The sequence below is a fragment of the Hordeum vulgare genome, chromosome 4H, assembly GCF_904849725.1.
Source record: "Hordeum vulgare subsp. vulgare chromosome 4H, MorexV3_pseudomolecules_assembly, whole genome shotgun sequence".
NCBI classification, from domain to species: domain Eukaryota; kingdom Viridiplantae; phylum Streptophyta; class Magnoliopsida; order Poales; family Poaceae; genus Hordeum; species Hordeum vulgare.
This window is the reverse complement of record NC_058521.1, coordinates 92,060,551-92,131,666: the sequence shown is the minus strand read 5'-3', so window position 1 is coordinate 92,131,666 and position 71,116 is coordinate 92,060,551. Positions and strand designations below refer to the sequence as shown.

Here is a 71,116-nt window from a genome sequence, read left to right as displayed (position 1 = left end):
TATGTTCAGATCCTTGATGCTATTCATTACACCTCTGATCATGATTATGATTATGCTTTGTGAGTAGTTATGTTTGGATAGCCCTTGTCGTCCTGAATCCAACAAGCTTGGGTTTGCTCGATTTGGAGCTCGTATGCGAAAGTTATGGCTGTTTCAGTGGCGAGCGGTAGTACCGCTGCAAGCTCTTACTTGACTCTTTCTGATAATATGATAAATTGCAATTGCTTCAAGGACTATGGACTTTTGTTGGCTACTTCTCGGTAAGGTTTTTGTTTCATACTTTGCTTTGTGAAGGAATTGTTACTTTCCCATAAGAATCTCTATGATGTATTGCTGTTCTATGTGTGATCATGATGCCCTCATGTCCGTATTATGTTTTATCGACACCTTCATCCCTAAACATGTGGACATGTCTATGGATCTTGGTTTTCGCTTGAGGACAAGCGAGGTCTAAGCTTGGGGGAGTTGATACGTCCATTTTTCATCATGCTTTCATGTTGATATTTATCGCTTTATGGACTGTTATTATACTTTGTGGAACAATACTTATGCCTTTTCTCTCATATTTTGCAAGGTTTATTTGAAGAGGGAGAATACCGGCAGCTGGAATTCTAGACTGGAAAAGGAGCAAGTCTGAGTCCTCTATTCTACGCAAATCCAAATGCCCTGAAAATCAACGTCGATTTTTTTGGGAATATATAAAAAATATTGGGCGAAAGAAGTGTCAGAGGGGAGCAGCCAGGGGCCCACAAACCTGGTTGCCGCGGCCTACCCCCCCCCCCCCCCTGGCCGCGGCAACAGGGCTTGTGGGCACCCTGGTGGCCCACTGGCCCCCCCTCTTTTGCTATATGAAGGGTTTCGTCCGAGAAAAAATCAGGGTGGAGCTTTTTCGTTGATTCGCCGCCGCCACGAGGCGAAACTTGAGCAGACCCAATCAAGGGCTCCGGCAGGATGATCCTGCCGGGGAAGCTTCCCTCCTGGAGGGGGAAATCATCGCCTTCGTCATCACCAACACTCCTCCCGTCGGAGGGGAGTCATCTCCATCAACATCATCATCAGCACCATCGCTTCTCCAAACCCTAGTTCATCTCTTGTAACCAATCTCCGTCTCGCGACTCCGATTGGTACTTGTAAGGTTGCTAGTAGTGTTGATTACTCTTTGTAGTTGATGCTAGTTGGATTACTTGGTGGAAGAGTTTATGTTCAGATCCTTGATGCTATTCATTACACCTCTGATCATGATTATGATTATGCTTTGTGAGTAGTTATGTTTGGATAGCCCTTGTCGTCCTGAATCCAACAAGCTTGGGTTTGCTCGATTCGGAGCTCGTATGCGAAAGTTATGGCTGTTTCAGTGGCGAGCGGTAGTACCGCTGCAAGCTCTTACTTGACTCTTTCTGATAATATGATAAATTGCAATTGCTTCAAGGACTATGGACTTTTGTTGGCTACTTCTCGGTAAGGTTTTTGTTTCATACTTTGCTTTGTGAAGGAATTGTTACTTTCCCATAAGAATCTATATGATGTATTGCTGTTCTATGTGTGATCATGATGCCCTCATGTCCGTATTATGTTTTATCGACACCTTCATCCCTAAACATGTGGACATGTCTATGGATCTTGGTTTTCGCTTGAGGACAAGCGAGGTCTAAGCTTGGGGGAGTTGATACGTCGATTTTTCATCATGCTTTCATGTTGATATTTATCGCTTTATGGACTGTTATTATACTTTGTGGAACCATACTTATGCATTTTCTCTCTTATTTTGCAAGGTTTATTTGAAGAGGGAGAATACCGGCAGCTGGAATTCTAGACTGGAAAAGGAGCAAGTCTGAGTCCTCTATTCTACGCAAATCCAAATGCCCTGAAAATCAACGTGGATTTTTTTGGGAATATATAAAAAATATTGGGCGAAAAAAGTGTCAGAGGGGAGCAGCCAGGGGCCCACAAACCTGGATGCCGCGGCCTACACCCCCTTTCCGCGGCAACAGGGCTTGTGGGCACCCTGGTGGCCCACTGGCCCCCCTCTTTTGCTATATGAAGGGTTTCGTCCGAGAAAAAATCAGGGTGGAGCTTTTTCGTTGATTCGCCGCCGCCACGAGGCGAAACTTGAGCAGAACCAATCAAGGGCTCCGGCAGGACGATCCTGCCGGGGAAGTTTCCCTCCTGGAGGGGGAAATCATCGCCTTCGTCATCACCAACACTCCTCTCGTCGGAGGGGAGTCATCTCCATCAACATCTTCATCAGCACCATCGCTTCTCCAAACCCTAGTTCATCTCTTGTAACCAATCTCCGTCTCGCGACTCGGATTGGTACTTGTAAGGTTGCTAGTAGTGTTGATTACTCTTTGTAGTTGATGCTAGTTGGATTACTTGGTGGAAGAGTTTATGTTCAGATCCTTGATGCTATTCATTACACCTCTGATCATGATTATGATTATGCTTTGTGAGTAGTTATGTTTGGATAGCCCTTGTCGTCCTGAATCCAACAAGCTTGGGTTTGCTCGATTTGGAGCTCGTATGCGAAAGTTATGGCTGTTTCAGTGGCGAGCGGTAGTACCGCTGCAAGCTCTTACTTGACTCTTTCTGATAATATGATAAATTGCAATTGCTTCAAGGACTATGGACTTTTGTTGGCTACTTCTCGGTAAGGTTTTTGTTTCATACTTTGCTTTGTGAAGGAATTGTTACTTTCCCATAAGAATCTCTATGATGTATTGCTGTTCTATGTGTGATCATGATGCCCTCATGTCCGTATTATGTTTTATCGACACCTTCATCCCTAAACATGTGGACATGTCTATGGATCTTGGTTTTCGCTTGAGGACAAGCGAGGTCTAAGCTTGGGGGAGTTGATACGTCCATTTTTCATCATGCTTTCATGTTGATATTTATCGCTTTATGGACTGTTATTATACTTTGTGGAACAATACTTATGCCTTTTCTCTCTTATTTTGCAAGGTTTATTTGAAGAGGGAGAATACCGGCAGCTGGAATTCTAGACTGGAAAAGGAGCAAGTCTGAGTCCTCTATTCTACGCAAATCCAAATGCCCTGAAAATCAACGTGGATTTTTTTGGGAATATATAAAAAATATTGGGCGAAAGAAGTGTCAGAGGGGAGCAGCCAGGGGCCCACAAACCTGGTTGCCGCGGCCTACCCCCCCCCCCTGGCCGCGGCAACAGGGCTTGTGGGCACCCTGGTGGCCCACTGGCCCCCCCTCTTTTGCTATATGAAGGGTTTCGTCCGATAAAAAATCAGGGTGGAGCTTTTTCGTTGATTCGCCGCCGCCACGAGGCGAAACTTGAGCAGAACCAATCAAGGGCTCCGGCAGGATGATCCTGCCGGGGAAGCTTCCCTCCTGGAGGGGGAAATCATCGCCTTCGTCATCACCAACACTCCTCTCGTCGGAGGGGAGTCATCTCCATCAACATCTTCATCAGCACCATCGCTTCTCCAAACCCTAGTTCATCTCTTGTAACCAATCTCCGTCTCGCGACTCGGATTGGTACTTGTAAGGTTGCTAGTAGTGTTGATTACTCTTTGTAGTTGATGCTAGTTGGATTACTTGGTGGAAGAGTTTATGTTCAGATCCTTGATGCTATTCATTACACCTCTGATCATGATTATGATTATGCTTTGTGAGTAGTTATGTTTGGATAGCCCTTGTCGTCCTGAATCCAACAAGCTTGGGTTTGCTCGATTCGGAGCTCGTATGCGAAAGTTATGGCTGTTTCAGTGGCGAGCGGTAGTACCGCTGCAAGCTCTTACTTGACTCTTTCTGATAATATGATAAATTGCAATTGCTTCAAGGACTATGGACTTTTGTTGGCTACTTCTCGGTAAGGTTTTTGTTTCATACTTTGCTTTGTGAAGGAATTGTTACTTTCCCATAAGAATCTCTATGATGTATTGCTGTTCTATGTGTGATCATGATGCCCTCATGTCCGTATTATGTTTTATCGACACCTTCATCCCTAAACATGTGGACATGTCTATGGATCTTGGTTTTCGCTTGAGGACAAGCGAGGTCTAAGCTTGGGGGAGTTGATACGTCCATTTTTCATCATGCTTTCATGTTGATATTTATCGCTTTATGGACTGTTATTATACTTTGTGGAACAATACTTATGCCTTTTCTCTCTTATTTTGCAAGGTTTATTTGAAGAGGGAGAATACCGGCAGCTGGAATTCTAGACTGGAAAAGGAGCAAGTCTGAGTCCTCTATTCTACGCAAATCCAAATGCCCTGAAAATCAACGTGGATTTTTTTGGGAATATATAAAAAATATTGGGCGAAAGAAGTGTCAGAGGGGAGCAGCCAGGGGCCCACAAACCTGGTTGCCGCGGCCTACCCCCCCCCCCCCCCCTGGCCGCGGCAACAGGGCTTGTGGGCACCCTGGTGGCCCACTGGCCCCCCCTCTTTTGCTATATGAAGGGTTTCGTCCGATAAAAAATCAGGGTGGAGCTTTTTCGTTGATTCGCCGCCGCCACGAGGCGAAACTTGAGCAGAACCAATCAAGGGCTCCGGCAGGATGATCCTGCCGGGGAAGCTTCCCTCCTGGAGGGGGAAATCATCGCCTTCGTCATCACCAACACTCCTCTCGTCGGAGGGGAGTCATCTCCATCAACATCTTCATCAGCACCATCGCTTCTCCAAACCCTAGTTCATCTCTTGTAACCAATCTCCGTCTCGCGACTCCGATTGGTACTTGTAAGGTTGCTAGTAGTGTTGATTACTCTTTGTAGTTGATGCTAGTTGGATTACTTGGTGGAAGAGTTTATGTTCAGATCCTTGATGCTATTCATTACACCTCTGATCATGATTATGATTATGCTTTGTGAGTAGTTATGTTTGGATAGCCCTTGTCGTCCTGAATCCAACAAGCTTGGGTTTGCTCGATTCGGAGCTCGTATGCGAAAGTTATGGCTGTTTCAGTGGCGAGCGGTAGTACCGCTGCAAGCTCTTACTTGACTCTTTCTGATAATATGATAAATTGCAATTGCTTCAAGGACTATGGACTTTTGTTGGCTACTTCTCGGTAAGGTTTTTGTTTCATACTTTGCTTTGTGAAGGAATTGTTACTTTCCCATAAGAATCTCTATGATGTATTGCTGTTCTATGTGTGATCATGATGCCCTCATGTCCGTATTATGTTTTATCGACACCTTCATCCCTAAACATGTGGACATGTCTATGGATCTTGGTTTTCGCTTGAGGACAAGCGAGGTCTAAGCTTGGGGGAGTTGATACGTCCATTTTTCATCATGCTTTCATGTTGATATTTATCGCTTTATGGACTGTTATTATACTTTGTGGAACCATACTTATGCATTTTCTCTCTTATTTTGCAAGGTTTATTTGAAGAGGGAGAATACCGGCAGCTGGAATTCTAGACTGGAAAAGGAGCAAGTCTGAGTCCTCTATTCTACGCAAATCCAAATGCCCTGAAAATCAACGTGGATTTTTTTGGGAATATATAAAAAATATTGGGCGAAAACAGTGTCAGAGGGGAGCAGCCAGGGGCCCACAAACCTGGTTGCCGCGGCCTACACCCCCTTTCCGCGGCAACAGGGCTTGTGGGCACCCTGGTGGCCCACTGGCCCCCCTCTTTTGCTATATGAAGGGTTTCGTCCGAGAAAAAATCAGGGTGGAGCTTTTTCGTTGATTCGCCGCCGCCACGAGGCGAAACTTGAGCAGAACCAATCAAGGGCTCCGGCAGGACGATCCTGCCGGGGAAGCTTCCCTCCTGGAGGGGGAAATCATCGCCTTCGTCATCACCAACACTCCTCTCGTCGGAGGGGAGTCATCTCCATCAACATCTTCATCAGCACCATCGCTTCTCCAAACCCTAGTTCATCTCTTGTAACCAATCTCCGTCTCGCGACTCCGATTGGTACTTGTAAGGTTGCTAGTAGTGTTGATTACTCTTTGTAGTTGATGCTAGTTGGATTACTTGGTGGAAGAGTTTATGTTCAGATCCTTGATGCTATTCATTACACCTCTGATCATGATTATGATTATGCTTTGTGAGTAGTTATGTTTGGATAGCCCTTGTCGTCCTGAATCCAACAAGCTTGGGTTTGCTCGATTTGGAGCTCGTATGCGAAAGTTATGGATGTTTCAGTGGCGAGCGGTAGTACCGCTGCAAGCTCTTACTTGACTCTTTCTGATAATATGATAAATTGCAATTGCTTCAAGGACTATGGACTTTTGTTGGCTACTTCTCGGTAAGGTTTTTGTTTCATACTTTGCTTTGTGAAGGAATTGTTACTTTCCCATAAGAATCTCTATGATGTATTGCTGTTCTATGTGTGATCATGATGCCCTCATGTCCGTATTATGTTTTATCGACACCTTCATCCCTAAACATGTGGACATGTCTATGGATCTTGGTTTTCGCTTGAGGACAAGCGAGGTCTAAGCTTGGGGGAGTTGATACGTCCATTTTTCATCATGCTTTCATGTTGATATTTATCGCTTTATGGACTGTTATTATACTTTGTGGAACAATACTTATGCCTTTTCTCTCTTATTTTGCAAGGTTTATTTGAAGAGGGAGAATACCGGCAGCTGGAATTCTAGACTGGAAAAGGAGCAAGTCTGAGTCCTCTATTCTACGCAAATCCAAATGCCCTGAAAATCAACGTGGATTTTTTTGGGAATATATAAAAAATATTGGGCGAAAGAAGTGTCAGAGGGGAGCAGCCAGGGGCCCACAAACCTGGTTGCCGCGGCCTACCCCCCCCCCCCCCTGGCCGCGGCAACAGGGCTTGTGGGCACCCTGGTGGCCCACTGGCCCCCCTCTTTTGCTATATGAAGGGTTTCGTCCGAGAAAAAATCAGGGTGGAGCTTTTTCGTTGATTCGCCGCCGCCACGAGGCGAAACTTGAGCAGAACCAATCAAGGGCTCCGGCAGGACGATCCTGCCGGGGAAGTTTCCCTCCTGGAGGGGGAAATCATCGCCTTCGTCATCACCAACACTCCTCTCGTCGGAGGGGAGTCATCTCCATCAACATCTTCATCAGCACCATCGCTTCTCCAAACCCTAGTTCATCTCTTGTAACCAATCTCCGTCTCGCGACTCCGATTGGTACTTGTAAGGTTGCTAGTAGTGTTGATTACTCTTTGTAGTTGATGCTAGTTGGATTACTTGGTGGAAGAGTTTATGTTCAGATCCTTGATGCTATTCATTACACCTCTGATCATGATTATGACTATGCTTTGTGAGTATTTATGTTTGGATAGCCCTTGTCGTCCTGAATCCAACAAGCTTGGGTTTGCTCGATTCGGAGCTCGTATGCGAAAGTTATGGCTGTTTCAGTGGCGAGCGGTAGTACCGCTGCAAGCTCTTACTTGACTCTTTCTGATAATATGATAAATTGCAATTGCTTCAAGGACTATGGACTTTTGTTGGCTACTTCTCGGTAAGGTTTTTGTTTCATACTTTGCTTTGTGAAGGAATTGTTACTTTCCCATAAGAATCTCTATGATGTATTGCTGTTCTATGTGTGATCATGATGCCCTCATGTCCGTATTATGTTTTATCGACACCTTCATCCCTAAACATGTGGACATGTCTATGGATCTTGGTTTTCGCTTGAGGACAAGCGAGGTCTAAGCTTGGGGGAGTTGATACGTCGATTTTTCATCATGCTTTCATGTTGATATTTATCGCTTTATGGACTGTTATTATACTTTGTGGAACCATACTTATGCATTTTCTCTCTTATTTTGCAAGGTTTATTTGAAGAGGGAGAATACCGGCAGCTGGAATTCTAGACTCGAAAAGGAGCAAGTCTGAGTCCTCTATGCTACGCAAATCCAAATGCCGTGAAAATCAACGTGGATTTTTTTGGGAATATAAAAAAAATATTGGGCGAAAAAAGTGTCAGAGGGGAGCAGCCAGGGGCCCACAAACCTGGTTGCCGCGGCCTACACCCCCTGGCCGCGGCAACAGGGCTTGTGGGCACCCTGGTGGCCCACTGGCCCCCCTCTTTTGCTATATGAAGGGTTTCGTCCGAGAAAAAATCAGGGTGGAGCTATTTCGTTGATTCGCCGCCGCCACGAGGCGAAACTTGAGCAGAACCAATCAAGGGCTCCGGCAGGACGATCCTCCCGGGGAAGCTTCCCTCCTGGAGGGGGAAATCATTGCCTTCGTCATCACCAACACTCCTCTCGTCGGAGAGGAGTCATCTCCATCAACATCTTCATCAGCACCATCGCTTCTCCAAACCCTAGTTCATCTCTTGTAACCAATCTCCGTCTCGCGACTCCGATTGGTACTTGTAAGGTTGCTAGTAGTGTTGATTACTCTTTGTAGTTGATGCTAGTTGTATTACTTGGTGGAAGAGTTTATGTTCAGATCCTTGATGCTATTCATTACACCTCTGATCATGATTATGATTATGCTTTGTGAGTAGTTATGTTTGGATAGCCCTTGTCGTCCTGAATCCAACAAGCTTGGGTTTGCTCGATTCGGAGCTCGTATGCGAAAGTTATGGCTGTTTCAGTGGCGAGCGGTAGTACCGCTGCAAGCTCTTACTTGACTCTTTCTGATAATATGATAAATTGCAATTGCTTCAAGGACTATGGACTTTTGTTGGCTACTTCTTGGTAAGGTTTTTGTTTCATACTTTGCTTTGTGAAGGAATTGTTACTTTCCCATAAGAATCTCTATGATGTATTGTTGTTCTATGTGTGATCATGATGCCCTCATGTCCGTATTATGTTTTATCGACACCTTCATCCCTAAACATGTGGACATGTCTATGGATCTTGGTTTTCGCTTGAGGACAAGCGAGGTCTAAGCTTGGGGGAGTTGATACGTCCATTTTTCATCATGCTTTCATGTTGATATTTATCGCTTTATGGACTGTTATTATACTTTGTGGAACCATACTTATGCCTTTTCTCTCTTATTTTGCAAGGTTTATTTGAAGAGGGAGAATACCGGCAGCTGGAATTCTAGACTGGAAAAGGAGCAAGTCTGAGTCCTCTATTCTACGCAAATCCAAATGCCCTGAAAATCAACGTCGATTTTTTTGGGAATATATAAAAAATATTGGGCGAAAGAAGTGTCAGAGGGGAGTAGCCAGGGGCCCACAAACCTGGTTGCCGTGGCCTACCCCCCTGGCCGCGGCAACAGGGCTTGTGGGCACCCTGGTGGCCCACTGGCCCCCCTCTTTTGCTATATGAAGGGTTTCGTCCGAGAAAAAATCAGGGTGGAGCTTTTTCGTTGATTCGCCGCCGCCACGAGGCGAAACTTGAGCAGAACCAATCAAGGGCTCCGGCAGGACGATCCTGCTGGGGAAGCTTCCCTCCTGGAGGGGGAAATCATCGCCTTCGTCATCACCAACACTCCTCTCGTCGGAGGGGAGTCATCTCCATCAACATCTTCATCAGCACCATCGCTTCTCCAAACCCTAGTTCATCTCTTGTAACCAATCTCCGTCTCGCGACTCCGATTGGTACTTGTAAGGTTGCTAGTAGTGTTGATTACTCTTTGTAGTTGATGCTAGTTGGATTACTTGGTGGAAGAGTTTATGTTGAGATCCTTGATGCTATTCATTACACCTCTGATCATGATTATGATTATGCTTTGTGAGTAGTTATGTTTGGATAGCCCTTGTCGTCCTGAATCCAACAAGCTTGGGTTTGCTCGATTCGGAGCTCGTATGCGAAAGTTATGGCTGTTTCAGTGGCGAGCGGTAGTACCGCTGCAAGCTCTTACTTGACTCTTTCTGATAATATGATAAATTGCAATTGCTTCAAGGACTATGGAATTTTGTTGGCTACTTCTCGGTAAGGTTTTTGTTTCATACTTTGCTTTGTGAAGGAATTGTTACTTTCCCATAAGAATCTCTATGATGTATTGCTGTTCTATGTGTGATCATGATGCCCTCATGTCCGTATTATGTTTTATCGACACCTTCATACCTAAACATGTGGACATGTCTATGGATCTTGGTTTTCGCTTGAGGACAAGCGAGGTCTAAGCTTGGGGGAGTTGATACGTCCATTTTTCATCATGCTTTCATGTTGATATTTATCGCTTTATGGACTGTTATTATACTTTGTGGAACCATATTTATGCCTTTTCTCTCTTATTTTGCAAGGTTTATTTGAAGAGGGAGAATACCGGCAGCTGGAATTCTAGACTGGAAAAGGAGCAAGTCTGAGTCCTCTATTCTACGCAAATCCAAATGCCCTGAAAATCAACGTGGATTTTTTTGGGAATATATAAAAAATATTGGGCGAAAGAAGTGTCAGAGGGGAGCAGCCAGGGGCCCACAAACCTGGTTGCCGCGGCCTACCCCCCTGGCCGCGGCAACAGGGCTTGTGGGCGCCCTGGTGGCCCACTGGCCCCCCTCTTTTGCTATATGAAGGGTTTCGTCCGAGAAAAAATCAGGGTGGAGCTTTTTCGTTGATTCGCCGCCGCCACGAGGCGAAACTTGAGCAGAACCAATCAAGGGCTCCGGCAGGACGATCCTGCCAGGGAAGCTTCCCTCCTGGAGGGGGAAATCATCGCCTTGGTCATCACCAACACTCCTCTCGTCGGAGGGGAGTCATCTCCATCAACATCTTCATCAGCACCATCGCTTCTCCAAACCCTAGTTCATCTCTTGTAACCAATCTCCGTCTCGCGACTCCGATTGGTACTTGTAAGGTTTCTAGTAGTGTTGATTACTCTTTGTAGTTGATGCTAGTTGGATTACTTGGTGGAAGAGTTTATGTTCAGATCCTTGATGCTATTCATTACACCTCTGATCATGATTATGATTATGCTTTGTGAGTAGTTATGTTTGGATAGCCCTTGTCGTCCTGAATCCAACAAGCTTGGGTTTGCTCGATTGGAGCTCGTATGCGAAAGTTATGGCTGTTTCAGTGGCGAGCGGTAGTACCGCTGGACCTAGCGGTACTACCGCTGGACCTAGCGGTAGTACCGCTAGAGTTGGCGGTTGTACCGCTGGCCCGAGCGGTAGTACCGCTGGCTCGCGGTAGTACCGCCCCTGGTCAGCGGTAGTACCGCTCCAGGAGCTTAGTACCGCGTGCCTAGCGGTTGTTCGTGGACGGACCTTTTTGCGAAGACTTTCTTGGCGGTGGTAGTGCCTTTGCACTACTAGGGGCCCAGCGGTTGTACCGCTGGGGCCAGCGGTAGTACCGCTGCAGCCAACGGTAGTACCGCTAGCTGGCGGTAGTACCGCTAGAGTGCCAGCGGTAGTACCGCTGGAGCTCGGGCAGAGAGTGGGGGTAACAGTCTGATTCTTTCCCCCACTATATAAAGGGGGTCTTCTTCCCCCTTGGCCTTATCTATCTGTTGAGCTCTTGTTCTACCTCCATTGTTGACATTCTTAGAGCTTGATTACTCTCAATCCCTCCAATGATTCTTGCTTGTTCTTGAGGGAAAAGAGAGAGGAGATCTAGATCCACATCTCCACCAATCACTTTCTCCTCTATGTGAGGGGAACCCCTTGGATCTTGATCTTGGAGTTCTTTGTGAGCTCCTTGTTCTTCCTCTCATATTTCTCCATAGCTTTTTTTGTTGTGGAGGGATTTGAGTGTGAGGGACTTGACCACTTCGTGTGTTCTTGCCAGTGCATTAGTTGCATCGGTTTGAGTTCTCCACGGTGGTACGTGGAAGTGAGAAGTTGAGAAGCTTACTACCTTTGGTACTTAGTACCCTTGATATTGTTCTTCGTGGATGCTTTGGTGTCCTAGAAGCTTGGTGGTGTCTCGGAGCTCAATCATTGTGGTGTGAAGCTCCGGGAAGCGTCGGGGTCTCCAATTAGGTTGTGGAGATTTCCCCGAGCAATTTGTACGGGTACCGGTAACCGCCCCCAAGGGTTGCCACGTGTACGGGTTCGGTGACCGCCCCCAAGGGTTGCCATTTGTACGGGTTCGGTGACCGCCCTCAAGGGTCCCTTAGTGGAATCACGGCATCTTGCATTGTGCGAGGGCGTGAGGAGATTACGGCGGCCTTAGTGGCATCTTGGGGAGCATTGTGCCTCCACACCGCTCTAACGGAGATTAGCATCCGCAAGGGTGTGAACTTCGGGATACATCATCGTCTCCCCGTGCCTCGGTTATCTCTTACTCGAACCCTTTACTTATGCACTTTACTTTGTGATAGACATATTGTTTATTGTAATATATCTTGCTATCACTTAGTTGTTTATCTTGCTTAGCATAAGTTGTTGGTGCACATAGGTGAGCCTAGTTGTTTGTAGGTTTTGTGCTTGACATATTAAACGTTAGTTTTATTCCGCATTTGTTCTAGCCTAAACCTTAACAATTTTAAAGCGCCTATTCACCCCCCCCCCCCTCTAGGCGACATCCACGTCCTTTTCATTGGGAATATATAAAAAATACTGGGCGAAAGAAGTGTCAAAGGGGAGCAGCCAGGGGCCCAAAAGCCTAGTTGTCGCGGCCTACCCCCTGGCCGCGACAACAGGGCTTGTGGGCACCCTGGTGGCCCACTGCCCCCCCCCCTCTTTTGCTATATGAAGGGTTTCGTCCGAGGAAAAATCAGGGTGGAGCTTTTTCGTGGATTCGCCGCCGCCGCGAGGCGGAACTTGAGCAGAACCAATCTAGAGCTCCGGCACGACGATCCTGCTCGGGAAACTTCTCTCCCGGATCGGGAAATCGTCGCCTTCGTCATCACCAACACTCCTCTCGCCGGAGGGGAGTCATCTCCATCAACATCTTCATCATCACCATCTCTTCTCCAAACCCTAGTTCATCTCTTGTAACCAATCTCTGTCTCGCGACTCCGATTGGTACTTGTAAGGTTGCTAGTAGTGTTGATTACTCTTTGTAGTTGATGCTAGTTGGATTACTTGGTGGAAGAGTTTATGTTCAGATCCTTGATGCTATTCATTACACCTCTGATCATGATTATGATTATGCTTTGTGAGTAGTTACTTTTGTTCCTGAGGACATGGGATAAGCCATGCTAATAATAGTCATGTGAATTTGGTATTCGTTCGGTATTTTGATATGTTGTATGTTGTTTTTCCTCTAGTGGTGTTATGTGAACGTCGACTACAGAACACTTCACCATATTTGGGCGTAGAGGAAGTCATTGGGGAGTAGTAAGTAGATGACAGGTTGCTAGAGTGACAGAAGCTTAAACCCCAGTCTATGTGTTGCTTCGTAAGGGGCTGATTTGGATCCACTAGTTTAATGCTATGGTTATACGTTGTCTTAATTATTCTTTCGTAGTTGCAGATGCTTGCGAGAGGTGTTAATCATAAGTGGTATGCGTGTCCAAGTAAGGGCAGTACCCAAGCGCCGGTCCATTCACATATCAAACTATCAAAGTAACGAACGTGAATCATATGAACATGATGAAACTAGCATGACAGAAATTCCCGTGTGTCCTGGGGAGCGTTTTTCCTCTTATAAGACTTTGCTCAGGCTTGTCCCTTGCTACAAAAGGGATTGGGCCACTTTGCTGCACCGTTGCTACTACTTGTTACTTGTTACTTTTCGCTTACGTTTCACCTCACTACACCATCACTTGTTACCGCTACTTTCAGTGCTTGCAGTTATTACCTTGCTGAGAACCGTTTATCAGAGCCTTCTCCTCCTCATTGGGTTCGACACTCTTACTTATCCAAAGGACTACGATTGATCCCCTATACTTGTGGGTCATCAAGACTCTTTTATGGTGCCGTTGCCGGGGAGGAAAGCGCCTTTGGTAAGTGGAATTTGGTAAGGAAACATTTATATACTGTGCTGAAATTTATTGTCACTTGTCACTATGGAAATTGTTCCTTTGAGGAGTTTGTTCGGGGTATCTTCACCACGAACGAAAGCACGAGGAGTTGTTCCTCAACCTGAGGTACCTACTGAAAATGTCTTTTATGAAATTCCTTCGGGTATGCTTGAGAAACTGCTGGCTAATCCTTTCACAGGAGATGGATCATCACATCCAGACTTGCATCTGATCTATGTAGATGAAGTTTGTGGTTTATTTAAGCTTGCAGGTTTACCCGAGGATGAGGTAAAGAAGAAAGTCTTTCCTTTATCTTTGAAGGATAAGGCATTGACATGGTATAGGCTATGTGATGATACTGGATCATGGGACTACAATCGGTTGAAATTGGAATTTCATCAAAAGTTCTATCCTATGCATTTAGTACATTGTGATCGGAATTATATTTACAAATTTTGCCCTCGTGACAGCGAAAGCATAGCTCAAGCTTGGGGAGGCTTAAATCAATGCTATATTCATGCCCCAATCATGAGCTCTCGAGAGAAATTATCACTCAAAACTTTTATGCTCGGCTTTCTCATGAAGATCGTACCATGCTTGACACTTCCTGTACCGATTCTTTTATGAAGAAGGATATTGACCACAAGTGGAATTTATTGGAAAGAATCAAACGTAACTCTGAAGATTGGGAGCTTGAAGAAGGTAAGGAGTCAGGTATGAATTTCCAGTTTGATTGAGTTAAATCTTTTGTTGAAACAAACACTTCTAGAGATTTTAGCGCTAAGTATGGACTTGCCTCTGAGATAGTAGCTTCTCTATGTGAATCTTTTGCTGCTCATGTTGATCTCCCCAAAGAGAAGTGGTTTAAGTATCATCCTCCTGTAGAAGTCAACATAGTTAAACCCAGTCTAGTTGAAGAGAAAGTCATTGCCTTTAGTGATCCTATTGTTCCTTGTGCCTACGCTGAGAAACCACCTTACCCTGCTAGGCAAAAGGTTATTCTAAAGCTCCAACTGTGATACGTAGGGGTTACATTAGACCACTTGCACACCCTGAGGAAATTAGAGTTGAACCTAGTGTTGCTATTATCAAAGATCTCTTAGCCGAAGACATAGACGGGCATGTTATCAAATTCTGTGAGGACTCCGCTAGAATTGCTAAACCTCACACGAAAGACAAATACGGACCTGTAGTTGGCCTGCCGTTGTTTCTGTCAAGATAGGAGATCACTATTATCATGGTTTATGTGATATGGGTGCTAGTGTTAGTGCAATACCCCGGTCCCTATATGATGAAATCAAAGATGAGATTGCACCTGCTGAGTTAGAACCCATTGATGTCACTATTACGCTAGCTAATAGAGACACTATCTGCCCTCTGGGAATTGTGAGAGACGTAGAAGTCCTGTGTGGTAAGACGAAGTATTCTACTGATTTCCTCGTCCTTGCTACTGCACAAGATAGCTTTTGTCCCATCATATTTGGTAGACCCTTTCTCAACACTGTCAATGCTCACATTGATTGCATTAAACAGACTGTCACTGTTAGTTTCAGGGGTGTGTCTCATGAATTTAACTTCTCCAAGTTTGGAGGACAACCTCATGAAAAAGAGTCGTCTGGTAGGGATGAAATCATTGCTCTTGCCTCTATTGTCGTACCTCCTACGGATCCTTTAGAGCAATAGCTGCTTGAGCATGAGAATGATATGCATATGGATGAAAGAGATGTGATAGATAAAATTGTTTTAGAACAATATCCTATTCTCAAGAATAATCTGCCTGTTGAACTGCTTGGGGATCCTCCCCCACCAAAGGGTGATCCTGTGTTCGAGCTAAAACAGTTACCAGATACTCTTAAGTATGCCTATCTTGATGAGAAGGAGATATATCCTATTATTATTAGTGCTCACCTCTCGAATCACGAAGAGAAGAAGTTATTAAAAACTTTGAGGAAGCACCGTGTTGCTATTGGATATACTCTTGATGATCTTAAGGGTATTAGTCCCACTCTATGTTAGCACAAGATTAAAACAGATCCTGATTCGAAGCCAGTTGCTGATCATCAAAGGAGATTAAATCCTAGGATGAAAGAGGTCGTGAGAAAAGAAATATTAAAGATTCTGGAAGCACGAATCATTTATCATGTTGCTCATAGTGATTGGGTAAGTCCAGTACATTGCGTACCTAAGAAGGGAGGTATCACCGTCGTTCCTAATGATAAGAATGAACTAATCCCATAGAGGATTACTACTGGCTATAGGATGGTGATAGACTTCCGGAAAATGAACAAGGCAACCAGGAAAGACCATTATCCTTTGTCGTTTATCGACCAAATGCTAGAAAGGCTATCTAAACACACACACTTCTGCTTTCTAGACGATTATTCAGGTTTCTCGCAAATACCTGTTGCACAATCTGATCAGGAGAAAACCACTTTCACCTGCCCCTTCGGTACCTTTGCTTATAGACGTATGCCTTTTGGCTTGTGCAATGCACCTGCCACCTTTCAAAGATGTATGATGGCTATATTCTCTAACTTTTGTGAAAATATTGCTGAGGTTTTCATGGATGATTTCTCCGTTTACGGTTCTTCCTTTGATGATTGCCTCAGCAACATTGATCGAGTCTTACAGAGATGCAAAGATACCAACCTCGTCTTGAACTAGGAGAAGTGCTACTTCATGGTTAATGAAGGCATCGTCTTAGGACACAAAATCTCTGAGAAAGGCATTGAAGTTGATAAGGCTAAGGTTGATGCAATTGAGAAAATGCCTTGCCCCACAGATATCAGAGGTATATGAAGTTTCTTAGGTGATGTTGGTTTCTATAGAAGGTTCATTAAAGACTTCTCTAAGATTTCTAGGCCTCTTACCAACCTCTTGCAGAAGGATGTTCCTTTTGTTTTTGATGAGGATTGTGAGGAAGCTTTCGAAATACTTAAGAAGGCCTTAATAACCGCACCTATTGTTCAAGCACCTGATTGGAACTTGCCCTTTGAAATCATGTGCGATGCTAGTGATTATGTTGTTGGTGTTGTTCTAGGACAAAGAGTTGACAAGAAGTTGAATGTCATTCACTACGCTAGTAAAACTCTAGACAGTGCCCAAAGAAACTATGCCACTACGGAGAAGGAGTTTTTAGTAGTCGTGTTTGCATGTGAAAATTTCAGATCTTATATAGTTGACTCCAAAGTCACTATTCACTCTGATCATGCTGCTATTAAGTACCTTATGGAGAAGAAGGACGCTAAGCCTAGGCTAATCAGATGGGTTCTCCTGCTACAGGAATTTGATTTGCACGTTGTTGACCGAAAGGGTGCTGATAATTGTGTAGTAGATAACTTCTCTAGGCTAGAGAATGTCCTTGCTGACCCACGACCTATTGATGACAGCTTTCCTAATGAGCAATTGAATGTCATCCGCACTTCACATAGTGCACCGTGGTATGCTGATTACGCAAACTATATCGTAGCCAAATACATACCACCCAGTTTCACCTACCAGCAAAAGAAGACATTCTTCTTTGATTTGAGACTCTACTTATGGGATGATCCTCGCCTTTATAAGGAAGGAGCAGATGGTGTTATTAGACGTTGTGTGCCTGAACATGAACAGGGAAAGATCCTGCAGAAGTGTCATTCTGAAGCCTACGGAGGACACCATGCTGGAGATAGAACTGCTTATAAGGTATTGCAATCAGGTTTCTATTGGCCCACTCTCTTCAAGGATGCCCGTAAGTTTGTCTTGTCTTGTGACGAATGCCAAAGCATAGGGAACATCAGTAAGCGTCAGGAAATTCCTATCAACTATTCACTTGTCATTGAATCATTTGATGTCTGGGGCTTTGATTATATGGGACCTTTCCCAAGTTCCAATGAGTATACTCACATCTTACTTGCTGTGGATTACGTCACTAAGTGGGTGGAAGCTATCCCCACTAGAAATGCTGATCACCACACCTCTATTAAGATGCTTAAAGAAGTCATTTTCCCAAGATTTGGAGTCCCTAGATATCTGATGACTGATGGCGGTTCACACTTCATTCATGGTGTTTTCCGCAAGATGCTCGCTAAGTATGATGTCAACCATAGATTTCCATCTCCTTATCATCCTCAGTCTAGTGGTCAAGTGGAGTGGAGTAATAGGGAGATCAAATTGATCTTACAAAAGACCGTCAATAGATCTCGAAAGAATTGGTCTAGCAAACTTGACGATGCACTATGGGCTTATAGGACTGCTTATAAGAATCCCATGGGCATGTCGCCGTATAAAATGATTTACGGTAAGGCATGTCATTTACCTCTTGAGCTAGAACACAAAGCTTATTGGGCAATCAAAGAGCTCAACTTCGATTTCAAACTTGCCGGTGAGAAGCGGTTGTTTGATATCAGCTCATTAGATGAATGGAGGGCCCAGGCATATGAGAATGCCCAGTTGTTCAAGGAAAAGGTTAAGAGATGGCACGATAAAAGAATACAAAAACGAGAGTTCAATGTAGGTGATTATGTCCTGCTATACAATTCTCGTTTAAGATTCTTCGCAGGCAAGCTTCTCTCCAAATGGGAAGGTCCCTACGTTGTCGAGGAAGTATATCGTTTCGGTGCCATCAAAATCAATAACACGGAAGGTAATTTTCCTAGAGTGGTAAATGGGCAAAGAATCAAGCATTATATCTCTGGTACTCCCATAAATGTTGAGACCAATATCATCAATATCATAACTCCAGAGGAGTACATAAGGGATGTTTATCAGCCTGTTTCAGACCCTAAAAACAAAGAGGTATATGTTTCGATAAGTAATTGGACTCCGAAACTTTTCCAATAGGAAATTTTCTCCGTTTTGGAATTTATGGAAAATTAGAAAAATAAAAAGCAGTCCGAAGAGCGCACGAGGCGTCCACAAGCTTGGTTGCCGCGGCCTCCCCCTGGTCACGGCAACAGGGCTTGTGGGCACCTCGTGTGCCTCCCGGACTCCGTTTTCTTGCGGAGCACTCCTTCTAGTCCAGAAAAAAATCATTATATATACGCCCGAGGGTTTTGATCTCCGTATCGCACAGTTTTCCTCTGTTTTCGTTTTGAGCCTGTTTCTGTTGCAGATCTAGATCGTCATGACTTCCCCAAAAGCTCCTAAGGACAAGATCTTTGAGAGGATCATCAATCCCTACCTCACGAAGGTATTGTAGCGCCGTCAATCTATAAAGATGAGCGAGGGGATGTTGCACATCCGTGATTTTTAGGGGCCTAAGAAGACCGGAAGCGTGGAGACGAGGCTCGAGGCAATGGAGCAACAAGTCCTCAATTGCCAAGGGATGGTGGAGCGTGGACTCAACGCCAACCACATGATGATCACGGAGTTCACCAACAATCATAAGATGGATGGCATTGACATTGGGAAGCACCTCTCCAGGCTCTATGACAGGGTTGATCAACTCCAGGGCCAGATCTATGACCAGCGGAACCAAAACTGTGAGTATGAGTATAGATTTAAATCAATAAGGTTGGCTTCAGATTTGAGGATTCCGGCGACTCGTTCATCCTGCCATGATGGAGCACCTATCCCTTCGAAGACGGAGGATCAAACTCATGTTGCAACTCCACCACCATCACCACCAAAGGAAGACAACTAAGAATTGGTATGGGCAATCCCCTTGGCTTATGCCAAGCTTGGGGGAGCTGCCCTGGTATCGTATCACCTTTATATCTTTTACTTTTACCTTTGTTTTAGTTCTTTCCTTTTTAGTTCTATTTCTTCTCTTAGTGGAATAAGTCTTTAGTGTTTTAGTTTGAGTCTTTTGCCTTGTGTCTCCCCCGATGTATTCGAGCTTGCGAGCTATATAATAAAGAGTATCTTAGTCAAGGGCTTTGTTTTGTGCCGTGATCAAAAGTATGAAAAGAACGATAGCATGAAAGATCATGAGATGATCGTATGGAAAGTGATAGCTTCACATATAACAAGTATGATGATTGAAACTTGTTGAGAATAGACCAACATAGACCTCAGTCATTGTTGCAATTAATAAGAAGTAATAAGGAAAGAGAGGTTCACATATAAATATATCATCTTAGACACTTTCTATAATTGTGAGCACTCACCAAACTATTACATGCTTAGAAGTAGATATTGGACAAGGAAGACAACATAATGAATTGTGTTTGCTTAATTCCAAACAATGTTATATGATTAGAGATCCCTTAGCATGTGACGATTGCTTCCACCTCTTATTAGCCAAAACTCCCGCACCAAGTAGAGATACTACTTGTGCATCCATAAACCTTCAACCCAGTTTTGCCATGAGTGTCCACCATACCTACCTATGGATTGAATAAGATCCCTCAAGTAAGTTGTCATCGGTGCAAGCAATAAAAATTGCTCTCTAATATGTATGATCTATTAGTGTGTGGAAAATAAGCTTTGTACGAACCTGTGATGAGGAAGACATAAAAGCGACAGACTGCATAATAAAGTTCTTTATCACAGGAGGCAATATAAAGTGACGTTCCTCCGCACTAAGAGGACACGCATCCAAACCTCAAAAGTGCATGACAACCTCTGCTTCCCTCTGTGAAGGGCATATCTTGTACCTTTACTTTTTACCTTTGTAAGAGTCATGGTGATCTTCACCAATTCCTTATTTAGCCTTTTTCTTGGTGAACTTCATATGCTTGGGAAAGATCTGTATTCATATATCAACTAGGAGCTGAGTACTTATGCTTTATTATTGTTGACTTTACCCTTGAGATAAATGGTTGGGAGGCAAAATTATAAGCCCCTATCTTCCTTTGTGTCCAATTGAAACTTTGATACCATGAGTACCACGTGAGTTCTAGCAATTCTGGAAAACAAAAGAGATGATTGAGTATGTGGATTTGCTTTGCAAGCTCTTACTTGACTCTTTCTGATAATATGATAAATTGCAATTGCTTCAAGGACTATGGACTTTTGTTGGCTACTTCTCGGTAAGGTTTTTGTTTCATACTTTGCTTTGTGAAGGAATTGTTACTTTCCCATAAGAATCTCTATGATGTATTGCTGTTCTATGTGTGATCATGATGCCCTCATGTCCGTATTATGTTTTATCGACACCTTCATCCCTAAACATGTGGACATGTCTATGGATCTTGGTTTTCGCTTGAGGACAAGCGAGGTCTAAGCTTGGGGGAGTTGATACGTCCATTTTTCATCATGCTTTCATGTTGATATTTATCGCTTTATGGACTGTTATTATACTTTGTGGAACCATACTTATGCCTTTTCTCTCTTATTTTTGCAAGGTTTATTTGAAGAGGGAGAATACCGGCAGCTGGAATTCTAGACTGGAAAAGGAGCAAGTCTGAGTCCTCTATTCTACGCAAATCCAAATGCCCTGAAAATCAACGTGGATTTTTTTGGGAATATATAAAAAATATTGGGCGAAAGAAGTGTCAGAGGGGAGCAGCCAGGGGCCCACAAACCTGGTTGCCGCGGCCTACCCCCCCTGGCCGCGGCAACAGGGCTTGTGGGCACCCTGGTGGCCCACTGGCCCCCCTCTTTTGCTATATGAAGGGTTTCGTCCGAGAAAAAATCAGGGTGGAGCTTTTTCGTTGATTCGCCGCCGCTACGAGGCGAAACTTGAGCAGAACCAATCAAGGGCTCCGGCAGGACGATCCTGCCGGGGAAGCTTCCATCCTGGAGGGGGAAATCATCGCCTTCGTCATCACCAACACTCCTCTCGTCGGAGGGGAGTCATCTCCATCAACATCTTCATCAGCACCATCGCTTCTCCAAACCCTAGTTCATCTCTTGTGACCAATCTCCGTCTCGCGACTCCGATTGGTACTTGTAAGGTTGCTAGTAGTGTTGATTACTCTTTGTAGTTGATGCTAGTTGGATTACTTGGTGGAAGAGTTTATGTTCAGATCCTTGATGCTATTCATTACACCTCTGATCATGATTATGATTATGCTTTGTGAGTAGTTACTTTTGTTCTTGAGGACATGGGATAAGTCATGCTAATAATAGTCATGTGAATTTGGTATGCGTTTGGTATTTTGATATGTTGTATGTTGTTTTTCCTCTAGTGGTGTTATGTGAACGTCGACTACAGAACACTTCACCATATTTTGTCCTAGAGGAAGGCATTGGGGAGTAGTAAGTAGATGATGGGTTGCTAGAGTGACAGAAGCTTAAACCCCAGTCTATGCGTTGCTTCGTAAGGGGCTGACTTGGATCCACTAGTTTAATGCTATGGTCAGACGTTGTCTTAATTCTTCTTTCGTAGTTGTGGATGCTTGCGAGAGGGGTTAATAATAAGTGGGATGCTTGTCCAAGTAATGGCAGTACCCAAGCGCCGGTCCACCCACATATCAAACTATCAAAGTAACGAACGCGAATCATATGAACATGATGAAACTAGCATGACAGAAATTCCCGTGTGTCCTTGGGAGCGTTTTTCCTCTTATAAGACTTTGCTGAGGCTTGTCCCTTGCTACAAAAGGGATTGGGCCACTTTGCTGCACCGTTGCTACTACTTGTTACTTGTTACTTTTCGCTTGCTACGTTTCACCTCACTACACCATCACTTGTTACCGCTACTTTCAGTGCTTGCAGTTATTACCTTGCTGAGAACCGTTTATCAGAGCCTTCTCCTCCTCGTTGGGTTCGACACTCTTACTTATCGAAAGGACTACGATTGATCCCCTATACTTGTGGGTCATCACGCACCCCTAGGTGGGCCTTAGGCCCACTAGCGCTAGGGTTCCCCCCCCCTTCCCTCTCTGGTGCGCCTTGGGCTGGGCGTGGGGGGCGCACTAGCCCACCTAGGGGTGGTTCCCTCTCACACTTGGCCCATGTAGCCTCCCGAGGCTGGTGGCCCCTCCCGGTGGGCCCCCGAAACCCTTCCGGTGGTCCCGGCACATTGCGAGTGGTGCCCGAAATATTTCCGTCGTCCAAACCCATCCATCCTATATATCAATCTTTACCTCCGGACCATTTCGGATCTCCTCATGACGTCCGGGATCTCATCCGGGACTCCGAACAACCTTTGGTAACCTCGTACAACAATTCCCTATAACCCTAGCGTCATCGAACCTTAAGTGTGTAGAGCCTACGGGTTCGGGAGGCATGCAGACATGACCGAGACACCTCTCCGGCCAATAACCATCAACGGGGTCTGGATACCCATGGTGGCTCCCACATGTTCCATGATGATCTCATCAGATGAACCATGATGTCAAGGATTCAATCAATCCCGTATACAATTCCTTTGTCTATCGGTATAGAACTTGCCCGAGATTCAATCGTTGGTATCCCTATACCTTATTCAATCAAGTTACCGGCAAGTCTCTTTGCTCGTTCTGTAGTACATCATCCCATGACTAACTACTTAGTCACATTGAGCTCATTATGATGATGTTCTACTGAGTGGGCCCAGAGATACCTCTCCGTCACACGGAGTGACAAATCCCGATCGTGATTCGTACCAACCCAACAGATACTTTCGGAGATACCCGTAGTGCACCTTTATAGTCACCCAGTTACATTGTGACGTTTGATCCACCCAAAGCACTCCTACGGTATCCGGGAGTTGCACAATCTCACGGTCCACGGAAAAGATACTTGATATTAGAAAAGCTTTAGCATACGAACAACACGATCTAGTGCTATGCTTAGGATTGGGTCTTGTCAATCACATCATTCTCCTAATGATGTGGTCCCGTTATCAATGACATCCAATGTCCATGATTAGAAACCATGATCATCTATTGATCAACGAGCTAGCCAACTAGAGGCTTGCTAGGGACACATTGTGATCTATTTATTCACACATGTATTACTGTTTCCTGTTAATACAATTATAGCATGAACAATAGACGAATATCATGAACAAGGAAATATGATAATAACCATTTTATTATGGCCTCTAGGGCATATTTCCAATATTTATAACCAATGAATTTCGAGTTTAGCTCACGTTGTGTCGTCGGTGCTTCATCGGTCAGCGGTGTGCATTGGTGAGTGCCTTTGCAACTACTTATCTTCCACCAACCATCTTTCGTGAGTCTTTGATACATCTCCGTCGTATCTACTTTTCCGAACTCTTTTGCCCTTGTTTTGGACTATAATTTGCATGATTTGAATGGAACTAACCCGGACTAACGCTGTTTTCAGCAGAATTGCCATGGTGTTGTTTTTGCGCAGAAATAAAAGTTCTCGGAATGACCTGAAAATTTACGGAGAATTTTTCTGGAATTTATGAAAAATGCTGGCGCAAGAATCAGTGGAGGAAGTGGAGCCGTGAGCCCACAAGCCCACCAGGCGCGGGCCCCCCTGGTCGCACCTGGCAGGCTTGTGGAGCCCACGACGCTCCACCGCCTCCAAATCCAGCTCTATTTAGTCCGTCTCGCCCGGAAAAAAATCAAGGAGAAGAGTTCATCACGTTTTATGATACGGAGGCGCCGCCACCTCCTGTTCTTCATCTGCAGGGCAGATCTGGAGTCCGTTCTGGGCTCCGGAGAGGGGAAATCGTCGCCATCGTCATCATCAACCTTCCTTCATCGCCAATTCCATGATGCTCTTCACCATTCGTGAGTAATCTCATCGTAGGCTTGCTGGACGGTGATGGGTTGGATGAGATCTATCATGTAATCGAGTTAGTTTTGACGGGGATTGATCCCTAGTATCCACTATGTTCTGAGATTGATGTTGCTACTACTTTGCCATGCTTAATGCTTGTCACTAGGGCCCGAGTGCCATGATTTCAGATCTGAACCTATTATGTTGTCGCCAATATATGTGTGTTTCACATCCTATCTTGCAAGTCGTAGTCACCTACTATGTGTTATGACACGGCAACCCCGGAGTGACAATCGCCGGAACCACTCCCGGAGATGACCATAGTATGAGGAGTTCATGTATTCACCAAGTGTTAATTCGTTGGTCGGGTTCTTTATTAAAAGGAGAACCTTAATATCCCATAGTTTCCATTAGGACCCCGCTTCCACGGGAGGGATGGACAATAGATGTCATGCAAGTTCTTTTCCCTAAGCACGTATGACTACATACGGAATACATGCCTACATTAGATTGACGAACTGGAGCTAGTTACATATCTCTCCTTGTTATAGTTGTTACATAATGAATCACATCCAGCATAATCATCCATCACCGATCCAATGCCTACGAGTATTTTCCTACTGGTCCTTGCTACGTTACTTTGTCGCTAGTGCTGTCACTGCCGCTACTGTTACTCTGTTGCTACTGATGTTACTCTGCTGCTACTGGTTATGGTTTCTACTGCTGCTATCACCCTACTTTGCTACTAATACTTTGCTGCAGATACTAAATCTTTCAGGTGTGGTTGAATTGACAACTCAACTGCTAATACTTGAGAATATTCTTTGGCTTCCTCTTGAGTCGAATCAATAAATTTGGTTGAATACTCTACCCTCGAAAACTGTTGCGATCCCCTATACTTGTGGGTTATCAAGACTATTTTCTGGCGCCATTGCCGGGGAGGCACAGCTATAATCTCTGAGTCACTTGGGATTTACGTCTGCTGGTCACTATGAGGAATCCGATAGATCCAAGAACTAAAGTCTTGCCCTCAACTACGAGGACAGGTAAGGAACTGCCATCTAGCTCTGCACTTGATTCACCTTCAGTTATGAGTGAGTTTGCAACATCACCTCATGCTAGAAATCTTGATATGTCGCCTGTGCTTGATGATGCTACTTCTGCTGCCCATGATGCTTATGATGATGCTATGCTTGATACTGCTTTGCCTGATGATGCTATGCTTGATACTGCTTTGCCACTTGGTGCATTCCTTGATGCACAAATTGCTAGAGTTGCTGCTAGATGTGATGATACTTCTGAAACTGCTTATACTATTGAAGTAGAACCTGCTATTATGCCTGAATTGCCAGATATGCCTGAGCGTTATGTTATGGAGGGAGAGATAGTTGAGGATTTTCTTGCATGTAAGGATAGCTATGATGTTGAGAATTTACTGCTCAAGTGGGAAAAAAAATCTCTGAACGCTAGGATGAAATACGACCCGAGGTTTGCCACTTCGCCTATCTTTGTGACCGATAAGGATTATGAATTCTCTGTCGACCCTGAGTTAATCACTCTGGTCGAATCTGATCCTTTTCACGGTTATGAGTCTGAAACGGTTGTAGCCCATCTTACCAAACTGCACGATATAGCCACCCTATTCACTAGTGTGGAAAAGATCCGCCACTACTATATCCTCAAGATGTTTCCTTTCTCGCTAAAGGATGATGCTAAGACCTGGTTTACTTCTCTTTCTCCTGGTTGTGTGCATAGTCCCCAGGATATGGTCTACTACTTCTCTGAAAAATATTTCCCTGCCCATAAGAAGCAAGCTGCCTTGCAGGAAATATACAACTTTGCACAAGTTGAAGAAGAGAGTCTCCCACAAGCTTGGGGGAGGCCTATCCAGCTACTGAATGCTTTGCCTGATCACCCTCTTGAGAAGAATGAAATACTTTATATCTTCTATAATGGACTTACCGATGCTTCCAAAGACCACCTAGATAGTTGTGTCGGTTGTGTTTTTAGGGAACGAACCGTAGAACAAGCTGAGATCCTATTGAATAATATCTTGTGCAATGAGAATGCTTGGACTATTCCCGAACCACCTCCTAAGCCAACTCCGAAGAAAAGAGGTATACTATTCCTCAGTCCTAAAGAAATGCAAGAACCTAAGAAATCTATGCGAGAGAAAGGCATTAAATCTGAAGATGTCAAAAATCTACCACCTATCGAAGAGATCCATGGTCTTGATAACCCGATACAGGTGGTAGAAGTAAATTCTCTGCGTAGGTTTGATGAGAGTGATATTCCTTTTGATAAACCTACTAGCCTATGCCTGGATGAATTTGATAACTTTGTTGCCAAACAACAAAGTTTCAATGATTATGTTAGCAGACAATTGGAATAGAATGCTCGTATGCTTAGTCATTTAAGTGCTTGTGTGGACAGAAATGTCAATGATCTTAAACTTCTGAGTAAACATGCCTCTATGGTTACTACTCAGGTAGAACAAGTACTTAAAGCTCAGAATGACTTGCTCAATGAGTTGAATGATAATTCTGTCAGAGTCGTCACTAGAGGCGGTAGAATGACCCAGGAACCTTTGTATCCTGAGGGTCATCCGAAGAGAATTGAACAAGATTATCAAGGAGTTAGCACTGATGCACCTAGTCATCCTAGGAAGAAGAAGAAAGATGATAGGAACCTGCACGCTAGCAACCCTGTTGCTGCTACACCTGAGAGTCCAAACGATGTTTGTCTCTGATGCTGAAACACAATCTGGTGATGAACATGAGCCTGATGATAATATCAATAGTAATGTTCATGAAGATTCTCAACCTAATAATGATAAGGATATGGAGATTGAACCTAGTGTTGATCTTGATAACCCACAGCCTAAGAATAAGAGATATGATAAGAATGACTTCACAGCTAGGAAGCATGGTAAAGAAAGGGAACCATGGGTTCATAAACCCATGCCCTTTCCTCCCAAACCATCCAAGAAAAAGGATGATAAGGATTTTGAGCGATTTGTTGAAATGATTAGACCTGTCTTTCTGCAAATGTGTTTGACAAATATGCTCAAAATGTCTCCATATGCTAAGTACATGAAAGATATTGTGACTAATAAGAGGAGGATACCTGAGGTTGAGATTTCCACCATGCTCGCTAATTGTACCTTCAAGGGTGGAACTCCTAAGAAACTAGGTGATCCCGGAGTGCCCACTATACATTGCTCCATTAAAGGCAACTACGTTAGAACTGCTTTATGCGACCTTGGAGCCGGTGTTAGTGTTATGCCTCTCTCTCTTTGTCGAAGACTTGAACTGGATAAGTTTACACCCACTGAAATCTCTCTGCAAATGGCCGACAAATCAACTGCTAACGTTACTATCTTAACGGACTTTGTTATTCTGGATATTCCCGAGGACGACGCCATGGCGGTCATCCTTGGAAGACCCTTTTTAAACACTGCAGGGGCTGTTATAGATTGCAACAAAGGCAATGTCACTTTCCATGTCAATGGTAATGAGCATACGGTGTACTTTCCGAAGAAACAATATTGAGTACATTGCATCAATGCTATCGAAAGAACTTCATTGATTCTTATTGGGAGCTTTGAATGCCATATACCTCCTGTTAAGATGAAGTATTACTTGCTCGTTGGGGAGATACACATCCCCATTGAGGTGATCTAGTGACTATTCGAAAATTCTCCGTTCTCTTTTGCGATTCAAAAAGGTTTGTCGAGGAGACTTGATCAACCTCATTGACGGATTTCTTTCGATGACCATGAGATGGATGAATCGAGAAGTCACAAACCTCTGTTCCAAGCTTTCACCTTCAGTTGCTTAGAAGAAAAATGATAGATTTAGTTTAGTTTTCCCTGTTTTCTGCTTTTAGGGTCCCGTAGAAAAATACCCCGAAAATAAAAGTTCTCCGAACATCCAGAAAAACAAATATGATTTCTTCCGGAATTTTTGAAAAATACTGAGACGAAGAGCTAGTCTGGGGGCTGCACCAGTGGGCGACAAGCCCTGGAGGTGCGGGCACCCCCCTGGTCGCGCCTACCTGGCTTTTGGGGGACACGTGCACCCCCTCCACTCATTCTAGCTCCCATCTGCTTCTCCTACCTCCAGAAAAAATCGTTTCACAACTCAAACCCGTGTTCTTGCTCTTCTTGCTGGGATTTTAGATCTCCTTGCTCAAAGCACCATTCTCCAAACTATTTTGGGGAAATTACTCCTTGGTAAGTGACACCTCCATTGGTCCAATTATTTTTTGCTCTAGTGCCTTATACTTCGCGTATTTTGCTGCCTTCGTGACCCTGTTATTGAGCTTTGCATGCTAATTTTAGCTGGTCCCAAGTAGTTTTGATGCGTAATATGGCCTCTAGGCACTTGTGGGAGTAGTTGCTACGAGTTTAGTTGAGCCTTGTTCACTTTTCCTTAGAGTCACTAAAAATTTCAGAAATTTTCAGAGATAGGAAAAGGAAATGATGAGGACATTCTTAAGAGGCTCTTTAAGCCGTGACCCCAAGGATGATGGAAGTGAGAAGAAGCCCAAGTATCCGGTCCCTCGAGTCGCAGAAGTTCGAGCGTGCGAGTGGCCAAGCGATGTGTTCTTACGCTCCACCGGACTTTATGGGGACTTCTATTACTTGGTGGAGAACGCAGGCCTTACCACCTTCGTTGAAGATAAGTGTCTGCAATACCTCCTCCTCACTAATATCTTCGTACAAAGCTTTAACTTTTATCCGAGGAAGAATCCTCCTATGGTTGAGTTCAAACTTTATGATATCCCCCAACACATGTCACTCCAGGATTTTTGCAATGTTTGCAAATTACCTTACGTTGGGGATATTCATGAACCTCGTCCACGGGACTTGGAAGCTTTCATCGACACTATTGCTGTAGGAGAGGAGAGAGGAGTGTCTTGCGCTAGAGCTGCTAGCATTCATTTTCCCGTGCTTCGGTACTTCTCACTATTTGTGGGAAAATGTTTGGTTGGCCGTGGGAAAGCTGGGTCCTTAGCTCCCCAGATCTTGCGGTCTTGCACGAAGCCCTTTATAACGATAAAACTTATAGCTTGGGCGCTATAGTAGCTCAACGGTTGAACAGGAACCGTTCTAAAGGCGTTGTCTATGGAGGTATCTATGCTACTTGTCTTGCTAGACACTTTGAGATACCTATTAGACTGGACGAGGAAGAAGAGATTCTTCTTCCTGAGAGATATCTAGATTATGATAGCATGGTTCGCCATGACTTTCTTGATAGAGATATAAATAGAAGGATGATTTATAACCTAGTATTTAGTCAGGGTACTCGTGAGACTATTACTTTGCCTGCTCCTTCTTTGTTCAATCTTCATGCAGGCAGGTACATTATTATGCCCTCGAACATCTATGCATATTGGGGCTTAGCCCAACCAAAGGTGCCCGTGCCCGAGCCACCAGTCGAGTACCAGACGCCAGTTTATCATGGGAGCCAGAGGAGCTCACACAACATTGGCATCCTCAGTCCACTCTGGAGTACCCCGGAGCTGGTTATTTCCCTCCGTGGGAGTAGACCAACTTAGGCCAAAAGCCTGAGCTTGGGGGAGTACGTGTTTCTCACCGACTTTACATTCTTGCTTATGCTTTCACTTTGTTCGTCGGTGTTCACACTTTGCCACTGTATCATCCATGCTAGTTTATTTTCTTTTCCTCGTTTTCTTTTCGTGTGTCTGTCTAGTTGAGAAAACCCAAAAAGATTTTCTTGTTCTTCTTTTTGCTTGTTAGGAGCTTTCCCGTGTAGATAGTTTTCTTTTTTCTTTGGGTCAAGGTAGAAGACCATGGTTACAACGTTTAGCGGCTCTCGCATGCATACCTGTTTAGCTGTCAAAGAGACATTTTACTTTGTCTTCTCCTTTGTGTTTGCCTGTAGATTCCAGCTTTAGTCCAATGCACGAGCACGCTGATTATTGTTCACATCGTTCGGTCGTGCAAGTGAAAGGCAGTAATGACGATATATGATGAAGTGACTGAGCCTGGAAAAGATGGTATGAACTCGATCTATTTTGTTTTTGTAAATATGACTAGCTCATTGTTCCTAGTTCAGCTTTGTTGTGAGAGAAACCTGTTTGTAATGACAACTTAAAGATCATAGTTTTTGATGCCATGCTTAATTAGCTAGGAGCTTACAATGGTTTGCCTTGGATGCCAACATGAATTTTGAGATGACTATGATATAGTATGATAGGATGGTATCCTCCTTTGAATAATTCAAGTGGCTTGACTTGGCGCATGTTCACGCATGTAGTTGAAACAAAATCAATATAGCCTCTATGATATTCATGTTCATGGTGATTTATGTCCTACTCATGCTTGCACTCAATGTTAGTTAATCTCAATGCATTTTAATGACTGTTGTCGCTCTCTAGTTGGTTGCTTTGTAGTCTTTTGCTAGCCTTCACTTGTACTAAGCGGGAATACTGCTTGTGCATCCACTTCCATAAACCCAAAGTTGTTCCATATGAGTCCATCATACCTACCTATATGCGGTATCTACTTGCCGTTCCAAGTAAATTTGCATGTGCCACTCTCTAAACCTTCAAGAAATAATCTGTTTTGCATGCCCGAACCTCTCATGTGGTGACACGGGGCTATCAGTATCTTTGATGCTAGGCGTGTTATCCTCGATATGTGTTTATTCACTATCATTCACGAGAAAGGGGCCGGTAATTGGAATTCCCAGTTCCATGCTCAAATCGAAAAGATAATTGCAAACAAAACTCCCCCAGGATTGATGTTGGTATGGACGGCACCCGAGTATTCGGCTAGTCGTGGAGTGTGATTGATTGGAGGTGGGGGAGTCAAAACTTTTCTTTTCTGTTTGGGAACCGCCTATAGCATGTGTAGTGTGGAAGATGTTGAGAACTCTTAGTCATTGCGTTGACAATGAAAGAATGCCACCCAAAATTATTATCTCTGTTTTCAAAGCTTGAGCTCTGTCACCTCTGCAAATCGATGCTTCCCTCTGCGAAGGGCCTGTCTATTTATGTTCCTGTTGAGTCATCCTCTCCTTATAAAAGCATCAATTAGAGAGCACCTCTGTCATTTTTATGCTTTGCTTTTAACTATGTTGAGTATGACTGTGACTGGATCTTTGCCATGAATTACAATGTTTAGTCAGCCCTTGGTCTTTGAAGGTGCTCTACATTTATGTTTTGCGGTCTCAGAAGGAGCTAGCGAGATACCATCTATTAATACTGCTTCATAATTGTTTTGATTGAAGTGTTGACGTTTGAGACTTATTATTATTTGCTCGCTAGTTGATTATGCCATTGATATGAGTTTACCGTGAGACCTTGATGTCATTTGCTTATGTGGTTTGCTTGTGATCTTGCTGAAACTCTGGATATGAGTTAGACATAGTTGCAACAACAAGATCAAACAGAGTTCGTCAAAGTTTTTGTTTTGTCTCTTTCAGTTTGTCAACTGAATTGCTTGAGGACAAGCAAGGCTTTAAGCTTGGGGGAGTTGATACGTCTCCGTCGTATCTACTTTTCCGAACTCTTTTGCCCTTGTTTTGGACTCTGATTTGCATGATTTGAATGGAACTAACCCGGACTAACGCTGTTTTCAGCACAATTGCCATGGTGTTGTTTTTGCGCAGAAATAAAAGTTATCGGAATGACCTAAAAATTTACGAAGAATTTTGCTGGAATTTATGAAAAATACTAGCGCAAGAATCAGCGGAGGAAGTGGAGCCGTGAGCCCACAAGCCCAGCAGGCGCCCCCCCCCCCCCCCCCGGTCGCGCCTGGCAGGCTTGTGGAGCCCACGACGCTCCACCGCCTCCAAATCCAGCTCTATTTAGTCCGTCTCGCCCGGAACAAAATCAAGGAGAAGAGTTCATCGCGTTTTACGATACGGAGGCGTCGCCACCTCCTGTTCTTCATCTGTAGGGCAGATCTGGAGTCCGTTTTGGGCTCTGGAGAGGGGAAATCATCGCCATCGTCATCGTCAACCTTCCTTCATCGCCAATTCCATGATGCTCTTCACCGTTCGTGAGTAATCTCATCGTAAGCTTGCTGGACGGTGATGGGTTGGATAAGATCTATCATGTAATCGAGTTAGTTTTGACGGGGATTGATCCCTAGTATCCACTATGTTCTGAGATTGATGTTGCTACTACTTTTCCATGCTTAATGCTTGTCACTAGGGACCGAGTGCCATGATTTCAGATCTGAACCTATTATGTTGTCGCCAATATATGTGTGTTTTAGATCCTATCTTGCAAGTTGTAGTCACCTACTATGTGTTATGACCCGGCAACCCCGGAGTGACAATAGCCGGAACCACTCCCGGAGATGACCATAGTATGAGGAGTTCATGTATTCACCAAGTGTTAATGCATTGGTCCGGTTCTTTATTAAAAGGAGAACCTTAATATCCCGTAGTTTCCATTAGGACCCCGTTGTCACGGGAGGGATGGACAATAGATGTCATGCAAGTTCTTTTCCCTAAGCACGTATGACTACATACGGAATACATGCCTACATTAGATTGACGAACTAGAGCTAGTTACATATCTCTTCGTGTTATAGCTGTTACATGATGACTCACATCCGGCATAATCATCCATCACCGATCCAATGCCTACGAGTCTTTTCCTACTGGTCCTTGCTACGTTACTTTGCCGCTACTACTGTCACTGCCGCTACTGGTACTCTGTTTCTACTGTTGTTACTCTGTTGCTACTGTTGTTACTCTACTGCTACTGGTTACTGTTGCTACTGCTACTATCACCCTACTTTGCTACTGATACTTTGTTGCAGATACTAAATCTTTCAGGTGTGGTTGAATTGACAACTCAACTGCTAATACTTGAGAATATTCTTTGACTTCCCCTTGAGTCGAATCAATAAATTTGGGTTGAATACTCTACCCTCAAAAACTGTTGTGATCCCCTATACTTGTAGGTTATCAGTCTTCCATTGACTTTCCATTTGCATTTTCTACCTCGCATTCATGGTGTATCACTTGTTGCAGTTTGAGTGAACAACTATGAAAGGCATGTAGTGTTTGAAGGCATACTCACACAACCACATCTTGAATTCTAGCATGTGCTCGAACATCAAACCTTTCTTTAGGTAAGACATAGAAATCGCGTCGGGTGTGCTACTTGGGAACATGCTAGCCTCAATTACCTTGCTCATGCCACCGTCGATATAGCCTTATCTACAAGGCTAACATCCAAAACAAGGGAACTTTTTTATCCCTACCGGTGATTTTTGTATACCACTCCGCCTCTTTCTCACTTAATCCATCCTCGTCCAACTCATTCACCGGGCCTTCATCATCCGAGTCATCCACACAAGCACGCTGATAGACAATGTCAGGATCCATGTCATCATGCCTTACTTGAGCCTCTACGTCACCAACAATGTTGTGGTGCCTCTCATACTCTTCGTCGGAGTCATGACCATCATCTTTGATCGGTGCACTACCTCTGAACTCATATTGGGGATACTCATTGGCTTCCACTTCAACTTTATGCTCAACAATAGGTGGCACACTACTAATGGGGCGCAAATCATCTACTAAGGTTTGGTTCAAGTCAACATGAAAAGAGGATCCTTGACCACCATACTTGCAAACACTTCAAGTGACTTGACTATCGAGGATGCAACAACCTCCTTGTATGCAACCTAATGCAAATTGGACTTGATAGGTATTGTCTTCATTCGACACTTGTGTGCCGACCCAACACCATATCTTCCTAATAATTTAACTTGGTCACTTGGATCAACCCACTTCAATCTTATCCGCGTTTCTTCCACAACCTCTTCATAAGTAGGACTCTCAAGAAATATCAACACTTCCTCATACTTGTCAACAATATCAACATTCATGAATGCCTCTTTGTCAACATAATGAATATTCACAATCTTGTCCATCTAAAAAAGGGAACAAAAGTATCAATGCTAAGTATAGCATATTCCTAACAAAACAACTAAGAAACATCTATGTCCATCCAAATTAAGCGTTACCCAAACCCTAACCCTAAATCTTAACAATAAGCATAACCCAATCAATACAATGCAACATTATTGGAACAACTATACTCATTAGTATACACTAAGAACATCATATTTTGGAATAATGTTTAAAACTAGGGTTAGAAAACACATGAACAAAAAACCACCCAAATAGACAAATCCAACCAATAAAAAATTAAGATATGAAGGAGATTACCTCAAGGAACGAAAATGACACCGGATTCACGGAGCAAACCAATCCTTTTGGAAGGATTTGAGAGGGGACAAGTGGGGGAGACAAAGGGGAAAAGGGGGTGGAGCTCGGGATAGGTCAATGGGGAGAAGAGAGTGAGTGGTGAGTTGTGAGTGGTGGGTGAGGGTCGCCCCCTAATAAGTATCTCAGGTAGCAACATCAGGGACCATGGCGTTTCATGACAAAGTAGAAACGCCACATACTTTGACGTTTCCAAGAAGAAGAAACGCAGAGTAGTTCAGGGTTGATGTCGTGTGGAAACGCTAGGTAGAACGACGTTTCTTAGTTGACCAGCAACGCGACAAAGGACGGCGTTTCTTAGTTGACCAGAAACGCCACGGAATTTGACGTTTTTAAAAGGGTCAGATCGTGAAATACTTTTCGGATGTCGCTGACGAGTTTATTTTGTATAATTTTTGTCAGAACAGTGATTTTGTTCGGAAAGGGATAAGGGTAATGGATGGACAGATGCAGCCCCCACCTGATCTGAAATACGGTGGGACAAAGGTTTTTAGAAAAGCTTTTTAGAAAAGCATTGTATAAGGCAATACCGACCTTGGTTCTTACACATCACGGGCCCGCGTTGTACTTGGCTGCATGCAGCGCAAATCACCCAGTGTAAGAGAGCGGACTGGATATCCGCTGTGAATCCAACGCGCTCGACAAAAATCGTGTCCGTTCAGATGCCGTTGCGTCCAGCGATTCACTTCTCGGCTTCTCGCAAAACTCCTTGCATGCATGCCGTCCACCGTCCTTGCATGCATGCTCTCCGTTACCGAACCATCCATCCCATGCATCATGCATGCGATGCAAGAAGCCAACGTTAGAGGTGTCAGACCATTTTGTTTTGGCTCAATGGATCAAGAGGAGTAACGTGTCGGTCCAAAGGACATTTTAGTGCGCTACACGAGTGGCGGAGCTAGTCGAAAATCAATGGCAGAGGGGCGAAATACAAATCATTAGTGTTTTCAGGGAGAGGGCAAATATTAAAATAATACTCCCTTCCTAAAGAAATATAAAAACGTTTAGATCATTAAAATAATAATCTAAACAATGTTATATTTATTTACACAGCGAGCATAATTTAAGCCCCTAATTACTACTCCCTCCGTTTCAAAATATAAGACATTTTAGAGATTACACTAGGAGACTATATACGAAACAAAATGAGTGAATCTACATTCTAAAATATGTCTACATCCGTATGTAGTTCATAGTGCAATATCTAAAAAGTCTTATATTTAAAAACGAAAAGAGTATTTTTCAGGAATTGATCCAAGGCGGGGGCAGCGCCCTTGGCATCAGCACAGCTCTGCCACTGCGCTACACCATGACAGGCCAGCACGTCATCAAGTCAATCGATGGAAGCATGCAGTATCAGACCGTACGATACAACGCCCGGTCGCGCAGCGAATAGCTAGTCTAAGGCCAACTCCAACGCGTGACCTTATCCTGTGTGGGTGCGTCCGTTTGAAGTAAAACGGACATACCAAACGGCCAACGCGCGAGCGCAAGCGGACTTTTGTCCATTTTCTGTCGGCTTTTGACTCATCCGGGCCCAAGTTTGGACCGCATATGAAGGTGAAACGGACAGCACGCAGAGGGACGGAACGCGTGCGCTTGTCCTTCCCTGACCCGCCCGTCGGCGGCACAAAGCACCCACGCGCTGCCCCATTTCGCGCCATTCTCCCCTTCCCAAAAAAAAAAAACCTTCCCACGTCCCGACCTCCCCTCCGCCCACCACCCTCCCGCCGAATTTCGGCGGCTAGGCCGTCGACCAGCCCGAAAGGTGAATAAGAAGGCGACCAAGGGTCCCAAGAAGCCGCGGTCGGAACTCGCGTCGGCGTAGCTCGCAAAGCTGGATGCGGAATCGGCCAATAGGAGGAACCAGCAAGCGGCGCAGAAGGGCAAGAACACCGCGGCCATGTTCGCCACCGAGCGCGCTGCGTTGAAGGCCGCGCGGCACAAGGCAAACGTCGACGAGAAGGAGGATGTCATCAACAAAGCGCACACCATCCTCATGCTTGGGGGAGATTCTCGGCAGCGCCCGTCGGCCCGGCGAGAACAAGATCGTCGGTCGCCCGGCCTCCGCATTGCCCCTCGCTGACATCGTGGACCACGCCATTGTCTCCCGGTTTTACTCTGCCAAGGTATGAAGGCCAGACCCGTTCCCTGGGGTCACCGGATGTTGGCATGATCGCGCCGTCCATCCCGCGCCCCTCGGCCGTCATCGACCTCAACGTCACGTCGGGGTCCAGCAGCGGCGTCCGTCCTTCCGTCGAGATGCAAAGAAAGCAAGCACAGCCACCGTCTACGGCCACCATGTCATCGCCCCCCGTCCTATTCGGCGAAATGCCAATACCAACGCCAATGGTCGAGGACCCCTTCTACAACGAGTTCATGGAGAATGTCATCTACGAGGGTAGTCGTGGCGAGGCCTTCCAGATGGGTGGGCATGGCGATGCCTTCGATCCCCAGGAGACCCAGAGTCAGGATGGTCGCGTCCAGTATTTTTCCAATGAAGACTTTGAGGTCGATGACCATGGTGACTCGTGGCATGAAGATGATGACATCTATTGCGAAGGTGAAGGTCATGAAGAAGAGGAAGGCATCAATATTGTGGGTGAGCCATTGTTCATCGATGAGCTCACCCAAAGAGCGAAGCACAAAAGAGGAAGAAGAGCATTCGTATGGGATCATACTCAGAAAAAGTGGACAAGTTGATTTGCGAAATTTGAATGGAGGTTGGCCAAGATCCGAGGATCGGTGCGCAACAAAAGGGACTTCTTTTTTGGACAAGAGTTCACAAAACATTCCATGAAAGAAAGTTGTTTCCGCCCTACCAATTTACGAGTGAACGTGGCATCACCTCGATTCAAAAGAGGTGGTTGTTCATCCAACAAGAATACAACAAGTATTGTGCCGCACTTAAGAGTGTTTAATCACGTCCCGTCAGTGGTCTCGGCATTGGGGACATGGTATGGTCTCTTATCTTTTGTTGCTACGGTCGTGACTTTGGCCTTCCCTATGTTTGCATGTCCAATTGTTGTTGATAGTGTAGGCATTTCAATCTTTGGAAGCATTCAAGGCCCGGCATAATGACAAGCCATTCACTCTTACACGTTGTTGGAGGATCATCAACAATTTCCATAAGTTCAAAGGTCAATACCGCGAACTTCAAAGGAAGAGAGGCAAGAACATGGTTGTGTTGGGCGGAGGTGGAGATGGTGAGGCGTTGAAGAGGCCGAGGGGCAAGACCAACTCCAAGATGGATGACAAGCATGATGTGGCATCCTTTCCCTTGCATGAGACTCTGCATGGCATGATGTCCCAAAAGCAAGTGAGGGGCGAGAAAAAGCGACAAGGCAAGGAGGAGCAAATGAATCAATACTTGAAGCTTCAAACAAAGAAGTTTGATATGGAGGAGGCGGCCAAGAAGACGAAGATAAACATGGAGGAGGCGTCCCGGCAGAGGGAGCTCGACATCGAGGCCACCAATGCCGCAACCAAAGCAAAGGAGGTGGCGCTAGCGATCATGAGCGTCGACTTGAGCAAGATGAGCGAGAAGACGAGGAGTTGGTTCTAGGTCCGGCAGAAGGAGATGTTCAACGCTGATGACGTGAACTAGGTGGTTTGTTCGGCCGTGGCCATTATTTTTGGAGGCTGGCATGGGGCCGACCGCTCGCTGTGTGCCGGCAACAAAACTATTCATTTTGGAGTCTGGTTGTGTTGCCGACGAGGTCGTGTAGGCTGGTTGTGTTGCCGGCATGAACTACGGGTCGTGGTTATTCGAATATTTCTGTTTGAAAAAAGGAGGTGTACAAGATGCGGCCAAAGGATGCATCCGCGCGTTGGGCGCACGGCCATCGCATCCCTAAAAGGCCCAAACACGACCCCATTGCCCTCCCCAAACGAACAGAATCTGGGCCAAACGAATGTCTGTTTGGGATCGTGCGCTCGAGTTGGCCTAAGATTTAGAGCATCTCCAGTCGCGCCCCCAACAGGCCCCGGGAGACGTGTTTTTCGGCCGGTGCCAAAAAATCACCCCAATTGCGCCCCAGGACGCTATTTTTTGTCGGTTGGGCCCATTTTTCACGCGAGTGATCCCAAGACGAACCCAGTGTGCTGGGGGCGCTTGGGGGCTCCGGCGGAAGGGAAAACGGTGCGTGGGCCGCCAATGTTAGGCGAAAAATGGTTTTCCACCTCCAGATTCGCCCCCTGCGTGCACTACACCTTTCGCCGCCGTCCCAATCCCCGTGTCATTCACCTACCTACCGCCGCTAGAAAGGCCATCTCCCCCGTGAAAAAGGGAAGGTTCGTCGCGGCTTCGCCCCTGCTTCCAGTCGAGTTTTCCCGACGCTCCAGCCATGCATGCGGCTGCGCGTCTGCCACGCCTTACGGGCATTCAGCGATTTGTCTCGGCGACAAACTCCGACGACGAGGAGGCATTCTTGGCGCTACTAGAGGAGGAAGCCGATGACGACGCCCAGGACGAATAGCACCTCATGGTCCTCGCCGCTCTAGTCGGCCTGTTCGCGAGCAATGCAAAGCTGCAACGAGGTGGCTCAACGTCGGGTCGGCTCAAGGCAAAGCAGAGGCATCGACTGGAAGGCTATTGCTTACTCTACACCGACTACTTCGCTGACGCTCCTCTTCACGGCGACAAAGTATTTGGGCGCCGTTACCGGATGAGCCGAAAGCTCTTCCTCGGGATTGTGAATTCCATGAGGGAGTTTGACAGCTACTTCAAGTGCAAAAAGGATTGCACGTGCACACTTGGATTCACCTCACTCCAAAAGTGCACGACAGTTATGAGGATGCTTGCATACGGAGCTCCCGGTGATATTCTGGAAGTCTATGGACGCATGGCCGAGTCCACCACCATTTAGTGTTTGTTCAAGTTCTACAGAGCAGTGGTGGCAGTGTTTGGGCCTCAATACTTGTGATCACCCAATGTTGAGGACACTGCTCGGATCCTAGCACATAATGCAGCAAGAGGATTTCCTAGGATGCTTGGAAGTATCGACTGCATGCATTACAAATGGAAAAACTGACCATTTGCTTGGCAAGGGGTGTACAAAAGTGCCAAAGGAGGTTGCGGTGTGGTACTTGAGGCAGTGGCCACACAGGACCTATGGATTTGGCACTCCTTTGGTATGCTAGGAACTCATAATGACATCAACGTACTATAGTACTCCAATGTCTTTGCCAAGCTTGTTGAAGGTCATGCTCCTCCGGTTAACTATGAGGTCAATGGACACCACTACAACAAGGGATACTACCTAGCAGATGGCATCTATCCGAGATGGTCCACATTTTTGAATACTATCTCAAACCCTGCGCCAGGAGGCAAGAACTCCTACTTTGACAAGCGTCAAGAATCTTGCAAGAAGGATGTCGAGCGGGCATTTGGTGTGCTCCAATCTCGATTTGCTGTCATTCGGTACCCTGCTCAGACCTGGTCAAAAGATCAAATGTGGGAATCATGACTTGCTGTGTCATCTTGCATAACATGATCATTGAGAGCGAGCACGAAGAGCCAGTGTTTGACACTAAACATATTACACATAGGGTCCTCTTGCCCAAGTTGATCACCAGCTATCGGTAACCTGAACCGCCTTCCTCAACATGCGACACGAGATCCGAGACACACAGATGCATCAACAACTGTAGGACGATTTGGTGGAGCACCTATGGAGGCTCAAGGGCAACGCCTAGCATCGATGTGTGATGAATTATGAGTTTTTATTTGTTGAACTATTTTGATTTGTATTGATTTGTTAAACTGTTTTTGATTTGTATTGATTTCTGTGATGAACTATGTGATAAAAAAATAAAAGATTTGTTCAACTTGTGCCGAAGCACGTCGAATATGGGCCAAAATTGATCCCATTTTGCGTCGAAAGTGGCCCGAAATCAGCGGTTGGGGGCGGCTCGGAACCCGAGCCGCCCACGCCGTTTTTTTGCTAGCGCACCCCGAGGCAGCGCTATTTCACGCTCGTGGGAGCCGAGCGGCTGGAGATGCTCTTAGACTCGGGTTTTATTGTATTGTTTAGCCATCGATATAATTTGCATCTACAAGACGTGTAGGACTAGTGTCTTGTTAGCTCCACGGTGGAACCACAGCTCGTTCATCTTTTCGTGTGCTTAATATATTATTTGCAATTTTAGATTGCAATTCATCTTTTTTCCTTGTCGGTTCTTCATTTGCTTGCAAAAAAATCAAACCTCGTTGTTCAGGCTAGTGGTGCCTACGACAAGATTAATAACTATCGAAGATTGGTTTAGCGATTGTTGAGGCTTATCGTTGGGTACGGCATAGCAAGACCGTCATGATTAAAATTCATCAAATCGATAGTAATCCCCACTCCCATCGAAAGATCGACCGTCGTCACATCACTGCCTGACGCCGCCACTGGATGGAATTATGCAATACTTTATAAAGAACTCTCTTACAAGAAGAGTAACGGCGTAATTGTTCAAGTAATACCATATAAAGTCTGCGTAAGTGTTTGAAGAAAATGCCCTCTCAACACTAGAATTGCACAAAGATAGTTCAGTTTGAGAGTCTTGTAAACAGCTTCATACATGAGTTTCCTCTTTAATCAAACAATCATAATAGATAGCTGGGAAAAATATTTCCACCTTATAAATCTTTCATATTATGTGTATGAGCTACATAGCCGATACATAGTTTTTACCAAACTTGTGACTTGTTCCGCCTCTATTGCTCGATACCTAGAGCATGGATATGGAAATCTGGATGATGCTCTAGACCTTAAATTTATCATTATTTACTACTTGAATTGGTTGGTAACTGGTAGAGGCTAGGGTTCTACCAGGTCTCGGACGTAGGTTGTAGGGGTGGAAGTGCGGGCTGCGAGGTTGGGGACGCCGGCGCCGGCGGTTGGGCGCCGTCGCGGCATGAGAGAGAGAGAGAGAGGCGGCTAGGGTTTGGGGCTCTCGTCTTCTGAGGGAGACGACAATAGAATATACTGTTTATTGTCTGCTTAATATCGAAGGGGTACATGTGTTTATAAAAGAGGACAGCCTCCACTAAACCCTAGATAACTTGGATTCTAACTTGGACTCTAATATAACTTAAACTTCTAAGATAGGTAAGATAACTTGGGCTAAGCCCGTAATTAACCCTGCCCATTGGGCCTCCTCCGTTGGTACGTTGTACCGGTCATAACAGTAACAAAGAAAGATGCCTACTGGAGGTGCTAGAATTGAGAGAGTAGTGGTGTGTGTACACCGGAGGGCGGGATGCCTAGGAGGGTGTGAGACAGATTGATCGCCCATTTTGATTGTACAACTCTAAATGCATGTGTTTTCACACATGTCCTCATGCACATAATACACACAAAGTTGTAACAGAAACTAAGTACTAGCAGAAGACCTATATGTTATAGTAGGGGAACTCAAGTTTTGAACATGTCATAATCAATCCATTGAGCTTTTCTTGTTGCCATTCAATCTTCATTCGAGAGAACATTTGATTTGAGACCTTCATAACCTATTGAGCCTCTCAACCACCTCTCTCATTGTCGGTCGGTACTTAGGAGACTCCTCCGTGCAACTTTGTGCGATGTCCAAGAAATCTTTCACCTCCTTTGTTTCTGTTTCCCCTTCTAAACCCATTCGATGATCCGCAATCTCTGAGGATATGCCAGCTTCAACTTTTTCCCTTGCCCATCTCAATAGTTCTACCTCCTTACCTATAATGTTCTTCATTGGCCAGCTTGGTCGTCGACCGGTCACTGTCTCCATCATTAGCACGCCAAAGCTGTACACATCTGCTTTCACGCTTGCTCCCACGCCTTCACGTATCTCTGGTGCCATGTACCTTTGTGACAGTCGCATAAACATAAGATCACATATATCTTTTTTGAAGCATAGTAATCCTATCAATGGTCTAAAATATGATAAATGTGGTGTTTGCAGAAAAGAAAACATTGTATACCAAACTATGTGTCCATTTATGTCTTAATCTAACTAGTACTCCCTCCGTCTCATAATACAAGACGTTTTAACACTACATTAGTATTAAGAAATGTTCTACATTATGGGACGGAGGCAGTAGTATATTTTGTTATCTAAAAATTGTTAATCCATATTATTGTAACTATAACATACTCAAACTCACTGCACTGAGGTTGTCTTCTATGCATAACTTCAAACCAATCCTTCCATTTATATGTAAAGAAGAATGCAAAACACGCAACTACAAAATTAGTTAGATAATAACTAGCAAAAGAGCACGTGCGTTGCAACGGGAGAGAAAATAACACACACTCTTAACCCAATAACCACGACTCAAGACTAATAGGCCCACGTTTTTTAGTTCCACATGGCATCACATTTGTGTTGTCGATAGTAGCCTTAATGCTCACACAATGAAAACGTGTTTGATCGTGGTCAGTCCTAAGATCTCCCTTTCTCTCTCTCTCTCTGTGAGAAAAACATTCAATATGTTCAGTATGCTTAGTTAGAGAGGGAGTATACACCAACTCGATGCATATTTAATGAATAAATTAAAAAATAAAATCATGAAAGAATATTGAGTACAGGTATTCCAAACAATTTAAATCCATGTCTTGTGAACTTATATTATTAATGAACATATAATAAGTAAACATGGATATGATCTTACTTGATGTTTCAAGTTGCATGGTCTTTGTTCTCCTTGATGATGCCACACAAATATTTGCATTATGATGAAAATAGCAAAGTATGTTTTGTTAATTAATGATAGCATATGCATAAGAGCATTGATTTTTATCTTGCTGATATATGTGTTTGCATTTGTAATTTAAGTGAAGTCTTAATTTGGTTGCAAATATATTAGGCAGCTCCACTGAAAACAATCAATTTGTAAGTACATGCATACCAAATGTTCAAGGTTGCGTATCAACATCGATATTTTTTTAAAAATAATTGGCAAAACAGTTTATATATATGAAAAATCAAAGCTAAGCCATTTGTTTACATAAAGCTTGTATAAACAATATTGTATATTTTTTATACATTAGAAACATTTTTTTGCATGTGACATCAGAAACATTATTTAGTTTTGATGTCTAATTTTTTTAATACACATTTTACATCTTTTGTATGCATCATGAACATTTTTATATACATGTTTTACATTATCCAAATACACGATTAACATTTTTGAAAAGTTCTATTTTTATGTCTACTTTGTTTCATACACATTATATATTTTTCTATATGTTTTCTTATACACCAGAAACATTTTTCTATGCACATTTAAAATTTTTTAAATACACGATCAATATTTTTCAAATATTCTTTCTTATCCATACGCACTGTACATTTTTTGTATATATGAAAACTGTTTTGTCTACAAATTTTACATTTCTTTAATTCATAATTAACATTTGTGCAAAGTTTATCAATATAAAGCCAAAAGAGGAAAAACAAAAAAACGTAGAGGAAGTGCAAAAAAAAAATTGTAGGCCGGCCCAACCGCACCCTTTAGAATTAGAAAGAAAGAGTCGAATCAAAGTCTAAATAAACGAATCGTTTTTGTCACTTACGCGTGACATTGGTGGGTAATTTTGACCAACTTTAAAAACAAATTTAATGACGTACGAACATAAGTTATCCTTGCTTTATTAATAGGTATATTGGTAGGTATATAGATATAGATAATTTTGTACGTCTAGGTTTCTTTGGGCTGCTAGCTAGGTCTTGGCCCGTGTCCTAGAAGAACTAAGCTTGGCAGGTGATGCCACCCCTGTCTCCACAGGAACGATGTTGTTGGAATACTTAAATCGAGTGAAATTCATTAGTGGTCACTGAACTTGTTGTAAAATTTCACTTGTTGGTCATAATCATCAAGAATACCAATTTGCGACATTGAGATCGCATCGGTGCGCAGCAACAGTTACTGCCTACGCTTGGGCCCCACATATATGATCATATTGTTTTCCATTAAAAACAACGGCGGAACACTTCACTAGTTTCAGTCGAATTCCAGGTGTTCTAGAAAGTTTACGGGTCCATTTGAAAGTTGAAACTTGATTTGGTATTTACTAGCAACACTGAAAACATGCGCAAATGTGAACTCCGAAGTGAAGTGATTTTTTTTTATTTTTTTTTTATTTTGCGAGGTGAAGTGAAGTGATTTGCAAGAAGGCGAGTGCATTAATTACCCCGCTGTGCCGGCGGCCTGCGTGCTGAGATGCGACGCGGCAGGGCCGCCGGTGACGACCCTGGCATGGCCAAAATCGGCGAGCTTGGCCTCGAACCCCTCGTCGAGTAGCACGTTGCTGGACTTGACGTCGCGGTGGAGCACGGGCGGGTGGCGGTCGTGGTGCAGGAAGGCGAGCGCGGCCGCTGCGCCGCGGGTGACGCGGAGGCGCGCGGGCCACGGGAGCGGGAGCGAGGCGGCGTCGCCGTGCAGCCAGGCGTCGAGGCTGCCTCGCTCGAGGAGCTCGTAGACGAGGAGGCGGTCGCGTCCGGCGGCGCAGTAGCCGAGCAGGCGCGCGAGGTTGCGGTGGCTGAGGCTGCCGAGCACCTCCAGCTCGGCCCGGAACTCGCGGTTGCCGGCGCCGGCGGCGTGGTCCGCGGAGAGGCGCTTCACGGCCACGGCAGGTCCACCATCCGGAAGCACGGCACGATACACGAACCCGAAGCTGCCGTCGCCTATGATGTTGTCCGGGGAGAATTCGCCGGTGGCCCGGGCGAGGTCGTCCAGCGAGAGCTTCTTGAGCGACGAGTCCACGGCCGATCCGTACAGAGACCACGACGAGGATAGCTCAGACGATGTCCCGGCCGGGGCGGAGATTGGGAGGGGCGACGATGACGCGCAGCGGTGGTCCGGCTCGAGGAGGCGGTTATTGCGGTGGCGGCAGAGGAAGGCGAGGAGGAGGCAGGGGAAGGAGATGGCGACGAAGGCAGCGACGGTCACGACCAGCGCTTGGTACACGGCGTCCATGGCTCTCTGGCCGGGTAACTAAGGAAGTGGGAAGGAAAGATGGGGCTATTGATTCGTGAGGAAGAGTCGCCAGTGGGGTCAAGAACGTTCGGCAGATTGCGGTTGACCGTTTCTCCTGGGAGGAAGACTTTGACTGCTGACTGCTGCAGTCACCTTGTTCTCTTATCCAGGCCGTGTATATTTATTTACGCACAGGTATATTCTACACTACATTTGATGCACTTGGTAAAATATACTGAAGGAGAACCTGATATGATGTGTCTATTTTGTGCTTAGTTAGCGACGGCTGAAATCTGTTGAACTTATTTACTACTTCTTCAAACACTTTTTTACTACTTCTTCAAACACTTTTTTACTACTTCTTGAAACACTTTTCCCGCAGGATCTCTTGCAAGAAGAGAATAATCTCCAAATTCGATTTGTCGATTTTATTTCTCATGAAAATAGCAAACTTAGTAAGAAATCAGGACACATTTCACACTGATCCCGCTTACCTTGGCACGCAAACCCCAAGTTCGTTTATAAAAAGCTAATCTAACTGTATTTTTTTTAGAATAGATTTCAGAGAGCGGCTAGCCAAACAGTAAAACAGGTTCACAAGACAAGATTATTGTATGATCCCCTGCATTACCAAACTCTCACCTTAATTTGCACTCCCGTCTAATTTCTCTGTCTAGCTCCATCAAGCGAAAGAGGTATGGTAGACTGCCAAGCAAACAAGCCTACTTGGCATTCACATCCACACAGAGGTAACTGAACGAGAGACTGAAACACATTTCACACGTTCTACTAGGTGTTGAGGTTCTTCGCTGGCTGGCCTAACTAAATAAACCACAGGTGAGCCACACAAAATTTGCCCGGCGGCAAGTCGTACAGCATCAGAGAGCATAAAGATCCACGTCAGAGAGCCCAACACATGGAGCAACACGGTAAGCAAAAATTATCAGGTAATTAAGCACAGCAGTGCCGGCTTCATGGTTTGCACTTGGCATGTCCCAGTTCAATCTAGCATCGGACCACGCCCACGGCCTCGGGCGCCCCATGGCCCTCCCCTTCTTCCCATGCCACGACCTGCGAGGCGACAAATGCGAGTGATGAGAGGTACGGGCGTGCAAGAAGCACATGAAAATGGTATGTCACGCCCAGCTTACCACGGCCTGGAGGGGGGTATTCATAAGGTTCATCGAAGTATTCGCTCTGCTCCATCCATCTTCCCCTGCCACGCCCTACGAAGCAATGGAGGAATAGGAGCGCCATGAGAGGAAAGGGCATGAAAAAGCCACAGAAAGATGCTAAGTAAGACCGAGCCTCACCACGGCCTGGAGGGCGATACTCATCCGGTTCGCCATTGTAGTACTCACTCTGCTCCATTCTTCTTCCCCTGCCACGCCCTGAGGAACATAAGCCATGTGAGATAGGGGCATGCAAGAAATGAAAACAGAAACGATGATACATCAGACTGAGCTTACCACGGCCTGGAGGAGGTTGATACTCATCTGGTTCACCATTGTAGTATTCACTCTGCTCCATTGTTCTTCCCCTGCCACGCCCTAAGAAGCCATGAGGAACATAGGCCACGTGAGATAGGGGCATGCAAAAATGAAAAAACAGAAACCATGATACATCAGAGATCAGACTGAGCTTACCACGGGCTGGAGGGGGTTGATACTCATCTGGTTCGCCATCAAAGTATCCACCCTGCTCTTCATAGTAGCCGCCCCTGCCACCATAACCGTGATCATAGCCGTAGCCACCACGTCGACCACCTCCGTAGTAGCCACGGGCTCTTCCTCTTCCTCTTAGCCGGCCTCTTCCTCTGCCTCTACCATTGTGGTAATAGTCCCCATCCTCCTCCCACTCTTCACCCCAATCATAAGCAGGGGGTCCATTGTTAATAGCTGCACATGTTTATCATCACAGGATTAACATAGTAACTTGTCCATATGATTTGTTGCAAGAAAGTAACGCATGTACTCTGAACCAACTTATAAATTGGAGACTGAAAAATAAGTCCAGAAAATGGAGCCAATTGAAGCACTGCGAACTTAGAATGCAAGACAACTAGATGATACCCAATGGATTCACCCTCAAGATTTGAACTATTCTGTGTATTAACAAAAAAGCACAAAAATAGTATAAAAAGTTGAGCGTGACAAAAATTGAATGCGGTGGCATTTACAAACTACTCCCTCCGTTCCTAAATACAAGTCTTTTTAGGGATTTCATTAGGGGACTACATACGAAGCAAAATGAATGACTCTACACTTTAAAATATGTCTACATACATCCATATGTAGTCCCCTATTGAAACCTCTAAAAAGACTTATATTTAGGAACGGGGGGAGTACTATGCATATTGCAGGGTAGAGTGACTCTCATGTTCAATTCGGAGGGATGTTAGTTGACCAGGCTAGCAAATCCAATGGCTACAAGAATTTGGATGGTGCGGAAGCACGCATGCACAGAAAAATACTCCCTCTGTCCCGAATTACTTGTCACAGGAATGGATGTATCTAGGCGTATTTTTAGTTCTAGATACATCCATTTCTATTCATTTCTGCAACAAGTAATTTGGGACGGAGGGAGTAGCAATTAATGACTTGTAGTGGGGTTTGTCTATATAAGATATATAGATAGGTCAGTTTTTAGGAAGGTAGGTAAACAAACCATAGATAGGTCAGTTTTTAGGAAGGTAAGTAAATAAACCAGTCACATGTGAAAAGTACAGGGTGTAAAGGAGTAAACTGTATTATGCATTACGTAATAAGATACTGTAACTCGGCAACATGGAACGCTAAAGTTATTTAAAGATACAGTCGTGCCTGAGGGCCCTATGAGTTACTGTCTGAAAGTTGTGGGCTCAGAAAGACATGAGAAAAAAAGGTACCTCTGCCCCTGCCCCTTCGGCCGCCGCCAGGTCCACCACGACCTCTCCCACGAGCAGAGGGGAAGGATCCTAAATTACGATGAAGGAAGTTGTGAGCAAATGGTGATACAGGTGAAAAATGAAAATCGATGGAGTGGATCAACTCAGAGTAACACCTTCATGTTCATAATCAAAAGCAGGTTTCACCTCTTCAGCTGGTATGGGTGGCTGGTACCTGAGGGTATATACCCACAATACGCAGACAAATTACAGCCAGTTTCCGATATTGAACAACAATAGACAGCTAAGGGAACTCAAAGCGGCTGAACCTGAACTGATTCAATATCTGGTTGTACAAATGAGCGGAAGGACAGGGTTTGCCTTACCCTGGAGATGACGTATCCAATGGTTCCTTGGACAATGTTAGGGAAATCATTGATACATGACGAGTTGTCTCTAGCCTGTGGTAGAAATGCATTAGTGTGGCAATAAATCTTTCTTCTTTTTCTGAAGAAAGGAATATATGTACATCCATACGGAACAAGGCCTTCTTCCAGAGGCTCCCATGTGTCGGTGATGCCAACAGATTCAATAGACGTATTCTGATGGAGACCAGCAACTCTTCTCTGAGAAACATTTTGTGTCAAATTAGCAAAACAAACAAAAATGAACCACGTTAATAACAGATATTTGAAGGCAGAAGAAGTTACTATTAACCTTGATCAATTCAGCAACCATGACCGTCTTATTTATGGCTCGTCCCATGGCTTTGATAATGATCTCATCATGCCCATTTTCCTGAAAAAATGCATGCAAATAAATATACATTAGGAGCAAGAAAAAAATGCGGTTCAGTTATGAATTCAACCAAAATGAAATCAAGATTAATAACACCATTTAGTGATTCTGAAAAGTTCGGTTGACCACTGACCACCAACAGGTTTTCAGAAAATAATGACTGAAGCGGTATATGCAAATATGAAGGTATCTTTTCGACATTCATGTGAACTGCACACAAGTTCATATCATTTTATTAAGCTGATAACCTGCACATACTACAGGCATCAAGATCATTTTTTGTTTCTTTTCGAAAAGGAAGTTGAAACACCCGGCCTCTGCATCATTTTGATGCGCACAGCCATCTTTATTAAAGTTGATGTAAGGCAACAAAGCTAGTAAGTAAGTGAAACAAAGACAAAGTGGAGGGCTTCACAAAGTTCCGTTGTCAGGGGCGAACAGGAAGTAATGGACAAAGAGGCACTACAAAATATTAACAAAGAAAACCCAAAGTCAATCCTTCGTCCAACCTCCCACCCTCCACCAATTTGTTTTTTTGTTTTTCACCCCTTCTGGTTTTCATCAAACCAATCTTTGGTAACACAATAAACCAGACCAATCTATGTATAGTAGCAATAAATTCACGGTCCATAAATATATTGTTTCTTATGGTTAAAAAACTTTTCTAGCCCAATAACGCAGATTAATCATGGGTACTTATATATTTTATCAGTTTAAGAAATAGCTGGAAATTTATACTTTGTAACCAAAACATAATCTTATTTTGTCTATTTGCTTTGCATCAAGATTTGTCCCGTATGATCCTCTGACCATGTTACAAAAATATTTAGCCCCCGTGGCAACACACGGACACATACCGTGTAGAATTTAAAAAATACAACATCATACTCAGTGGCAAATAGAAACACTTTTAATGATAAATTAAATACATGTGAGCTCAGGCATAGGACCCCCGATATCGAGGCATTTTCGAGATTGTTAAACATAGCATGCAAAGAAATTATTGCTTAAGTGAACACCAGACAAGGACAAAGCGAGATGACGAAGCATAGCAAGGGGATCACCTCAAGCAACGACATCCCGTAGCCGATATAGTTCCTCATCCTCCCGAGCGCAGTGATCCTGATCTCGTTCTCACGAATCGGTGTCTCATTCCGAGGCTTCTCCACCCTTTGGTACCTATCCATGGCTACGAATCGCGAGAGGTTTTAGCACGGCAAGAGCAGCAGCATAAATAAAGCATACAGAAATAAGATAGGCGTGAAAGGAGATGAGACGCAAGGATAATAATAAAAAACTAAGAGGCGACATAATAAGTCGGATAACCGCCGGCCACGATTCATACACCCCCAAGAACCCTAACCCCGGCAGTCAGTCGCAGCAACAGCAAGCGATACACGATATGACAAGCTAGAGCCACGCGAAACGGAATGAGAAGCCGAGGAAGGCATGGCATGATGGTACTAGGGCGCGGGCGGTGCGAAATTCTTGGAAAGGAAAAGGAGGGAGGGAGCACGGAGGAGCAAATGGCCCCCGCGATATATATCCCGAACTCGTGATCCAGGAAAGCGGCCTGCGGCGCACACCCAAGGAAGCTGCCGGGGTGGCGGCGGCGGCATGGATTTCGTCCCGCGTCGCGGAAATGGCGCGAACAGGGGCCCCGCTGGTAGCCTCGTCTCTACAGCCTACGCGCGCGCGCTCCCCGGCGGAGGCGAGGAGTCGAACCGGCCGCACGAATCGAAGAAGGATCGACGGGGGACGAGGAGGAGGAGGGGGTGGGAATCGATCGAACCTTCGGGTTCGCTGCTCGATGTCTGCTCCGCTGTGCCGGACCGGAGGGAGTGAGGTCGACGGGGGCTGGGAAGGGGACTGGGGGAACCTCCCGTGGCGTGGCGTGTGGGTGTTCATGGACGCATTACGGTCGACGTGGACGCGCTCCAGACGTTCGTTCCGGCGATTGCGTGGGCGTGTGGCCTCGATGGACCGGTTCGAGGATAAGGAGGGACTGCGTGCCACTGTCAGCTGAGGCCAGGACCAGGAGACAAGTGGGGGGCTGTGGGAGGGGCTCCGTGTCACTACAGGGCCTGCCCACTGACACGTGCGTCACCTACTCCCTCTGTCCGACGTTTTATATGAGACGGAACAGAGGGAGCATACGATAACGATGCTTGGGTAGGACGATACGATGATCTGCAGGTCGACCGGTGCGAGCTCTAGGTCGGTCGCATCCGAACCGCTCGTTCCTTTCAGCCGTCAGATCACCCCTCCTCCTCCACCCTATAGCTTGTGTCGTCGTACGGTCGTACAAAACGTCTGCAGCCCCTCCCCGCGTGTCGCCCCTTCCTTTGGGTCATGATGCTCTCTGGTTCCAGCTCCTAGTATTCATTGGCCCGGTTTGGATCCTAGGTAAGTTAGATTAGGTTAGAGTTGAGCTATCTAACCCTCAAAAATCCAAACAGGTAGGGTTAGATTGGGTTAGATGCATCTAACCCACCCAAAAACTCTAACCCTCTCAAGAGGTGCTTTTTTGGGTTAGAGTTAGGTGAGGACAAAAAAAATGAAAAAAAAAATCACTTCTACTGCATCCAGCCCGCACCAGATCCCACCAACCCCCCGTCCCTCCCGTCGCCCTCCCTCCCGCAGCCCCAGCCGCCGGCCGCTGCGCCCTGCCGCGGCCAGCCCCGCCCCGCCGCCGGGCCGCCCCGCCCCGCCCCGCCGCCGGGCCGTCGCGCCCCGCCGCGCCCTGCCGCCGGGCCGCCCCGCAGCGCCCCGCCGCGCACCGCCGCCGGGCCGCCCAGCCCCGCCGCCGGCCACACAACGATCGGCCACACCAAATCCGGCAGTGAATATGGACAAAAGTTACCAAATGATTGAGAAAGGCCAATCTAACCCTCTCATCCAAACACCTCTTGGGTTAGTGTTAGTTGAGGGTTAGAATCTAACTCTAACCCGGTTAGAGTATCCAAACAGGGCCATTGTAGCACGATGGTGGTCGGTTGCAGCATCCCGATGCCACCGTCACCGATCGCAGCTTTGTTCCCAGCAAAATACCAAAGCAAAACGTCGTCGCCTCACGGCGGAGAACAGCAGCGAGGACGAAAAAATGCCGGCCGTTGGGGAGATGCGAAAGAGGGACGTCTGGGAGAAATGAAAGAGAGGTAGAGGTGGCTGGTAGGGAAGTTCACCAAGAAGCCGCATTCTCCACTGGATGCCGGAAGGGGGCATGAAGCATACAATGATATGTATCCTAAATCAAAGTGTAGATCTGGTACGGGAGAAATTAGGTTCTACACTAACCTAAAACCTAAAATTCTAAGGTCGCCCAACAACGAAGCTCACACAAAATTAGTTAACCGCCAACTCATTCCACATAATTTGCAACCAGGTTTGATTCTAGGTTCCAAGAACTAAATCACAATAACAATAGCACATGACACATTCATAGAAGATAGATTCTGGAAACATCAGCTACAAAACTTAGGGCAGGGAAAGTAACAAGGTATCACATGTTCGTTTTGACAAAATGACACAACTGATATTGCGCAGCAGCTCAAGCCTTGAGCTTGCCATAGAACCTCTGCTTCTCGTCCGTGGTCTGGAAACGGCCGTGCCCAAACTTGGAAGAGGTGTCGACAAACTTGAGCTTGATTTCCTCCAGTGCGAGACGAGAGGTCTGCTTCAGCAGGGACTGGCGGAGGGTCACCACACGCTTCTTTGGCCCGACACAGCATCCCTTGATCATCAGGTAGTCGGCCTTCACCACACCATAGTGAGGGAAGCCACCCATGGGAGTGATGTCCTTCTCGGTCCTGTAAGAACAAACCAGTGCAAAACGATCAACACATAGAATTCAGATCAGCAAGTAACTAGATGGCATCAAAATTTGCCATTCACAGCAGCTAATGGAACAAAAACACACCTGTCGAACTCAGTAGAGGCATCATGGGTTTCCTGTCCAACCTTGCCAATCTTGTACACCTTCTTGTTCATCTCAGTCCGGTGGTGGTATCCATTCTGACCAGCCCGAGCAACAGTGTAGGACACCCTAGCAGGATGCCAGGCACCAATACAGGCAACCTTGCGAAGACCTCTGTGGGTCTTGCGGGGAAGGCGGGTGACACCCCAACGTGTCACAACACCTTCATAACCCTTACCCTTGGTTACACCAATGATATCAATCATCTCATCTTTTTGGAAAACCGCATCAATGGGGACTTCCTTCTCAAAGAAGTTGTAACCATAGTCCACCTTATCGGCAATGGTGCCACCATTGATCTGGATCTCCATGAGGTGAGCCTTCTTCTGCTTCAGCCCCTTCATCTTCCTGATCTGATCACATGAAGAGAGCAGCATGAGTAACATTACTGTATGAGTGAACAGAAAGAGATAAAGATAGAAAGTACCAAGATAATTTCTGACCTGGGTATGGGCAATAACACGGACAACAGTAGCATACTTCTTCATCTTCTCAAGCTGCATCTGGATTTCTTTCTTGCCAGCATCACTGTCATACTTCAGCGCATACTTGGTGAAGGCCTTCTTCTTGCTCTTGCACCAGTTCTTGTAGAACCTTCTCCTCACATCTTCGCTGAGATGCTGTGCCCAGACAGAGTTGAGAGTACGAAGGCCACGAGGAGTCTTCACATAGGCAACAAGTCCAACAATAACAATAGGGGGTGTCTCAACAATGGTGACAGCCTCACATGTCTCCTTCTTGTGCAGCTCTGTGGAATATCAAATGGAGTGTTATCACATATGCAACGGAGATTTACAATCTTGCTAACTAGCAGCTTCATGATTCAACTTCAGTATCACAAATGGAGTGGCATCTATCTAATATTTGCCTGTCTTCATTGCAGTAAAGCATTTCAACAGCAATAGTGGTGGGAAGGAATCAGTTGAGTAAAACAAGGAACATAGACAGAGAGTTAGTAAACATACTGGAACCAGGCTTCTCGACCTCACGCACAATGTGAGTCATGCCAGCCTTGTAGCCAAGGAAGGCAGTGAGGTGGCATTTCTTGGATTGGTCATCTCTGGGGAAAGCCTTCACTGCAATGAAGACAGGCAAATATTAGATAGATACCAAAAACAATGGGGTGTCATATCTTCGCAATGATTTGAAGCAGCATAGAAGAATCAAACAAGCAGTGTGGCACATGGCACTGATGTAACACAGGGAGTAAAACAATACGAATTTTAGTTACTATATATTTGCTGAAAGTGCATAGCATTTGCATCTTTTCAGACTAGCAAAGATTGACCGAATACTGGTCCACGAATGCATGCGTAAGTCTATTATGAATGATACCAGCAATAGGTTACCGGCGATGTAGCTCAACATAAACAATAACAACAGAATCACAGTAACAACAAAGCAACCATAGTAACGAGCACAGCAAGGATTACAGGATGCACATGAACTAATTGAAAACTCTAACTAGGCACTAGATCAGGTAAAAATATAAGACACCCAAATTATGGCGTGAATTCCAGGTTACAAGCCTACTGCTGCACACGAAAAGGTCTAACACAGGAATGTTTCAACCAAAAGCGATGGACCCAAAAATCTACCCTCACAAGCTGGCTTGCCTCACTGATCGACTCAACATGCATCGGCAGGTGAAGAGTAGCTAAGCAAGCAGGCATACCCTTTCCGCGGTGGCGCGAGCAACGCTTCCTGGGGAGGAAACCGAGGGATCCGTGTCTCGGGTGCTCGAACTTACGGTGCGACATCCTTCTCCCTTCCTTCCCCTGCAGAAAACAAAGCAGGAATCCATCAGATCCAGGCAACACAGGAGAGCAACGAAACTGCCACAAGTTCACGACTAGGGCGGCGGCGGGAGAGCCTGGCGACAACGAAATGTCCGCCGCCGTCGACGGTGAGGAGGGAGCAGGAACGGGGGGGAGGGCGGAGGCGGCGCAGTTTACCTGTGGAGGTGGAGGCGGCGGCGGATGGGGGAGGGTGGTGTGTGGAGGAGGAGGGCACGTAAACCCTAGGAGAGCTTATATAAAGAGGGACCCCGGGGTGAGGGTTCTGTTCGGCCGGACGGAAATGCCCCTTGCGGATCTTGCTAGGGCTAATGAGGCCTGGCCCGTTTCTCTGCTCTTGGTGTGGGCTACGGCCCATGTGCCTTCTCTAGAAAACAAAGTTACTCTGATTTTCTCAAAAAAGAAAAAAAGAAAATAGGACCGGCTCAAGGTGGGAGGGTTGATGTGGCGTATGTTGACCCCAAGAGGCATCAGATAGTTTGAACTTGCCTTGGAAAAATCAGATAGTTTGGACACCTTACAAAAAATTGGCGGGTCAGTTTGGACACCTTTATTTATTTATTTTTTGAGGATCAGTTTGGACACCTTAATTAGAGTGTGCTTTGAAGATGTAATGTAAAGTCAGTAAGCCTCGCATATATCATTGTAGTTTCTGTTTGATTATGAAAAAAACCTCTGAATATGAGGGCTTCGAAGAGTCATTTCCCATAAAATGTCTCTTGGTGACAAACAAAAGAGGAGGTCCATGAAGGTATATTCCAATGTACATGTACATTTTGTTGTTTTGCTATTATACTTGTTCGCATAAGTTGCAAGAGTTATGTAAGAAGAAGACTTCATAGGTGCATCATTATAGTCTTGATCCCCCCCCTTCCCCTCCCTCCCACACTGAAGCGCTCAACTAGTAGCCTTTCCGAAGTTTCATGTAGGTGAAGCGTTAAGAAGGTGAAAAGATCGATATGGTTGACTAGAGGGCGGTGAATAGGCAACTACCAATTTTTAGCACTTCTTAATAAATTAGGGTTAGCAACAAAAGGTTATCTAGATAAACAGCTAGGTGAGGAACCTATATGATGCTAACAAGAACAGCAACTAATGCAAGTGAGGAATACATCACAGCAATAATAAGGACAAAGTAAAGGTAAGAGATAACCACAAGTGGAACCGTTGGAGACGAGGATGTGTTACCGAAGTTCCTTCCCTTTGACAGGAAATACGTCTCTGTGAGTGCATCTAGTGCCCCTTAGTGATTTTGGTGGTTTGAAGACTTATAGGTTAAGAGATTGATATGTTTGTGAGTGTACACAGACTCTATAAGTTGTTGAGGAGTTTGAGTTATTCGATGAATATTGACCCCTAAAAATGTATGTCTCCGGGTGAAGAATTTGGTCATTCCTTGAAGACCTTGATCGCAAAGAAATTGCGAAGAAATTGATATTCCTCATGAAGATATTGAAGATGAGGAATTCGGTGTGTCGTGAAGAAAACACTCTGAAGACTTTGAAGTTTGAGATTTACTCTTTCTGTTTCATTTTCTTCATACTTGTGTCATAGGAACACCGTGCTGTTAAAGGGGGTGGAGGTAAAACTATAGAACGAATTTCCTCATGATGCTCAACCCAAACCTAAATCTACCAAAGCCTGAGAGTGAGGAATATGAGAGACATGAGGACTTTCACAGTTGAAAGTTCCGACCGTTGTCGCGCCACGCGCCACCTGTCACAGATCTTATCCACCCAACGGTCATATTATTAAAGGGCAGTTATGTCAAATCATGCCGGGATGCTTCCAGGCTATAAATATCCACCCCCACAACCACTTGTTGGTTGGCTGCTCCGAGAGAAACTGACAATTGTCATTTAGAGCAACCCAAATTCCTCAGAGCCTTTGAGAGAAAATCATCAAGTGAGGAAATACCACAAACACCCAAACCCAAACCAAAACCCAAGTGATTGGGCATCACTGAAGAAGTTATTCCTGTGTGGAACCGACGCTTGTTACCTTTGAGGACTTTGTATCCTCTAGATAGTTAGGCGTCATGGTCTAGAGCATCCAGCAGTCAATTGTAGATCGTCGGGTGACCAAGTTTGTGAGGGTTTGGAAGTCTGCCCTGAAGACTTACCACGAGTGTTGGGCGAGGACTGTGTCCTTAGCTCAAGAAGAATACGGTAGGGACTGTGTGTCCTTTGGTTTTAATACCAAGCCGCTCCAAACGAGACGTACAACTATCACAACAGTTGGAACTGGGTCATTAACAACTGTCTTCATCGAGCTACTGGTTCTATTTCTTCAACTTTCTCATTTCCTCAATTGTATGTTGAAGACTTTCATCTGTACTGTTTGAAGAATTTGACTAAAGACTTTCTCTGAATTTCCTCAACCTCAAATTCTTCACCTAAGTTAATCTTCACATGCTTATCCTATACTTGTGACATGTGCAAACTGAATCTATGAAATCTCGCTGAGTACTTTGTAGTAGACGTTTTTGCGCTCTTGATTTTGTTCTATTTACGCTGCACTCAGTTCATAACTGAGGACTTTCGTCACTTGGAATTTCCTTAGTGATGAAATTGTAAAAATCGCCGATTCACCCCCCCTCTAGTCGATATAACTCACTTTCAATTGGTATCAGAGCAAGGTACTCCCTTGTTATGTGTGATTTTGGTTTAACCACCTGGAGTTTTAGTTATGTCGACCGCAAGTATGATCAAGGTTACTGTTGGATGTCCTACCTTCATTGGAAAGGACTTCCACTAGTGGAAGACCAAGATGCAAATGCATCTTCAAGCAATTAACAATGATCTCTAGTACATCATGGAAAATGGTATCCCCTCCATCACTTCTACTATCTTTGTCGTTGATGTGAACAAGTTCAAGCAACTTGACTCGCAAGCGAAGAATATCATTTATGGCCACCTGAGCAAAGGTCAGTATGGCAGAGTTAGTTCTTTGGGCACAACGAAGCTTATCTGGGATAGGTTGTCCAAAGTCAATGAGGGAGTCTCAACACAGCGTGACTCTCATGTCGATGTTATTCGCAATCTCTTCAATCGCTTCAAGAGGCTTGACAATGAAAACTGCCAAGATACCTTTGATCACCTCAGTGACATCTCAAATGAACTCAAAGCACTGGGAGATAGAGACATCACCGACCATGAAGTTGCGAAGGAACTTCTATGATCTCTTGATCCATCATTTGACACACTGATTCTGATGATCCAAGAATGAATAGACTACAAGATGCTTGATCCTTCTGATATACTTGAGAGACTCGATAATCATGAATTCCAACAAGAAGAAAAGAGAGATCTGTATGGACCAAGCTACTCAAGACCTCGTGCGCTGAAGGCTAAGGCTATTTCCTCATTTGAAGAAGAAGAACCTGATTGCAGTCTTGGTGACCCTAAAGAACTGGGACAGGAACTTGTTATGCTCGTGAGGAAATTCCAGAAGTTCACAAAAAGTGACCAGTTCAGAAAATCTTCAAGAAAAGACATGAGGAAATCAGAATCTTCATGTGAGGACTACAAGAAAAGAACCTGCCACAAATGCAAGAAATCTGGTCACTACATTGTTGATTGTCCTCGCTGGGTGAAAGAATCAAGGAAGAAGAAATACAAAGATGAAAGTTCTGATGACTCGAAGAAAAAAGAAGAAACCTTCAAAATCCTCATCTTCAAAGTCCTCATCGCACAAGAAGACCAGTTTTAGAAAGGCTCGGGCACTCATTGGCAAGGAAATGGATTATGAAGAAGAATATGAGGAATGTGATGAAGATGAAGGTTCTAAAGCGGAGTCAAAGTCTGGTGTGGCAAGTCTTGCACTCGCTACCACATTCGTCAGCAAGTCAATCTTCAACCTTGAAGAAAATGATAAGGCCATCTACACTGATGAATATGTTGATGACTTCGCTCCAACCTATTGCTTCATGGCAAAAGGTTCAAAGGTACCAAACCACACTTCCTCTTCTGATTCTAGTGACTGTGTGTAACATCCCAATTTTCCTAATTGGGAATGTTCTATAAATGTAGCTAAGCATCTATGCATTTTGTTTGCAATAAAGTTTTGCACTTGATTTCTTTCGAATATTTGCTTCTATCATTCTATTTTTCCTCCCCGAGAAAATACCCCCAAAGAAATCTCTTGCACGCAAGAAAGAGCGGAGGAAAATGACCCTCCCAAGCCAGGGGTGTTTTTGAAATTATTTGAGCCAAGAAAAACCCAAGTTTATGGGGAAAATATTTTGCCAAAAAGTAAATATAGCATAAGGAGTTTTTCTGAAAAAAACATTTTCTAAAAGTTTTTATTTTGGTTTCGGAAAAATGATAAACAATTAGGAAATATTTTTCTGATCAATTTGGTATATAATACCCTATATTAATTATTTTATTTTGTTTCCTTTTTATTCTTTTTAGTTTCTGTTTTATTAAAAATCTAAAATGGGATTTTGTTTTAAAAGGAAACCCGCCTCGGGCGCTTTATAACCGGCCCACCTCCCCGCCTGGCCCGGGATCCCGGATCCCTTTCCATATCGGGCGACCGACCCACCCGCCGCCGCACCCCCTCGCTGACCGCCCGAGCCCACTGGCCGAACCGACGCCCAGCCGGTCGCCCCCTTCCTTCCTCCCTCTTCCTTTCCTTCCGTGGCCCTGAGCCTACCAAACCTCGCCGGAGCGCTGATCTCCTCCCGGATCTCTCTCCCCTTCCTCCCCCGACCCTCTCCTCCCCCTATAAAAGCCCCAGACCTCCACCGCACCCCGTTCCCCACCTCGCCCCTGCCCAGCCCCACACCGCCCCCTCGCAGCTCGCCGGAGCACGGTCGGAGCCAAAGCTCCCTGCCTCTCCCCTGCTCGCTCGAGCCCTCCCCACGACTCGCCGCCGCCGCCAAACGTCGCCGGAGAGCCGCCGCCGTCGACCGGGCCCCTCCACTGCCGCCCCCGACGCCGGAAGCCACCTCGTCGTCGCCTGCCTCGCCTCGGCCTCGCTAGAGCAAGCTCCTCGCCAGCCATCTCCCTTGTGAGCCCGTGTGTTTATTTTTCAACCGTTGGATTGGAATCAGACGCATAGGATTAGATGTGCATACCCCTTCGGGTTTTACAAAAAAAACGGATCGGTTTTTTTTTCTGTCATTTAAACTAAGCCGAGTCGTTTTAGCTATACTTCGGCCTTGTGCTAGTTTTCCCCGCAGCAAACGAACCCGCAACCAATCAGGGGCTGCCACGTGTACCCCTGTCCATTAGAATCAGTTTCTCTTTTTTTCTGTTTAATTCCAAAACAGAGAAAGTTTCAAAATTGTTTTGATCATAACTTTTGATCCACAATTCCAATGGAGTTGAAACTTGTTCCAGTAGATCACAATTTTTCTGTAGTTTTCAAAAACATATAATATGTCTATGTTTGAAATTTTAAAATTTGAATTAGATCAGATTTAGTTTAAACCTTGTTTTGCTTATTCCAGGAGTTTAAAAATAGATTTTTATTTGATTCTTTTTGCTACTGCTTTCTAGTGATTATATCTTTCCGTAGTATAAGTTTCAAAAATAATTAAATATTTTTACTTGGGGTTTTAATAGAAACATTTTCTGCCTTAGTTAGGTGAAGCGAATTCTTTCCCTTTATGCCAGAGCTACTTTATGCTTGTGATGTTATTTTACTTGTTGATGATTATAGTGCTTATGGTGTGTATGTGTTTGTATCGGTAGATCACCTGGAGTGCGAAGCTTGTTACTTAGAAGCGCTCTATCAAGACAACTATCATCAAGGCAAGTCATTTTGATCATACTATTCGCCTATGTTTTCTATGCATGGTAGTTTCACCTTTCTTTGCCCAATTGCATGCTGAGTAGGTACTTGGAAATTATAGTTATAGGTTGTAGTATCATGTGGTAGGCACACAACAACCCCGATACTTGCCCCGGGACGACAAATTTCATATTGCTATGCTTGAGTAGACGGGATTCTGGTTGAGTGCATAACACGAGTGATGCGAGGATAATTAAATAACCAAGACCGGTTAAGTCAAGATTTTTCAAGACCTCGTGAAGCAATGCAACTCTGGGTGAAGGACGGTTTGACGGGCTCCCTGGAGAAACCAGTGGACGACCCCGGGATGCTTGGAGACGTGCCATGACATCTTGCGGAAAGCTTCACCCAGGCTCGAAGAGACGGGCGGAGGCTTCAAGACCCAAGGCTTACCTGCACAGCCACAAGTCATTATGGGCTCTGGCTTGGTTGGACAATGTGGCGACTCTGGACAGGCGGTGCTAGCAGATGTAGAAGAACGGTAGGAATGGATGGGCACCGACAGGGATTCAGAGGGACCCGTTGAAGGACCATGTTTTGATCATCCGGTCTTCAAACACCCTGAAGTGCGAGGACATACTCGGAGGCGATCAAATCTTGTGGGGAACGTGTGCAAAACTCTGCAGAGTGCCCAAACCTAATCGATTAGCCGTGTCCACGGTCATGGACAACTTGAGCCGAAGGCATTGAAATTTCCCTGAACTCTCGACACAACTTAATAATGATGTGGGAATTATCAACAACTCGGGTACGAGAATTGGTTGGCGGAACCATCTCGTTAACAACAAACAATGTAGTAATATTTTTGCTTTCAGACCTCTCTTGTTGTAGGAGAAAATTGGCTTTATGCTAAAACTTATAGCCCCACCTGCCAAATATGCATGTAGAATAGTTGGTTATTATTTTTCCCCTCTCTTTGATGACTTGCCGGCATATTCCATATGCTGACCTACACGGCTGCAACGTATCATGTTGCAGAGTACTTTTTCGACCAGGAGTGAGGCTACGATCTACGCTCAGCGACATGCCCTGGAGTCGGAGGGACTCGTCTACCTCATGCTTCCGCTAGTCTTCGTTAGATATCTCATGAGATGGCCTCCATCCACTTTATTGTAATTCATTATTGTAATAAAGTACTTGTCATGGGTATAAGCCTGACAGTAGAAGTGTAGGGCACGAAAGGATGGGCAGAGCCTTAGCTACGGCAAGGATGTATGAGTTCAGTCCCCTCTACGGTGGAGGTAAAAGCCCTACGTCTCAGTGCTCTTGGGAGCTTAGTGTCGAGTGGAATATAGGATTACAGTAAATGCCAACCCCTGCACCAGTGGGGAAGGGCGGCTTATATAGAGTGCGCTGCCCTTCATAATGGCCCGGTGGACAGGGGTGGAATAGTGACGAGTAAATGCCTACGTTACAGGTAACGTAAGCCTTAAATTCTAATAATGGTGTATGGAAACGTATGACCGTTGCCCTTCTGGGAGGTTACGATGTACAGAGTGGATTCCAGTCGGTACGTTAAATATGCTCCGAGTGCTCGTCGCCGACTGGATGATGGGGGAGTCCTTAGTTCAGTCGGAAGTGTCTAAGGTCCCTGTCCTCTGTGAAGGGTAGTCCTTGGGTAGGACCTATAGGGCAGGCCTATGACCCTACCCTGGGACTATAACCCCATCATTAGTCCCCGAATGGATCGGGGTTGGAACGATGAAGTGATGTCTGGAGTACGGATCCGACTGGTATGGAGGTGACTTTGGCGTTGCTTGCCTCGATCCATTTTATCCTTTCAACCAGTGATCCGAGTGAATATATCAGTGAGATGAACCGTCAGATACCGAGTGCTCCCGCGGAATCTTTCGACGTGACTGGTCAAACTGACAGCGCCGGATTTTCTGGGATCCTCAAATTTCGGTTGCCGCGCGCTCAGCGGGGATGACGACATCGCCATTGAGTAGGTTTTGCCGCCTCGATTACCGCGCCTTTATCTTCTGCACTAACATCGCAGCAGCCGGTTGGGGAGATAAGATTTCAGGCCCACCTGTTAGTGACCCAGTCGGAAGCTTATTTAAGTCTCTCCGGCGAGATTTCTTGTTGCGCTGCTCATCTTTCCTCGCATTAACCCCGCTCCTCCCGCAGCTCTGTGCACGCCTCAAGCCTCCTCCTTCCCCTCCTCCTCTGCGGATCCGTCGCCTTCGCCATGACGAAGGGGCAGACGAGCAAACTTGAGTCGCAGAAGAAGAAGAAGAAGGGGCGGCCCCTACTCAGCGGCGGCAACGGGCGCTGCCGGCGGGTTGGATCCAGGGGGATTTCCTCCCCTCCTCGGTGATGGAGGACGACTTGCTGGAGCTGGTGGAGCACGGCATGATCGTCAACAAGTCATGGAGGCTGCCGGAAGGCGAGACGAAGCCGGCGTCGAAAGAGGGGGAGCGCGTTTTGCTTCTCAGCCACGTGTTTAGGGGCTTCTCCTTGCCTCCCCACCCCTTCTTCCGAGGTATAATGACCTACTTCGGGCCCCAGCTCCATCATTTTCCTCCAAACGCAATAGTCCACCTTGCTACATTCGTCACTCTTTGCGAGTGCTTTATTGGATGTCCTCCTCACTGGGGGCTCTTTAAGTACGTCTTCTCCGCTAGATCCCAAACCGTCAAAAAGCTTAGCCAGTCGGACGATAAGACCCATCTCCTCTAGCTCTGCGGGGGTTTAGGCTTCCAGAAGAAAACAAAGAGTAGCTACCCTCCCCTCCAGTTGTCCGAGTCAGTTAGGAACTGGCAATCGACCTGGTTCTATTGCCAGGACATAGCTTGTCCGAATGCCTCGAGTGGGTTACCACCTTTTAGCCTAGACCATCCGGGCCCTCCCAGGAAGCTTACGCTCTCTAAGGGGGAAAGGATCCAGATCCAGCCTTTGGTCGACGCGCTGATAGCCGTCGTCCGCAAGGGAGTCACCGGCACGGACCTGCTGGAGACTTTTCTCGGTCGGCGCATCCAGCCGCTGTAGGCCCGACACCACGCCATGTGGCACTACGCGGGGCCTTCGGATTCCACTCGGTCCCATCCAGAGTGCGTGACCGGGGAGACTGTGAGGGCATGGGTCCGCGGCATCACAGACGCGTGTGATAACCCCGAAGGATCCCGGCGGGTGAAGCCCTTCCGCGCCGACAATCCTCCTCCGAATGAGGTGAGCACATCTTGCCGAGTGCTTTTAATATTCTTAGACTTATTGCTTTTCTTGTCCTGCTGACTGACGTTGCCGACCGTATTTTGTGCAGGAGTGGACCAACTGGTATTCTGCCGTCTCGAACGGGAATCCAGCTGAGGAAGAGGAGGGCAGCCAGGAGGGCAGTGTGGATAGCGCCGAGTACGTCTCCGACAGTGGGGAGACGGAGGAGGAGACGGACGAGGAGGAGGAGGAGGATGGGGAGCAGAGCTCGCCACCCTCACCACCAGAGCACCGAACCAAGCGCCGCCATGACCCTGCTGCTCCACTGGCTCCTCCAGCGGCACCGAGTGCTCCGCCAGCTCCTCCCGTGGCTCAGAGTACTCGGAATGTGAAGAGGACTAGGGACGCTGCCGCCGAGCCCGTGAACCAGCCATCCAAGGTGGCCAAACCTAGCGGGCCCAAGCCTCGGAAAGCTCTGCCTCGGATGAGGATTGCTGCTTCGATCGCCTCAGCGTAAGTGTCTTGTTCTTCCATCTTCCTTCAGTATCCGATTGAACTCATGCTTATCCGTCGAGTGGATTTCACTCAACAGAGCTGCCACCTCCGCCACCTCTCTGCCGCGTCAGGACGATGATCCCATGGACACGGATAACGCCGCCACGTCCCAGCAAGGTACGTTGTCACGACTCCGAGAGCTGTATTATTGTTTCGCGAGTGCTGTCTTTGATCTTGACCTTTTTCTGTAAGTTAATTTTGTTCAGTCGAGCTTCCTTCGAAGGTGATCCATCTGGAGGATGACGACCAAAGGGGGTCGGAGCCAGCTTTGGCGCCCGTCCTTGAGGTTGTCCCATCTACTGCTGCTCCCACCATGAACGTGCCGTCGACTGAGACGGTGCCCCTCACGGTGGAACCGACTGGAGCTGAGCTCGGGATGCCCAGGGAGTCTTCTGTCGCGCCGGGTCTGTCAACCGTTCAATATGACGCCCGACACCTCCCGGAAGATCAGGTGGGGGCCGCCAAGGACGCCATGGTGCAGGTGAAGCTGATGGTGGGTGATGCCAAGGGAGCGTATGACTCCATCGCGTCTTTGTACAAGAAAAGCTTGGAACTCCGGGACAATATTCGAGTAAGTGCGCTAGTAAGTGTTTACTTTCCTCTTGTCATCCACTGGGGGTTTCAGTGATATACTCAGATACGGTAGGATGATTTTGTAGTGGGTTCATTCCGAGTGAACCCAGTGGGTGTAGTCCCCGAGACTTCTGTCGAGTGCTTGCACCGGAAGTTGTCTTTATATGTATTTTCCGTGATCTGAACAGATCAGAGCTGATCTGCCCGAATGGTACCAGTGGGGGCACTCCGAGTGCACCCACTGGGTGTAGTCCCCGAGAGTAGTGTTACTCAGGTCGGGTAATAGTAGCATCATAGATTTGTCTGTTTGTCATGGAGCTCAATAGGGACGACCTGTTCGAGCTTCATGCCAGTGGGGTCACTCTTAGTGAACCCACTGGGTGTAGTCCCCGAGACCGCTGTCGATTGCTTGCATCGGCAGGGGTCTGAAGAACTTTGAGCTTTGATTGTTTTGTCATATGTGTTGATACTTTTTCCTTGTTGAATGTGTCTGATCTTCCCTTTGTGCTTATTTGGCAGAAGACTTGCGAAATGGGATCTGCGTACAATGCTCTGAAGGCTGAGAAGATTCAGCTTGCTGCGGACTTGGAGGTGGCTGTGAATGACCTGGCTGGTGTGAAGGAGGCTCTTGCTGACCGAGAGAAGTCTTTGGAGGAGTCTCGGGAGACCAACAAGGCATTCCTAGCCGAAGTTGAAAAATTGAAGAGTCAGAGATCCGAATGGATGGGCCAGCTGAAGTTGATGAACACTCGGTGCATGGCGCAGGAGAAGTACGTCAGCGACTGGGCAAGGAAGATGGTGGCACTGCTTGGTGGTAAGTTGTTGCCGAGTGCTTCTTGACTTTGGAGTTCACTCTCGCTTACTTTCTGCTTGTTTTTTCTTTGTAGACTTCTGTCGGGACGTTGAGGCTGAAGCAGCCGACATTGAACGGTCGGTTGTTCCGAATGTTCCACTCGGCGACGAAGCCAACCGGGACTTGCTCCGAGCGCATATTCGCCTTAGCAGGGTGGGACCTTTCATTCGCCGCCTCAGAGAAGTCATCGGCCGGATCGACAAGGAGTTGTGGCCTGAAGACGATTCCCGGCAAGAAATAGATGGGTTGATGACTCGGTTGGAGGACGTCCCGAGCAGAGTGCAGGCATGGAAGAAGTCTGCCGCTCGTTGTGGTGTGGACGTGGCGCTATCTCTGGTCCGAGTGCACTGCAAGGAAGCTCGCGAAGAAAAGCTGAAGACGTTGCAGGTCGCCAACACCAAGAAGCTTCAATTCGAAGATTTCATGGAGACCTTCCTGGACACAGCCACTCGCATTGCAGACGGAATCGACCTTGACACCTTTGTGGAGCCTGCCAGTCCCGGTGACGCTTGAAAAAACTTTATGGTGAACGCACATTTACCTTGGTATGCCGAGTGGTATCTGTATTAAACTTTGGCCATTGTTGTTGGCCGTCACATTCGTGGTTCGGTGTGGATAAGCTTGATTCACACCGAGCCGACTGATCGTAGATCCAACTTTGAATTCAAATCGGATATTTTGCTCTTCTTTCGCTAAGTTTTTTTTGACACGATTTTGGCTCGTGGTTTTTGTTTGGCGTTTCTTGGTGAAGCCAATGGCAAACATGGGGAGCATGTAGTTGTCAGTTGTCTTCACATCCACATGAGCCTCAATGAGGGTCTGCCAAGTCTCCGAGTGCGCACTCGGAGCGAGCTTTTACTTAGGCGACTCTGGGTCGCGGCTAAGTCTCCGAGTGCGACTGTTAGTGCGCACTCGGAGCGAGTTGTTACTTAGGCGACTCTGGGTCGCGGCTAAGTCTCCGAGTGCGACTGTTAGTACGCACTCGGAGCGAGTTGTTACTTAGGCGACTCTGGGTCGCGGCTAAGTCCCCGAGTGTGACTGTAAGTGCGCACTCGGAGCGAGCTGTTACTCATGTAGTTGTCAGTTGTCTTCACATCCACATGAGCCTAAGTGAGGGTCGGCTAAGCCTTCGAGTGTATCTCGAGTACACACTCGGAGGAAGCTTTTTACTTAGGCGACTCTGAGTCGCAGCTAAGTCCCCGAGTGTGACTTTTCGTGCACACTCGGAGTGAGTTGTTACTCATGTAGTTGTCTGTTGTCTTCACATCCACATGAGCCTCAGTGAGGGTCTGCTAAGCCTTCGAGTGTATCTCGAGTACACACTCGGAGGAAGCTTTTTTACTTAGGCGACTCTGAGTCGCAGCTAAGTCCCCGAGTGTGACTTTTCGTGCACACTCGGAGTGAGTTTGTACTTAGGCGACTCTGGGTCGCACCTAAGTCTCCGATTGCGACTTTTAGTGCACACTCATAGCGAGTTTGTGCTTAGGCGACTCTGGGTCGCAGCTAAGTCCCCGAGTGCGACTTTCAGTGCACACTCGGAGCGAGTTTTTTACTTAGGCGACTCTGGGTCGCAGCTAAGTCCCCGAGTGCGACTTTTAGTGCGCACATGGAGCGAGTTTGTACTTAGGCGACTCTGGGTCGCAGCTAAGTCCCCTAGTGCGACTTTTAGTGCACACTCGGAGCGAGTTTTTTTACTTAGGCGACTCTGGGTTGCAGCTAAGTCCCCGAGTGCGACTTTTAGTGCGCACTCGGAGCGAGTTTGTACTTAGGCGACTCTGGGTCGCACCTAAGTCCCGAGTGCGACTTTCAGTGCGCACTTGGAGCGAGTTTGTACTTAGGCGACTCTGGGTCGCAGCTAAGTCCCCGAGTGCGACTTTTAGTGCGCACTTGGAGCGAGTTTTTTTACTTAGGCGACTCTGGGTCGCAGCTAAGTCCCCGAGTGCGACTTTTAGTGCGCACTCGGAACGAGTTTGTACTTAGGCGACTCTGGGTCGCAGCTAAGTCCCCGAGTGCGACTTTGAGTGTGCACTCGGAGCGAGTTTGTACTTAGGCGACTCTGGGTCGCAGCTAAGTCCCCGAGTGCGACTTTTAGTGCGCACTCGGAGCGAGTTTTTTAGACCGGAGTCTGCAAACGCGGAAGAATTTTGAATTGGCAAGAAATCAATCTGCTTTGTATTACTTCAATGATATTTGTTCTTTACATTGTCCCCGTCGGCGGTTATGTGTAGAAGCGCTTCAGGAGATCTCCATTCCATGCTCGTAGCTCGTCCGTTTCCCTGTCGAGGTTGTAGAGTCGATATGCTCCGTTGTTCAGCACCTTAGAGATGATGAAGGGTCCTTCCCAGGCGGGAGCCAACTTGTGTGGTCTTTGCTGATCCACTCGGAGCACCAGGTCGCCTGCTTGGAATGTGCGACTCCTCACGTGCCGCGCGTGGAATCGCCGCAGATCTTGTTGATAAGTTGTTGAGCGAGTCAGTGCCATCTCGCGCTCTTCTTCTGGAAGATCCACTCCGTCTTGCCTGGCTTGCTCTGCTTCGGCTTCGGAGAAGAGTTCGACTCGTGGGGAGTTGTGAAGCAAGTCACTCGGAAGGACCGCCTCTGCTCCATAAACGAGGAAGAACGGGGATCTCCCTGTAGATCTATTCGGGGTTGTGCGGAGGCCCCACAACACCGAAGGCAGCTCGGTGACCCATGCACCGGCGGCATGTCCAACTTCTCGCAGGAGTCGAGGTTTCAACCCTTGAAGGATAAGTCCATTCGCCCGCTCTGCTTGCCCGTTTGTTTGGGGGTGCGCCACGGATGCGAAATCCACTCGGATACCTTGACCTGTGCAAAAAACCTTTGAATCTGTCCGAGTCAAAGTTTGTGCCATTGTCGGTGATTATGCTATGCAGAACCCCAAATCTGGCGATGATGTCTCTGATAAATTTGATGGACGTAAGGGCGTCGAGTTTCTTGATGGGCTTGGCTTGAATCCACTTGGTAAACTTGTCGACTGCTACCAGAAGATGAGTGAATCCTCCTTGGCATGTTCTGAATGGTCTGACTGTATCTAATCCCCACACGGCGAATGGCCAAACGAGAGGAATTGTCTTCAGCGCAGATGTTGGCTTGTGGGACTTGTTGGAATAGAACTGGCAGCCTTCGCAACGGTCGACCATATCTTTCGCCATTTCATTCGCCTGCAACCAGAAGAAACCAGCTCTAAATGCTTTGGCGACGATTGCCCTTGAGGAGGCATGATGACCGCAGGTTCCCGAGTGAATTTCTTCCAAGATTAGCTGTCCCTCCTCAGGGGAGATACACCGCTGAAGGACCCCCGAAACACTTTCCTTGTACAACTGACCATCAATGATGGTGAAGGACTTTGACCTGCGGACGATCTGCCTAGCTTGGACTTCGTCTTCAGGTAACTCTTGCCTCAGGATGTATGCAATGAACGGCACAATCCACTCGGGGATGACATCAAGAATCTCCATGATCAAATCAACCACAACGGGGACCTCGACTTCAGTCGGATCTGTTGAGCTCTTTGGTTGTACTTGCTCCTCTGTAAAAGGATCTTCCTTCACCGAGGGGAGGTGTAGGTGCTCGAGGCAGACATCACTCGGGACTGGTCTCCGAGTGGATCCAAGTTTTGCTAATTCATCTGCTGCTTGGTTTTTCAGTTGGGGAACATGGTGAAGTTCCAGACCTTCAAACTTCTTCTCAAGCTTCCTTACTGCATTGCAGTATGCAGTCATGGTGGGGTTCCTTACATCCCATTCCTTCATCACTTGATTAACCACCAGATCTGAGTCGCCATAGACCATCAAGCGACGGACGCCGAGTGTGATGGCCATGCGCAATCCGTAAAGGAGAGCTTCGTACTCTGCCTCATTGTTGGAAGAATCAAAATGTATCTGCAACACATACTTGAGTTTATCGCCTTTTGGGGATATGATCACTACGCCGGCGCCGGAGCCATTCAACATCTTGGACCCATCGAAGAACATGGTCCAATGAGCCGAGTAGATGTGAGTCAGTTGCTGTTGTTCTACCCATTCTGCTATGAAGTCAGCCAGAGCTTGAGACTTTATAACTTTCTTGGCTTCGAACTTGATGTCGCAGTATAGCATCTCCATTGCCCACTTTGCCACTCGGCCTGATGCGTCCCGATTGTGGAGAATTTCCGACAACGGAGCATCAGATATGACAGACACCGAGTGGTCTTGGAAATAATGAGCCACCTTCTTTGCAGTCATGTAGATCCCATAAATAAGCTTCTGATAATGGGGATACCTCTGCTTGGAAGGAGTCAGGACTTCGGAGACATAATATACTGGCCGCTGAACCTTGTACGCTTTGCCTTCTTCTTCGCGTTCGACTGTCAGAACAGTGCTGACGACTTGATTTGTAGCCGCGATGTACAGAAGAAGGGGTTCTTTACTGAGCAGGGCAGTAAGAACCGGCTGGGTGGAAAGCAGGGCTTTGAGGTCGTCGAATGCAATTTGGGCTTCGTCTGTCCACTCGAAAGTATCTGATTTCTTCATGAGTCGGTACAGAGGTAACGCCTTCTCGCCGAGTCGAGCGATAAACCTACTCAAAGCCGCTAGGCAACCTGTGAGCCTTTGAACATCATGTATTCTTACCGGCCGCTCCATTCGGACGATGGTACAGATCTTTTCGGGGTTGACATCGATCCCTTGTTCGGAAACGAAGAAACCGAGTAACTTCCCGCTAGGAACACCGAATGAACACTTGGCTGGGTTGAGCTTGATATCGTACCTACGTAGGTTGGAGAATGTTTCTGCCAAGTCAGTCAGCAGGTCGGGAACTTTGCGTGACTTGACTATGATATCGTCCATATACGCCTCCACATTTAGATCGATCTGGTCTAGGAGGCATTTTTGGATCATGCGCATAAAAGTTGCTCCTGCATTCTTCAAACCGAATGGCATACTGATGTAACAGAAACACCCGAATGGGGTGATGAAGGCTGTTTTAATTCATCCGGACCATACAGACGGATCTGATGATAGCCCGAATAGGCATCAAGGAAGGATAAACGCTCGCAACCCGCAGTCGAATCAACAATTTGATCAATGCGGGGGAGCGGGAAGTGATCTTTCGGACAGACCTTATTGAGATGCTTGAAATCGATGCACATACGGAGAGACTTGTCCTTCTTGGGCACCATGACAACATTAGCGAGCCAGTCGGAGTGGTGAACCTCGCGAATGAAGTTGGCTGCCAAAAGTTTAGCCACCTCCT

The 71,116-nt window shown here is 46.0% G+C and overlaps 3 protein-coding genes across 6 annotated transcripts; all 3 read right to left on the bottom strand.

Moving 5' to 3' along the window:
• Window positions 1–41,809: 41,809 nt before the first annotated feature.
• Window positions 41,810–45,687, bottom strand: LOC123447987 (brassinosteroid LRR receptor kinase BRL2-like). The gene is made up of 2 exons (XM_045124743.1): window positions 44,707–45,687; window positions 41,810–42,374 (listed from the first exon to the last, which is right to left on the bottom strand). The coding sequence occupies exons 1-2, from the start codon at window positions 45,489–45,491 to the stop codon at window positions 42,038–42,040; spliced, it is 1,122 nt and encodes a 373-aa protein (XP_044980678.1). The 5' UTR covers window positions 45,492–45,687; the 3' UTR covers window positions 41,810–42,037.
• A 554-nt stretch (window positions 45,688–46,241) lies between these two features.
• LOC123447986 (heterogeneous nuclear ribonucleoproteins A1 homolog) lies at window positions 46,242–51,054 on the bottom strand. 4 transcript variants are annotated; one of them, XM_045124738.1, is made up of 12 exons: window positions 50,948–51,054; window positions 50,220–50,344; window positions 49,075–49,155; window positions 48,895–48,983; window positions 48,744–48,818; window positions 48,534–48,592; window positions 48,379–48,447; window positions 47,138–47,389; window positions 46,961–47,041; window positions 46,805–46,882; window positions 46,643–46,717; window positions 46,242–46,562 (listed from the first exon to the last, which is right to left on the bottom strand). In XM_045124738.1, the coding sequence occupies exons 2-12, from the start codon at window positions 50,340–50,342 to the stop codon at window positions 46,492–46,494; spliced, it is 1,053 nt and encodes a 350-aa protein (XP_044980673.1). In that variant the 5' UTR covers window positions 50,343–50,344; window positions 50,948–51,054; the 3' UTR covers window positions 46,242–46,491. The 4 variants fall into 4 exon arrangements, with proteins under 4 accessions (XP_044980673.1, XP_044980675.1, XP_044980676.1 ...); XM_045124740.1 differs by lacking the exon at window positions 46,643–46,717; XM_045124741.1 differs by lacking the exon at window positions 46,805–46,882.
• A 1,446-nt stretch (window positions 51,055–52,500) lies between these two features.
• On the bottom strand, window positions 52,501–55,181 carry LOC123447985 (60S ribosomal protein L3-like). The gene is made up of 6 exons (XM_045124737.1): window positions 55,087–55,181; window positions 54,807–54,909; window positions 54,097–54,207; window positions 53,575–53,879; window positions 53,075–53,484; window positions 52,501–52,964 (listed from the first exon to the last, which is right to left on the bottom strand). The coding sequence occupies exons 2-6, from the start codon at window positions 54,889–54,891 to the stop codon at window positions 52,706–52,708; spliced, it is 1,170 nt and encodes a 389-aa protein (XP_044980672.1). The 5' UTR covers window positions 54,892–54,909; window positions 55,087–55,181; the 3' UTR covers window positions 52,501–52,705.
• Window positions 55,182–71,116: the final 15,935 nt, after the last annotated feature.

What these genes read in the sequence shown, in the direction of transcription:
- LOC123447985 (XM_045124737.1), bottom strand. Translation starts at nt 54,891, where the DNA reads ATGTCGCACCGTAAGTTCGAGCACCCGAGACACGGATCCCTCGGTTTC. An exon ending in CTCGCGCCACCGCGGAAAGG is followed by an intron (nt 54,208 to 54,806) that starts GTATGCCTGCTT and finishes TCTTCATTGCAG; the next exon opens with TGAAGGCTTTCCCCAGAGAT. An exon ending in GGTCGAGAAGCCTGGTTCCA is followed by an intron (nt 53,880 to 54,096) that starts GTATGTTTACTA and finishes GATATTCCACAG; the next exon opens with AGCTGCACAAGAAGGAGACA.
- LOC123447986 (XM_045124738.1), bottom strand. Translation starts at nt 50,342, where the DNA reads ATGGATAGGTACCAAAGGGTGGAGAAGCCTCGGAATGAGACACCGATT. An exon ending in ACGGGATGTCGTTGCTTGAG is followed by an intron (nt 49,156 to 50,219) that starts GTGATCCCCTTG and finishes GCATTTTTTCAG; the next exon opens with GAAAATGGGCATGATGAGAT. An exon ending in ATACCCCCCTCCAGGCCGTG is followed by an intron (nt 46,563 to 46,642) that starts GTAAGCTGGGCG and finishes GTCGCCTCGCAG; the next exon opens with GTCGTGGCATGGGAAGAAGG.
- LOC123447987 (XM_045124743.1), bottom strand. Translation starts at nt 45,491, where the DNA reads ATGGACGCCGTGTACCAAGCGCTGGTCGTGACCGTCGCTGCCTTCGTC. An exon ending in CAGGCCGCCGGCACAGCGGG is followed by an intron (nt 42,375 to 44,706) that starts GTAATTAATGCA and finishes ACTGTCACAAAG; the next exon opens with GTACATGGCACCAGAGATAC.